The sequence below is a fragment of the Heterocephalus glaber genome, unplaced genomic scaffold, assembly GCF_053883595.1.
Source record: "Heterocephalus glaber isolate CG9 unplaced genomic scaffold, H.glaber_assembly_v1.0 deba00001553, whole genome shotgun sequence".
NCBI lineage: Eukaryota > Metazoa > Chordata > Mammalia > Rodentia > Bathyergidae > Heterocephalus > Heterocephalus glaber.
Window position 1 is genome coordinate 11,102,695 of NW_028258344.1, and position 67,948 is coordinate 11,170,642.

Here is a 67,948-nt window from a genome sequence, read left to right on the forward strand (position 1 = left end):
GTCTTTTAGCACCTGCTCTTTAACAGTGTCTCTCTCTCTCTCTCTTTCTCTCTTTTTACTCATTTTTTTGTTTGATGGTTTATTTATTGTGGCACTGAGCATTGAACTCAGGGTCTCCACACTGAGCTACATCCCCAGCCCTTTTTTATATTTTATTTTGAGACAGAGTCTCCCTAATTTGCCTGGGTAGGGCTCCTTCTGCCTTGGCCTCCTGGAGTGCTGGGATTGCAGGTATGCACCACCATAGCTGGCTAATATTATCTGTAAAACCTCAAATTTCTTTTTCTTTCTTTCTTTCTTTCTTTCTTTCTTTCTTTTTTAAAATTTGAGATGGATTACCCAAACTAGCCTTAAACCCTTGATCCTTCTGCCTCAGCATCCAGAGTAGCTGGGATTACAAGCACAAGCCACTACACCCAGCTCCAAGATTTCTTTGTAATAAACTGCTTGTTAGCCAGGAATGGTGGTATGCCTGCAATCGCAGCATTCTGGTAGGCTGAGGCAGGAGGATCACAAGTTTGAGCCCCACCTGGGCAAATTAGCAAGATTCTACCTCAAAATAAATAAAAAAGGACTGGAGATGTAGCTCAGTGTGAAGACACTGGCTTGAATCCCCAGTAACACAAAAATAAACAAACAAATAGCTACTAAACCAGATCACCCTAATTCAATACCTGATCAATTATCTTTTTTTAAAATGTAAGACCAGATGTTTAATTTAGTTTTGCTAAATTTCATCTTGTAGTTTGCAGTTCAACATTCTACTCCTTGAACATAATTTTGGATCTTTGCTTCTATTGTACTAGATACTCCTGAAAGTTTTCTATGATCTAAAAGTTTAATCACTGTGAAGATCATAAAATTTATAGACAATAGACACAAAGAAATCTTCTACCTAGCTTTTTAGTTGAAAATGAAACCTACTTGAACTTAAGCCAAAAGGAAATTTGTCAGATGGAGACAAGAACCTCATTGACTCCTAGATAAGAAGGACACTAGACCTGAGAGAAGCGAGGCGGAAATAGACAACACTTTCTCTCTTTCTTTCCTCTGCCTCTTTATGCTCCATCTCAATCCTCCCTCTTCTACCTCTCATTCCTCCCAACACTCCCCCACCCTCAATCTCTCCATCCTCCCCCTGGCCCTCACGAGTGTGTGTGTGACCATAGGCCCACCAAATGCGGGCCTTGGTGGAAGCATTAGCCCTCCCCACAGCTAAAACTTTTTACCATGGATTTGTCTTCAGGGCCCAGGCACCTTCCTGACCACCAGTCCTATGTACAGTATTTACAATATTTCTATTGGTTTCCCCTCAAATTTACCTCATATTCAGAGTTCACACCTTTTCTCTGGACTGAAACCAAAGCCCAATTTCAGTTTCCAGGAGGCTGCGGTTTGAGTTAGATGTCTGTCCTAGTCCAGTGAAATGTGGCCAAAGAGCCAAGTCCAGGCAGAACAAGCCAGAACCATCTTCTGTGGTGGGATGTAATTCTCAGAGAATGGGATATGACATTGATAATTACCTGATGAGTTAAAGCCCCAAATTTGTCTACTACAGAAATTGCAATGAACATCAGCTCCACATCTAAGATATGGATTAGGTCCACCCGCATGTGGAATAAGGACAAGACTTCACAGGTAAAAAAGAGTATAATTTAGTGGTTAAGTGTGTTAGCTTTGGAATCAAGCTAGGTGCTTTTTCCTAATTCTACCACAAACTATTTTAATCTAGGGACAGTTACTCATCTCTTTATGCCATTTTCTTACCTATCATGTAGCAAAAATAATAGCTAGTATCATTGGGCAGTTGTAGATATTAAATGAGATTATATATCAGACTACCTAGCTCATGGCAAGCATTCAATAAGGGGCAACTATTGTTATTAATATTATTACATCACCATTAGTATTATTTAGAAGTAAAGTGGTAATAGTGTATAAAAGGCAGTGGGTTTGACGTGATACATTTCAACTATAACCTTATGGAGAGAACCCAAAGAGAATACAGGGACAATATAGAGTCTGTATAGGCTATATTGAACAGTATATAACATGTATATGGTAATAAGATATATAAAATAATAAGTATATAGGATAAAGATATAGAATATATAAAATAATAAAAATATGATTATAACTGGGCTCCTGACTGTGGGGCACTGCCTGTTACATGTCTCTATGCACCTGAAGGGTAGTACAAGGAGACACTAAACGCATGATTCCAGAAATGTCAGCCTTGTCATACTGTGGCATGAGGCAAAAATGCTCTGAAGAAACAGTCCTTCTGTTTAAAATAGAAACTTTGAAGGAAGCCAAGTTAACACATGACAACTGAATATCCAGTTTGGGGGGCGGAGGATAAAGTCCTTTTATTTCTGAAATGAGGAGAATTAACTGGTATCAAAATTCACGTTTCCTTTTTGGTGAAATTCTCCAGCCAAGCTGGGTGCTAACCGAGTAGGCGATTTCACTTCACCGTCACTTCACAAAAGACTTCCAAATCCACTGCGGCAGACACTGAGAAGTAAAATGTTAAGTACATTCTAGCTGAGAGGAGACAGAAGCCTCCACACTCAATCAAAGGTTTGCAATAATAGGATTCATAAAAATTTAAAAAAAAAAAAAAAAAAAGCGGACAGATGGGATTAGAAAATGTTGCAGTGAAGACTGTGGAATGAGATGAGCTCACAGCCCAGAGCCCAGCCTGTCTTTTGTGGACCTACACAATGATCCGAGAGCCAGACTGGATTAGGAAACCTTGCAACTAGGGGTCCAGAGAGGGGCTGCGGCTTCCCAGGCACTTGAGGGGGAGAAGGTTGAAACGATGCATCAGATTTATAGCTGCAGTGATGAAAATATAGAAGTTTTCACCACCGTGATTCCTTCCAAAGGTGAGTACAATTGCCTTACGGCGGCATTTTATGCAGGAGGGTGAGGACCATCACGTGTCACTTTACTAGGGTGTACCCTCAGGTCCTGAGGTCTAATGGGTCCTCTGTTTTGATGATATCTGATTTCTTTTTTTCTGGAAAAAAAGGTACAAGGATAAACATCAATCATTCAGAAACAATCTATCAAGGGGAAAATGAGGGCAGTTGAACACTCCCTGTTCACTCAATTCAATACCGGCAACCCAACAGGCTGAATGACAGTGACAGCAAGTCATTGTTAAGGAAAACAGAAATGAAAACAAAATTCCCAGGGCAGCTAGACCGATTCTCTCATTTCCTCCAGTGATCAAGTGGGATCTAAGACATGAATCAGCTGGCTCCCAAGTATGATTTCTAACTATGCCATGAAATGTGAGAAATTCTCCCAGCAGTGGCCTAAACTCCAACGAGGCAGTTAAATAGTGCCCTGACCCTAGGCTGGTCCCCCCAGAAACCTGGGCTCACCTGACAAACCTGACCTGGTCCCAGCATCAGCAAAAGATGTGATGCCACGGGAACCTTGACTTTATAAGCCTGGGGTCCCCCAGTCTCAGTGTTAGGTCCCAGGGAAGGACTTTGTGAGAGGCTCACCAGATCCAAGTGTCCGGTTACAGGGCAATTTCCTCACCGCTCCAAAGCTGGCCCTCTCTCCGGCTGCCCCTGTGAGACCCTCACCCCCTGTTTTGCTGGCTGAGGTTTAGCCCCTTGGTCTCATTGTCAGACTTGAATGAAGTGGGCCGGGTGTTTGCTGGTGTTGTGACTCTACTCAAACAATTCCTTTCTTCCTTCTGTGTCAACCGCCGACAGGGCCATTGCTCAGGGGGGAAGGGCAAGATTCACCCTGGCCACAAAAAGCCCGCAAAACACAAATAAAGCTTTAGACATCTCCTGCCGGGCGAGAGAGAGAGAGAGAGAGAGAGAGAGAGAGAGAGAGAGAGAGAGAGGGAGGGAGAGAGAGAGAGAGAGTGAGATCTGCCCACATGTGGGAGTTGAAATTCTCTCTGGAGATTCAGAAAGTCATAGCTGGCCCTCTGACCAGTAGTTCCACTCTTGGGTAAATAATCTGGGGGAACTGTTACAAATGGATGCTAACAGTAGCAGTGATTCTAAGTAAAAAGACAAAACTGAGACTAATTTAAATGTCCATGAAGAGGGGAGTAGATAAAACATGGTCCCTTGGTGCCTTCATACTATGCATTACTCTACAGTACTCAACAGAGATGAACTAGATTTCTGTGGATGAGCATAGATGGATCATTCATTCAGTCAGTCATTTATGCAGGGCATCAAACACAGCGCTTCATGCATACTAGCCCAGCCCTCTACCACTGAATTATATCCTTAGCCCTATAAATGAATATTGAATGAGAAAAAGAAACAACAAAAACAGCTATGCAACAAATTACATATGTATGATAGCATTTCTATAAATTTGGAAATATAAAATAATAGTATATATTGTTTTTGGCTATATGTCTGCAGAAAAGTGTGAACACCAGCCAGAAAGATACAATTAGTGATCTCAGTAACCTAGGAGGACAGAAGTCAAATTTTAAAAGGTAGAAAGTACTTTACTTCTAATTTTTTATTTTTTATATGAGGAAAACACAAATTGGAAGCAAAGATGAAAATGCTAAATAAATCTGTTTTCTGTAATTTAAAACAATATTTAGCCAGGCATGGTGGCACATGCCTGTGATCCTAGCACTCCGGAGGCTGAGGCAGGAGGATCACTTCGAGTTTGAGTCCAGCCTTGGCTACATAGTGAGATCAAGGCCAGCCTGCACTGCATAGTGAGACCTTGTCACAAAAAACCAAAAATAAATAAATAAATAAATAAATAAACAGAAAATGTCAAGAGCAAAGTGATTGAGAGATGGCTGTCATTTCTGTCCTGTGTGATCTTTGACAGTGTACTTAACCTCTCTGGCCCTGAGTTTCCACTTCTGTAAAATGGAGAAACAGATATACCTCCCAGGGTTATTATATGGAATAAATGAGTTAATATATTAAGCCTCTAGAGCAGTAACTGGCAGGTAGTGAGCACATATTAAATACATCACCTGCCAAGTGCTATTTTTATTCTTCATTTGGAGCAATGAATATATTCAAAGATGAACATTTAATCTTGTATTCCTTTCTTGCCATTTTCATTCATGACTACATCCTGATAGTAAACCAAGTAAGTATTCATTGGTATTCACACATATTTCACTGCTCAGGAAGTTGTCCTCTAGAAAAGGGATGTTTGCAGTTTTGGGGTTGTTTTTTTTTTTTTTCCGGTACCAGGGATCGAACTCAGGTCCTTGCGCTTGCACAGCAGGCAGCAAAACCACTGAGCTAAATCCCCGGCCCTGTTTGCAGTTTTATATTGGATCAAAAGTGAGTGGAGGCCACCCTTTCCTTCTCTTTCTTTGTCTTCCTTGTCTTCTCCAAGCTTCAAGCATAGGGCTTTTGGTGAGAGAAGCTGATGCTGACAGGCCATTGCTGATGAGAGATGGATGGCCTTTCCTCACATCCCCACGTGCTCTAACTGCAGAAACATAAGTTGGCCTGGCTTTATCAGACCAGGGCTGTAGTCCTCCCTGAGGATCCCTTCCCCAAAACGCACAGCTTAGCCCATGATCATTAATATGCAGTAACCAAGCCTTTCCAAGTACTAGCTCAGCAGCAGGGCAATGTACCCTAGTGGTTGGGTGTGGGCTTTGTTCCACCACTGACTGAGTGACTCCTCTACTCTCTCAATATCCCCATCAATATGGTGGCATTAAGGAAGAGTATCTATCTCCATAATCTGTGAAATTAAAGGTAAGACAAATAAACCATCATCTCATAAAGCTCAATGTAAGCTATAATTATATCTGTTGTCTATTGAGTCCCTCTTTCCAATACTGTGTTGGTCTCCATCTAATATCTACATTTTTTTAACTGAGCCATCTTTTTTTTTTTTTTTTTTTTGGTACCAGGGATCAAACTCGGGTCCTTGCGCTTTCAAGGCAGGTGGCAGAACCACTGAGCTAAATCCCCGGCCCTAATATCTACGTTTTTTCAACTGAGCCATCTTACTGTCTCACAAAAATATGGCAGCAGCAAATATTATGGTGTTCCCTAAGTATTCCAAAGGCACAGGATAAAGTCTGTAACTGAAAACCTGTGTATTTTTACCTGCTAGAGAGAAAGAGGCCTTTAAGGAAAAGATTTCATAGACATACCTCGCAGTAAATAACAGCAATAACCAAAAAAAAAAAACAACTGTGGTTTTACTAAGAAATTGTACCAAAGGTTATTTCCTGAGGTACACTACAGTGGATTCAAATCTGGGGTAAGCATACCACACAGTACTGAAAATAATTCTTTGCGGGGAAAGGAACACTGGGGAGGGAGTGGTGAGGGGACTCAGAGAATAACAGGAGGAAATGGAGAACATTACAGGAAAAGAAATCCTAATGGAACACTGCAGTCTCTGGACATCATCACCTGTCCTCTCCTCCTGCTCTCATCTTGCAGGAAAACGATAACAACCATCATTATTTCATGGAAATTTCCTCCTTGTCCGGTTTGGGCAAGGCTTTTAGGAAGATTAGTTCATTTAATCCTTGGCACCGTCCGCTGATGTAAATGCCATTATTTATTATCCCTGTGTTACACAGGCGGAGTGTGAGGAGGCCTGAGGAGGGTAATTTGCCCATCACACACAGACAAGAGGTTCACACCCAAGGGGCTGGTGTGCGGCCCTGGCTCTTCACAGGCACACAGCCAGGTTTCACACTGCAGCGCCTTTGAAGAAGATAACAAGGGTGTCACTCGTTTGTCACTCATTTGATATGTGATAAGTCATTTCCATTCTAGGTAGGGCAGAGAAGTAGAGGGGTTTCACTTGCAGTAGTTCATCCTAGCAGAAATATGGAAAAATAGATGCTTGTATGTCTCCACGTACAATAAAATCCACTTCCAACAAGTACTTTTTTTTGTAAACTGGTTTCCTTAAATTTTCTAATCGTGGTAAAATATGTAGTATGCAGAATCGATCACTTTAACTGTACGGTTAATTCAATGTTGTACAGTCGGCACCACCATCCAACTCCAGAACTTTTTCATTACCTAAACTGAAGCGCTGTAGCCATTAAACTCCGGGCAACCTTCTCTTCCTTGAGATGGGGGACAAGGTTTCACTATGTTGTCCAGGATAACTTTGAACCCATAGCTCCAGTGATCCTTCTGCCTCAGCCTGCCCAGTAGCTGGGGTTATAGGCACACAACGGCACACCCATCTGACACCATTGGAAATAACTCCCAATTCCCCTACCCTCTGGTGACTAGTATCTACTTTCCATCTCTGACTACTCTAGGATTCTCCTGTAAGTGGAAGTGTATATGTTCTTTTGTATCTCACTTTATTTCACCTAGTTCAACGTTTTCAAGCTTCATTCATGGGTAGCATTGTATCAGAATTTTATTCCTTTTCATGGCTGAGTAATAATCTATTGTATGACTATTCCACAATTTGTTTGTGCATTCATCTGTTGATGGGCATTTGGGTTGTTTTAGCTAATGTGATTGATGTTGCTATGAACTTTGGTATACTGAAACCAAGTAACATCTTAAATTACAGTGGGACCCTGCCTCTTCTCCGCATCCCCTCCTCTATGCACCTACCCTGTTCCAGGTCTAAACTTCTTAGTGATTTTTACTGTAGCTATGTCAGCCTACAGGCATTTTCTAAAAACTATTTACCTCTCTTTGCAGTGACCAGCCCAGCCAGGAGAAGAGTCAAAAGTTCTCAACACCTCTTGACTAAGAATGTAAGGACACTTTGGTTTATTTTAATTCCATAGACTGACCTTCATTCATTACAAAAGCATAGTGGCTTTACTCTCTCTCTCTCTCCCTTCCTAACAAGGAGGATTTTCTATGCCGTATGTGGCTGCTACTGCACTTTGTTCTCTATTTAACCAAAATAGCTGACAAATGTCCACCACATAACCCTGAAATGGCTCCTTTCTACTCTGCCATCTTTCCCAAGCACAGAGGGTAAACCTTACTTTGCATACACTTTTTTTTCTTGTTTAAACAGAATCATGGATGTAGTATCCCTAACCTAAGTGCTCTCCTATGGTCGGCATTTGTAATGTTCCATTTTTCACTATTATAAATAGCACAGACATGAACTTATTTGTACATAATTCTATTTGGCTTTATTACTTGGTACACAGGACTCACAGAAGAATCAACAGGTAAAAGGATATGAACAGTTTTATTCATCCATCTATCCAGCCATCCATACATCAAATATTTGTATTCCTATCGCTTCTCGGCCTTTTGGCTAAGATCAAGTGTAAATATTTGTAGTCCTACTGTGAGAAAAACTATGATAAATGTAGAGAACATAAGAGTGATTTTTTAAAAAATGGTTTCTGCTTACATTTTTACCACATACTGCCAGAAATTCTGAACAATTTTGAGGCTTCCGGCCATGCCTTTCCATCCACCTCCAAACATACATAATACCTTAATTTACATGTCTTTAGAGTCTACAATGCTATGCATTTCTCAATCTGTATACATACTTCTTCATGTGAAAACTTTTAATGTATCTTTACACTTTGTTTTTAAAAGGAAACTAATCATTTCCTCTTGGTTATACCGAAGTTTGTATTTCTATCACAAATTTTTATAGAATACCATGGTTTTCTTTCAAAGTATCTCACTTTTTAAAAGCCATTAAATTTTTTTTTAATATCCTGGGAACAAGATGGGATTTTACTTGTCTTTATATACATTTTTATGCTTTTAATTCCAAAAGTATTGTGTCTCTTATAAAATTTTAAACATCAAAAGATACAAAATATAAAACCATAAAATCCTAAGAAGCTGTAGAACAGAGCGATTAGATACACAGACTTTAGGGTTAATCTGCCTGCATTTAAATCCCCGTTCCATCAATTTCTAGTTAAATGAGTCTTGAGCAAGTTGCCTAACCATTTTGGGACTCAACTTGTTTACCATTAAAATGAGGATATCAAGAGCATATACCTCAAGAATCATGGGAAGGAACAAATGATTTAATATATGGAAAGTATTTAGTTGAGAGACTGACACATATTAAGCATTCAATATACATTGCTGTTTTTTAAGTAAAAAATTTCCCAAATACTATAGTTATGCTTTGTTGTCTGATAATATACTGTTTTGCAAATTGCTTTTTTCACTTAATAAATCTTGAACATGTTTCCATGCCAATTAATGCATATAGATCTACTTCATTCTTGGTAGCTGTATAGTATTCCAATGTGTGAATGTACAATTATTTATGGACCCAAACCAAATCTGGAGTATTTTAGATTCATTATTTAACCAAATCATCAATAAATGGGGTTTCTCCATTTTTTCTATTAAGACAATTCAACAAGAAATATTCTTGAAAACATTTTAATGTTCTTATACACATGTTTGAGAATGTGAAATGCTGGACCAGAGGATACAAACACTGAAAAAAAAAAATTACAGCTTCTGATCGAGTTGAAAGAAGTGGGAAAAAAAACCTATAGCCATTGCCACATTTCTAGCAACTATGTTTAAAAGTATCTTTTCCACAATAGTCAAGCCAATACTCTATGGTATCAGTGTGTCAAACTTTAAAAATCTGATAAGTGAAAATACCTTATTGCTTTAATTTGTATTTCTTAATATTTAATGTGATTTTTGTCTTTTCACAGATGTGCTGATCATTTCAATATTCTTTTACCTACAGGTTTCTATTTTGCCTATTTTTCTGTCAATTGTATACTCTTTGTGAGGACTTTTGAGAACATTTTATATGATGAGAAAGAGAAGGGCTTTTAATTGATGGAAAGTTTAACTGTATGGCATGAGATTCTGGTCTAGCTTATGGATCCTGAAAACTTAAGCACAAAGTCCAGAAGGAAAACGTTGTTCCTGGCCTTCAAGGAACAGTAAGTTAGGTGTTGCCAAAAACAGAAAGGGAAAATACTTGTAACTACTTTAGACTTTAAAAAAAACTTTCAACAGAGATCCTTCTCTTCATATACTCACTCTTCCTCCTGATGGGATGGTCTTTTACAAATGGGGAAAGTGAATCCCAAAAAGGAAAGGCTTGTTTGGCTCATTCCCTCAGGCAACTAGCTCTTGGCTTTCTTTTGCTTCCCTTTCCACCTTTTCTAGCTTGGTGGTCTGTAAACCATTGTGACTGGTTATCTTGCCCGGGAAAAGGCATTTTATTTTGCAGGTGTACCAATATTTACAACTTTCTTTGGCTGAAATTCTTATTTGTATCTCTTCTAACCTCTTGGGCTACCATATGAATGGATGTCAGTTTCCTTTCTTTACAAATGTTTCTCCTTTCCGAGTTATCTTTAATGTCAGGATTTCCTTTCTCTACGACATTTCTTCCCATCCTAGGGCACAGCACACTTCTCTAAACAATCTCTCCTATTTATTTATTTATTCATTCATTCTTTTCTTTCCTTCCTTCCTTTCTTTTTTTCTCTTTGTTACTTAGGCTATTTTATTGATGTCCTGATCATTCTGATGTCCACTGATATCATAGGAGTAGCTCAAGGGAATAAGCTTAGACAAAGGAGTGGATCAGTTAAGTCTTTGACATAATGGTGCCACTTCTACTGTGATTCAAGGCCTCTTCACATAAGCAGAATAGCTGTCATCAGGAAATTCAATTGCAAATGTCACACTGTCCCCAAATTTTAAGCTAAGTGGGGGAGGGATTTGTGTGGGGATCTCCTGGTCTTTTGAAATGTGCTGAGCAATCAATTGCACTTGAAAATTCTTGTCTGGATATAATTCTGTGGGATTTACAAAGAGCATTCACTTAGGAGGCATGAAGCAATGCTTCACATTTGCTATTTCCCTTACAGCAATATCATCTTAATTAAAACCCACAGCACCTCTTGACCTCAGTTTCCCTATGTATAAAATTAGAGAATTGGGTTAAAACATTTCTCTGGATCCCTTCAACCCTGGATTATGATGGTTCTCCACCATCTAGGTCTTGGTTGTTTTTCTAATTCAATAGCAGCTGTCTAGGCTGGCAAATAAACAGGATTTAGGTTCAAGATGTCAGAGGGTAGAGTCTTGGGCTATGTGTTAACCTGCATCTTCATTCTTCCTGTCCCTGACCTAAGACCAGCAGGGAAGCATCAATTCACTGTAGTAAGATTTGTTGCTCTGGGGCCGGGGATTTAGCTCAGTGGTTCCAGCGCCTGCCTGGAAAGTGCAAGGTGCCGAGTTCAATCCCCAGTACCAAAAAAAAATTTGTTGCTCTGGTATATTCTCCTACTTCAGTAGATGGTTTGCTGACCTTGGAAAGGAAAATTCCAGCATTAAACTCTTGTCTTTTCTTCCACCTCTCCTTAACATCTCTCACTCCCACCCCAGCTCTCCTGTCTTACCACTCGACTCAGGCTGCAATGAGCCTCTCCTCCAACCACTTTGTTCTAAGACCTCCCAGCATCAAACCCAGACGGTGTCCCATGTACCAGAAAATAAATCTTACTGCCAGGCACCTGGTGTGGGCACCCTTCGGGTACTGTGGAGAAAACCCTAAGAAGTGGTGACCCGAGAAATAGCTGGTCTCCTCCCCACCCCCAAGGAAGCCTCCTCCACCCACCAAGCTGCCCAGTGGGTCAGCTGATGCTTCCCCACTCTCTCCCTCCTTATTCTCCCGCCCCAAAGTGCAGGGAAAGGACTGCAGAGGTGGTATTTCTTGTTCCTGAAAGGGAACATTTGCTCCTTTTCAGAGGAGGAAATGCTGAAAGGCAGTGGTGTCTTCCCATGGATTCCCTAGGCTTTCACATCCTGCCTTCTCTCTCTTTCTATGATGGATGCAAAAACACCATACCAGTCCTCACCCCTCCTCTCTTGGAGGAATGCTGACAGTATGATCATAACATCAGGAGTAGTTATGATAAAAGTCAATGGCAAAAGCTGGGCGTGGTGGTGCACTCCTGGCCTAGGGTGAACAGGTGCATGAAAGGCTTGCTAGAGACCCAATGAATTCATCATCTTCTGCAGTGACCAGAGCAGGTGAAAGTGATTTTCAGGGCTAATGATGAATCCTAAATGCTCCTGAATTATTCTCAGCTCTCCCCCAAAGGTAGAGGATACATGAATCTAAGTCCCAAAATGGACCTCTCAGGAGTGAATTTCCTAACCCATCTATGGCCAAATTTGACATATGTTAATTTTATAATCAAAGGACAATTTGGGGTAAGCTGCGGCAAAAAGTGACAGCTTCTTTTATTTTCCTCTTCAGGAGATATAAAAATTTGACCTTCAAAAGACTTAAAACTACTCTTAAATGCTGTAAATATATGAAGAAAGAGAGAAGGGTGTGCTATTAAAATCTCTACTAATGACGGGCATTTACTATGCCTCAGTCCAGCAAGACTAGGCATGAATATCCCCTTTCCACATAACTACCAAGTATCAAAACTGGGATTTGAACTCAGGTCAGCCTGACCCCAAATAGAATTATCTTCTTCCTTAATAATCTGATAAGAGAAAAAAACAATTATTGTTTTAATTTGCACTTAATTATTAATGTTATTCGGCATCTTGTGATATTTACTAGCCATTTTTAGTTCTAGCCATTTTTATTATCAATTGCCAGGTCATATTTTCTGCCTCATTTTTCTATTTTTTTTCAACTTTATTGAGTGTGTAAGGGTTTTATGAACATAGGGGTAATTCCCTACTATATGTAACAAATGTTAGAGTGAGCTATATCCTACCTGTAAACATGCAGCTCTGAGCTAGCTGGTATTCATTTCCAAAAATGAACAGAGATCCATTTCCCCCAGTGACCTGAGGTTTATTCCAACAATATTTAGTATTAAAGACTCAGTGTTCTCCCACGGAGTTAAAATACCATACTCCTATCATACTTTTTAAAAACCATTCATTTTTGCTTCAGGAACCCCTCTAAGCTTATATGTTGACAATTGGCTGTGCCAAAGGCTGGGCTCTAAGTACTGAGAACATACACCTCATTGACACATAGTGAGCCCAGGATCTGCCACAGACATGGTCTTGGGGGACAGCTGTGGAAGGAAAGAACAAGCAAAGGGCAGATGCAAATCTCAGCAAAGCTGCTACACTGTAGAATATTGGAGGTTCTAACGAGCTTCAAGGAGGAAGGACATTCAGCATGAATGACCCCAGTGTACTGGATGTGGATAAAATATGCAGGATCTGAGCCCAGACTGCTAAGATTCCTTTCATGACTCCCCAGATTAAGATAAAATGACTGATGTTGTTTGTCTCAAATTTTCACATTTAAATTATTTCAGTGACTTCGGGCCCTTCAGTCCCTCTATGAGTCCCTTGGGGGCACTGGTTTTAGAAACACACACATGAACACACACACACACACACACAGATACCAAAATTCACAATGCTCAAGTCCCTTATGTAGAATGGTGTTATATTTGCATATAACAGACACATCTTTCTATTACCCTAAACCATCTCTAAATTACTTGCATTACCAAAAGCAATGAAATGCTAGGTAAACGGTTGTTATACTGTATAGTTCAGACAGTAACAACAAGAAACAAGTCTGTACATGTTCAGTGTAGACATAATACTTTTCTAAATATTTTCCACCTGCCACTGGAAAATATTTCCACAGATAAAAAGGGGAGCTACCTGTATTTCCATTACAGTTTTTAAGGTCCATTCTGGTGGACATGGAGGGCACTTCCCCCTTACAGAACTTTCCAAAATAAGCGCTCAGCAGGCGATCATCATGAGAAGGCTCCCTCCCTTCAGCACTGTGCTCTGGCTTACCTAGATTTCCACTTACCCAACCATCCAGGGAGGAAATTCATCTCCCAGCTACACCCTTATCCTAGCAGACTGCATCTTGAAGGAAACAGCACTTGGGAGCCCCTGCTGCTCCAATTTGGGAATCATTTGGGCCGAGTCTTCTCTTTAGGTCTTCCCTTCACCAGCACATCCAAAAAGCTGTTCTTGGCATGATCAGGGTTGTTGTCCACTTAACTATAAAGACAGCAGACCCCAGTTTTCAGGATCATTCTCATTTGAAATAGCCTTGAGAGCCCATGAAGCAGCGGAGCAACCCAGGGGACTGCTGTCGAGGAATCCCCTAGAACCTTCATTTGCTTGCACCATGACACTAATTGGCAGGCCGAAAGTGAAATACAACAGTCAACCATTTCTGGCAGGTTTTCTACCCAAGTTTTCTCGCTGTTCCTAGCAGTCACAGGAGTAAGGACGTCTACCTAAATCCCTTCTCAACCCAAGATCCATCTGCAAAGCTTTACCCCGGGGCGTGGGGTGAGGGGGGATCCTGAATTCCCGGGACAAGGAGAAATTGACTGTCCTTCCTTGGCTTGGCAGGTGGTTATCGAGTCAGACCTGTACCCGCCACGGCCCCTGGAGCTGCTGCCTCACCGCACCGACCGCTGGGACACTGGCGACGCCCGCAGGTTTGGCCGGGTCCAGAACGCACGGCCACCCAGAGCGCATCCCGCCAAAACCCCCACCAGACCTGGTACGTGAGCCCTGGCCCCACCTGGTCCCCGATCCTCCCTGGGCGCAGTGACCCCCTGAGAGCCAGTTCCCCGCCCGCGACAGCACAACCCGGTAAGGGCTGCCTCCTGGTTGTGTTTCCAGAGGGCTGTGCAGTCCTCTTAGAGGCCTCAGTCACTCCAGGTGAGTAAGCACCTGCGCTTTCCCCAGGTAAATACTGTTCGCACCACGGCATCGCCTACCTACAAAACTCTGGCTTCTCCATGTGTGTAAAGACGCGCTGTCCACCCTCTTGCTGCGCAGGGAGCCAGGCTGTACTCAGAAGATGTAAATCACGATGCTCTAGGAAAGAGAAAACCATGGCCTTCGATGTGAAGGAAGATCGTGTTATTTATCTTACAAGTTGCATGTAATAGTCCAGGCTCTTCCTAAACTACCGTCTTAAAGTCTTACCATTCTAAATTTGAATGATTTAATCTATAGAAAGAATTCAGGAGCCAATCTGTTTTCGAAACCTGGAAACATTATAGTTTTATCTTGGATGCTACCTTTTTAAAATGGCTTCCACCCCTAGCATTGAAACAGAAATCTGCCTCCAGCCCACTGAAGTCTCTGGTGGTATTTTGCCTTTGTTAGATTTTTGTTATCCCCACAACCCAGAGTTATTCATATTTTAACTCCAAAAATATATGAGTCCAGGGTGTCCTTAAATCTTTGGGGTGTTAACAATTTTGTATTTTGCAAGAACTGAAATAAGACTCCATTGAGCATATTCCTTCACCCACCTTTTTTTCCTACCCAACGAAGCCCCTTTTTTGTTTGTTTTTGTCCTGTTTTCCCCATGTTTTTGGTTTTTTTTTTTTTCATTTTCCCCATTCTTGGGTGCCAGAAAAGATCTCTGAGGTTTCTTTGGTCACTAAGAACCTGATCCTGTTTATGATCCTATGTATAAAAACACACAAAACTATCTTCTGTAGTTAAATGATTACACGTACGTATACATGTACACTGAAAGCATTAGGAAGACCACAATCTGCCTTGCAAATTAAGAGAAGATAGATTTTTTTTTTTTTTGCATCTATGTATAGGTGAGTGGGTGGGTGCATGGGTATGGAAAGAGAAAAAGAAGCAGAATATCTCTCTTTGCTACAGAATCACAGTGAATTTAGAACCATGTTTCTCAGATTTTTGTGTGCAAAAGACATTACCTAGGAATCTTGTTTTTATGGAGACTCTAATGGACTAGATGGGCCCCTATGTTTTATATTTCTAATGGGCTCCCAGATGCTACTGCTCTGGCAATAACAGATTGAGGAGCAAGGATTTAAGGATGATCTAACACAGCGATTCTCAAAGTAGGGTCTTGGGAGCAGCAGCAGCACCTGGAGATTTGTTGGAAATGTGAATTTTATTGAATCATAAGCCCAGTGTTAAGATACATCAATTCATGTTCCAACACTCATCCTCACCTCCGTGATTTTCATCCATACTGGAGGTGGAGACCCTGACCTATTGCAGCTGCTCTTTGCCAATTTAGGAAAGAGGAAACTGAAGCCATAGAAATTTTTGACCTACCCAATGTCATACCACTCACTTGTTAGCCACAAAGCCAAAATGAAACTTTAGGACCCCTGATTCCCTAGCCAGTGACACTTCCCCAGAGAAAAAGGCTTCTCAATTGTCTAATTTTAGGGCCATCTTTGTGCCTGTTTGTGGCAGCTTGGACTGCCGAAGTAACTCTTCTATACTGAAAGATAAGAGCAGTAAGTTATGAAATGGAGAGACTGTGCCGAACACATGATAGCCAGCTTGTGGAAGGATGTGCCAGGCAGGTTTAAAAAAAACCACTGAGCTGGGCATTGATTCAATTTATTCAGCTCCCCCAATCTTATAGATGCCAGAAAAGGTAGGAAGGAGCATTTCTGAGCCAAAGCCAGACCCTGGTGCTCTCCAGGGAAAAGCTAGGCACTAGCTCATGGTTTTCAAGCCTCTCCTCCCCTGTCAGAAAGCTGTATGTCTCTGTGGATCTCAGATCTGGGGACATGCTTTATTTCTGGGCCATAGGAGAAGGCTCCTGGTTCTGGTAGCTTTCTTGCATGGGAGAGAGATGAGGAATCTTTGGCATTGCTGAAGGCAGTGACCTGGCTGAGAAACTGTCACTTTGAGGCCTCATGTGCCTGGAAAGGGGACAGTTCCTACCTCTTAGGCCTGGGAAATGACTCCCTATAGGACTTCTTCCCTGAGATGACAATAGAGCCCTCAAAACCAATTTGTTCCAATGAGCTGAAAGTTCATTTCTTAGCTGAGCCACTGTCCATCACTGCAGCAAGTCTTGGGATCTCTTTCCTAGTACCTCCATGTCCTCCACACCCCTTCACACAGTAAACACTGACAGTGCCAACATCTAAGTATTTCTCATCTCACCCTCTTTGTACCTGCCTTGGGCTGCCCAGGTTCAGACTGCCCGCCCCTCAACTATGCAGAGAACATTGTTGACAATAGTCTTCTTCCTCTGCAAGGCTGCCAGAGTGGTCCCTCTAAACAGAAATCTGCCTCCCATCATCCCCTTCCTTTAAGCACCATGTCCCCTCTCTCACCTGCACTCCAGGCCATACTGACTTCTGCTACCCCTGTCCTCACCATTCTCAGAACAACCCTGAGTTGCAGTGCACTGTGATTCTGTAACTGCTCCATTATATTCTGCTACCCTGGATCTTGGCAGAGCCTTTTTTTTCTGCATTTTGCTCTCCCTGGGTCACTTTACCTTCTCTCAGGCTGGGATAGGGAATCCATTGGTCAAACTGCCCCAGGCCAGCAAGACCACCAAAGAGGTCCATTTACTACTAAATAATCCTTGTCTGGCTTCATTATAATTTTTATGTATCTCTAACACCTTAGTCTCCCCAAGTAGAAAGTGCAAACTACTATGATATTTACCTCTTAGAGTTGTGTTAAGAATTAAATTAGATATAGTCATCCTTCAGTATCCATGGGGGACTGGTTCCAGGACCCCTCTCAGATGCCAAAATCTATGATGCCCAAGTTTCTTCTATAAAATGACATGGCACTTGCACATAACCTAATCACGTCCTCCCATCTACTTTAAATCATCTCTAGGCTTTTAATACCTAATACAATGTAAAGGCCATGTTAGTCATTATTATACTGTATTGCTCAGGGAATAATGACAGGAAAAGATGTCTGTACGTGTTCAGTACATACAGTTTTTTCAAATGTTTTCAATCTTCAGTTGATTGAATCCACAGATGCAGAACCAGTAGATACAGAGGACCAACTGAAATTAGGTGATTTATGCTCAGCACAGTGCCTGTCATACAGACTCAAAAATATGACCTGCTTTTATTACTTCTGCCAGGGCATCATTCATTATAGTTTGATCTTGGTAATCTTAAAAGAAGAACCCTTCAGATTAATTAAATGTAGTAGATATATTTGAGCAAAATAAAACAAAAATGATTTAGAAATTAGGGAGTGCCCAAAACAATAACAAGTTTAGGGGATTCCAAACAATAACACGATCAGATAGTATGTATAGGAAAATAGACAGAAGGTATAGAAACAACTTAACTGGCCAGAGCCTAGCCAACAGCTAGTTCATTTGTTACTGGTTAACTAGTTAATTGTTTCCATCTAATCAGTTAAGTAGCCACAGGGTCTCCTGAAACCAGTCAAAGCTCAGTTACTGCAATTTTAGCTCCATATTGGTTTGGTCTGTTGGCCTCAATGCAGGTACGCAGTCTAAATCGACGGCCTCTCACAAAATTTTATTTAACAGTAGTGTTATAATTTTTTTCTCTTTATTAGCACTGAGATGTTTTCCTCAGTGTGTGTGGCGGGGGGGGGGCGGTGCACAGTTCTACACACTGCAGTGTATGAGGTGAAGCTTGTCCTGGAACATCTGCCTAAAGAGAGTTTTATGTTGAATGCTGGCTATCTCATTTCAACTGGCTACCTCACCTAAAAATCTGAGTCCTTAGAAGCTGCAGAGGTAGAAATTACTCAGAAGTAGGTTGGGGTATCAAGAATAAAGGCATTAGAAAGCAGTTTCTTTACACACACTTCTCATGTAGCCAATGTCTTGGGATCCTGATCTGATAAATTCCGATCTTTCCACTTCACGGCCTACACTTCCCCATAGCAGACACTTTCCCAACTCACTTCCAGAGGGGCATCCAGTACTCCTCTACATAACTGGTCCCAGCTAAAAAGACTTAACTCCTGATAACCTCTGTAACCTCTTGTGACCTGAGGTCTTGGGAAGGAGGAATTTAGGGGACATTTTCTGAGTACTCACAGTGCTCAATGTATCCACGTGTGATCTTTTAAAACTGATCTTCATTTTTAGAGCAGTTTTAGGTTCACAGCAAAATTGGGCTGAAGGTACACAGATTTCCCTTATGTTTCCCTCATACCTCCACACTTACACAGCTTCCTCCACTATCAACATTCCTTTCCAGAGTGATACTGTTGACACAGTTAATGAACCTGCATTGACACCCTGATCCCATGTACACCTTGTACACCCCCTGGAACTTAGCAGTTACCATTGCCTGACTCTATTGCCTGGCTTTGCTGCTTGGTACAAAGGCCCCAAGAAATTACTTTCTGAGAATGATTAGCAAACAAGATAAGTGATGCAGAACCAGAAGGAGGCAGAACTCAGAGTACCACTGAGTAATATTGCCTCTGTTCAATTTCACAGTGGGGATTTCTGAACCCAAAACATCAAATCTGTGTGGAAATCGAGCATACGGAAAATCACTGGTAAGTAAGATAAGTTTGATTAGTTGTATCTGGTATGTTTTTAACTTCTCTCTATGTCTGTTTCTCCAGTACCATAAAGAGAGACTAAGTGTCCTTTGCACCAGGCTGAGGATTATTAGAAAAGCATAACTTCATCTAAACCTAATTACCTCCCAAAGGCCCCACTTCCTAATACCATCACATTGGGGGTTTGAGCATTAACACATGTGTTTGAGGAGCACATAAACATTCCATCCATTGCTATTAATCATCTCAGGGCAAGGACAACTCTGAGAGCTTCTACTACAGGCCAGGTTCTTTGCTCCTAACAGCTATCAATCAACCCTGCTTTGTGCTTTTGTAACACATCATTGATGCTTTCTCTTTCTTGCCAGAAATTCAGCTTTTAGGTATACAGAAACTGTGAACAACAGGACATCTCATTCATGGGGAAAAGAACTGGTTTCTGGCATAGGCCCTGCCAGACGAGAATGCCTAATTCCCTGGTGCTGCTCTGGAGTAAAGAGACGTAAGATCCTCAAGCACCATGAAAACACAAAACACTAGTATCTTAGGCAGCTCGGGCTTCTGTAACAAAATTACATAGGCTCAGGGACTAAAACAACATCTTCTCAGTTCTGGAAGTTGGGAAGTCTAAGATCAAAGTAGATTGATTCAGTGTCTCACATAGGCTCTCTTACCAGCTTGCAGGTAGCTGACTTTTTGCTGTGTATTCACATGGCCTTTCCTCTGGGAATGCATGAACATAGAAATCTCTGACATATCTTTTTCTTCTTATAAGGGCCATCACAAGCACTCTACCCTCATGACTTCATCTAAACCTTACTACCTCCCAAAGGCCCCACTTCCCAATACCATCACACTGGGAGTTTGAGCTTCAACATACGTGTTTGGGGAGTACATAAACATTCCATCCATTACTACTGGTCATCTCAGGACAGGGACACCTCTGAGTGCTTCTACTACAGGTCAGGTTCTCTGGAAACAAACTCTGGGACTTGAGGTTTGAGGTACAAAATGTATGTTAAGGACTAACACCAGTGACCAGACTGGGGAGACAGGCAATTGAACCATAATGTAGGCCCAACACTTCCTGGTGGGGATCTCTGGGGACAGTTGCCTATCCAGGGCCATTTGAGCTGAGCCAAAATGGCTTTGTATTTCCTCCTCATTCCTTCACAGCTTGTGGGCTGCCTTGGGAAGAATGTGACCTTGGGCGAGATGGCCCCTCTGCAGCTGAGGCACACTTCACAGAGCTAAGCGCCTTCAGCTACCCACCCTCCCATAGCTGGGCAGCCTGCCTTTCCCTGAAGATGGATCAGGTGACACATCTCCAGATCTGTTTTCTCCACCATCTTCTGGGCATGAATGTTAGGCACCCTCTTGCCTCAAAAGGTCAGCAGTGGTGGAGATGATGTCAGCTCAGATGTCCTGGGCCCTTTCAGTGTCCACTGTCAAAATGTCTGGATGGTGCAATGTGAAATGTAGAAAAGACCCAGAAGTTGTCTTGGCCAGCTCCTCATCCTTATGAAACAAATTGGACAGAAAGGCTAGTGCTTCCCTCCTGGTCTGGGCAGGAAATCTAATCCAGTGATCTCATTTAGACTATTAATAAAACCACACACAGAGTGTGGAATGGGAGGGCCCTTCCCTAACCTTGTACTCAAGGAACTCGGGATGGCTGGGAAACAGAGAGGTCAAAAGACTGTGCCCACTCAGCTCAAACAGATGTCTTGGCTAAACCAAAGACAAAGGTTAAGGGGAAGAGAGCGTCTCATGGCCTTGGATTAACCTGCACCCCTAACCTCCACCCCTGTGCCACCTGTAGGTGAGGCCCACATCTTGTCCTTGACAGAGAGGCATCTGCAGCAGGAGTCCAGAAAACTGGACTGGTGTGGATGTGGTCACAAAGAGAAGGCAATAATAATGAAGAAGAGGAAGAGGCAGTGTTTCCTTTAGGCCTGGAAACAGACTGTGTCCTGCAGCTCATCAAAGTTTTATTATCCTGGGGCAGGAAAGCAATCCAGAGCTCACACACCTAAGTCTGGTTCAGTGCTGACACGAATTTGAGATGGAACTAAAGAAAGGGAAAATGAATGAGGACAACCCTCCACGGCCCCTCACCTCCAGCGAAGGAGCCCTGGAGTATAGTCACCTGACCATTGGCACCACGGGGAAGGGAGTGCTTGGGAGAGGCCACAAGGTGGCACAGTAACTCTGCCCACAACCTTTGGCCTCCTCAGGGGAGGAGGTACTAAATAATGGTGCCCTTGACCTGGAATTTCCCAGTGATTTCAGGAATGTATTGAAGTGAAGCCTTTGATGGGGTTTGGGAAAGAAGAACAAAGCACACATGTGTCCATTGACTGAGTAACCTCTGGACTTAGCCCTGGTTAAGCCATCAGTTAATTTTCAATGTAATACCTGCTCCTTGAGTACTTACCACTTCCTTTGGGAAGGCAGAGGAGGGCTACTACATGGGTTAAGTCCCACACTCTTCCACCTCATCTTTCTGGAACCAAAAGACTAGACAAACATATTAAACAAGTAGAGAACAAAGACAGAATGAGGGAGGGGCTGTCCCATAGCCACATAGTGGTCTGGGGTCACAGAAACAGAGGAAGATCTCCAACATGGGCCACGGGCCTCAGGGAAGGCTTTCTGGAGACAGTGCAGAGTTGTGGGTAAGTATGAGGAAAAGCAGGGCCAAGCCCACCAGTGGATCTACTGACACGGGGAATAACAGACAGCTGAGCTGCATAGATAAGGTAGACTCCCGTGCTGCAGAATCTTGAAGAGCAGGCTGCAAGGTTGGCCTCAGTCTGTCCTGCGGTAGGAGACTTAGTGATGCTAGAGTCCAAGAAGGGAATGGGAAATGTAGCAGGTCTAGTCAGAAATAAGGACATGTCGGGTGACCGTTCCTTGAGTCCTACAGGGGGTCAAGTAGAAAAGCTGGCACTAGTGTGGGCACCCTGTTCAAAGCAAGGATCTGCAGGACTTGACAACTGGACCCAGATGCTGGAGTTGGAAGGGTAACAGTTCTCATGTAAGAGTAGCATTCTCTCAGTATCTTTAAGCCAGTGATTCTCATAGTGGGGTCCCAGGATGGGCAGCACCTGGAACCTTGTTAGCAATGCAAATGCTCAGGCCCCATCAGACCTGCTGTGTCAGATACTGGGTGGGGTCCAGCACTGTTCCCACAAGACCTCTCAGGGGCGTCTGATGCCCACTGAAGAGTGAGGTCTATTGCCCAGGTTTTTGGTGATCAGTTCAGTCATTCTCCTTTCAAATGGCTCTAATCAGTACCAGGGTAGGAATGTGGACATCCTGAGTTCCTTCCCCCTTCCTCCCAACACAGATTCCTCCTGTGGCCCGGATCTCAGTGAAAGCTCCAGCCGCAGTAGAGGTAGCAGCCACAGGCTCAGAGAATGGAGCTATTCTGGGGAGAGGGTAAGTACCGTGTCCCTATATCCAACACCTGCCTTGTTTCCCATGCTGTGCTGACCCTGCCACGGAAGAGCAACAGGTGGCCTGGTTTCCAAACTCAAGACGCTAAAACAAAACCCATGCCAGCTGCAAATTACCCTGTAATGAGGGTCATAATGCCGGGTCTGAGGAGCGCCTCATCAACTGTTTCCTGAGGATTAAGCTGAAATGTTTTTCATGGTTTCCACTTCATTAACCCCATTCTTTAGGCTTGGAAAAAAATATCATTTGGGAGGATTTTAGTTATTAGATGAATGTCATCACCAGCCATATTCAGAACCTCCAATTTATGTGGTGTCAGACATTTCAAACCAAGCTATAACCCAAATATGCATGTTAATTCTGGCCCAGAGCCAGCAGCTAGGACAGCAGGAGTTTCCCCAACACCCCCTCACTGCCTTCAGACAATAAGACAGTAGTAACGTGCAATTCAACATGAACTTTTATGACCTGCTCTACTGCCCACCACACTACATAGCAGCCAGGTGGTTTAGGGGATGATAAAGGGTGTAAACTCTCACTCATCTGCTTTCTATCCTGACACTGCCACCAACTCAGACTTCAAAGAAGTTTTTTAGTCCTCCACATCTCATCTACTTTAAAACAAATAGAAAAATAAGAAAGAGAAGAGTACTCATCTTGAGAGGTTTTTGTGAGAATTGAATGAAACCATGTTTAGAGACCTTAGCTTAAACTATTGTTAACATTTTTCAGGAAATTTAGCCGAGTAGTTAGGAAGCTGTGTGCTTAAGAAAGTGTTCAATGCACATAGGAAAAGCCACAGGCTAATATATCATCTTAGTCCATTTTCTGTTGCTAATGACACAATACCACAGAGTTATAAGGAAGAGGTTTACTTGGCTCACAGTCAGCTCTGATCCAATGTTGAGGGGTGTATCTGATGATGCCAGCAGAAAGGCAGAGTCCTAGGGCACAGCGTATCACATGGTGATGAACAGGGAGCATATGAGAGCTAGCTGAACTGTCTTTTATAACCAACCCATTTTCAAGGTAACCCATTAATCCATTATTTGCATGAATGGTTCATAGGGAAGAGCCCTATATACCTCTTAAAGATCCCACCTGATCCCACCTCTTAATATCTCATAATAAGGATTATATTTCAACATGAGTTGGAGGAGACAAGCTATATTCAAATCATAGCAAATACCAATGCATGGGGCGCACATCCAACACTCTAGGAGTCGGAGTTGAAGAGAGCACAATGGAATACTTCTGGATGACAGAAATTCACCTGGAAAGAAGTACAAAAACCAAGCCACAAGGGCCAGGGATTTAGCTCAAGGTGCCACTCCTGCCTCATAAGCACGAGGCCCTGAGTTTGATCCCCGGTACCCCCCCTCAAAAAAAAAGGCCACATGTCGTTCAATACATTGGGACTTAATTGGAGAAAAGGTTGTTTTTTTTTTTAAATCATTTGGCTTCTTTGAGGTTCCAGTAGCAAATTACTCTTAGTACCAATAGCTGACTCCTTGCATAGATCAGCAAAACTTCACTGTGCCTTGACAGACTTGACAGAGACTAATCTTTCAGGTTCACACGGCTGATTGCAGAGGATTCTCAATGGCCCCTTTCTGTCTGAGCTCAGTCAATTTGTTCCTGGATCCTGGATGTTGAAAAGAAAATAAGATCATTTTTTTCACCTTAAAATAGCACATGGGGGGAATAAATGAACATTTATGGATGGTCTACAATGTACCAGATGTTTTATTATCTCATTTTCCTCTTCACAAAAGCCCTAGGTATTAGATGAAAGCATCTGCATGTTATGCAAGAGGAAACAAGCTGGTGACGATTAAGTCACTTGCCTGAAGTTACCCAGTAAGCAAAGAGCAGAATTCTACACCAGAGCTTGTGCTCTTTCAGTGGCTGATCCTTTGGGGTATCTGCTCTTTCTGGCAAGATTGCTCACACGAAAGTGGGAGTGGTGAGAAAGTAGAGGTTTAAGCAAGGCCAGACCTAGAAAAGGGAGCCAGGAACAGGACTCGAAATCCCATGAACCACAATGCCCAGGGTCACCACCTTCCTTTACCCCATGGGAAGCTCCCCTAGGGGACATTTCTGTATGGGTCCCCACAGTGAGCCTCCAGCTATGCAGAGCTTGATCACAGGACAGAGATGCAGAAGAGGACAGAGAATTCTGCCTACTCACTTTAAAGGCAAAACTTAGTCTGGCTCAGCAAAGTGACCACCATCCCCACCTGCCCCTGGCTTTTCTTTAGATCCAGACACCTCAAGAAGATGGCTGAAGAGTATCCAACCCTTCCCCAGGGAGCAGAGGCCTCCCTCCCACTGACAGGCAGTGCTTCCTGTGGTGTCCCCAGTATCCTCCGGAAAATGTGGACCAGGCACAAGAAAAAATCAGAATATGTGGGAGCCACCAACAGCGCCTTTGAGGCTGACTAAAGATGACCCTTCTCATGTTCCTTACATTGGCCAAGGTTCACAGGACAAGGGAGGAAAGAAATCTGAAGACTGGGACTGAGCCATACTCACCTCTCCTGGCAGCTGGTCCAAATGCATCATCTTCCCTCCCCAGGAAGTCACTCTGGTTTAGGGCACAGGACAGAAACGTGCCTGGAAGGCAAAAGAAAACTGTTCCTTAGAACTGCTGAAGTCACTGGTCTGAAAGTCACTTTGGGAGGTCATAAAGTTTATATCCCTATCTTTAGACAAAACTATGTACTAAAATCAAACTTTCCCAGCCTGTCTGTTTTAACAAAATGTAAGATTTCTGGTGTAAAAGCTTAACATTTGAAGGACTGGGGATTTATCTCAGTGGCGCCATGCCTGCCTCCCAAGCGCAAGGTCCTGAGTTTGATCCCCAGTACCACAAAAAAAAAAAAAAAAAAAAAAAAAGCTTAACATTTGAGTCACTTGTAAACCCAGTGATTCTCTCTATTGCCATTTCATGTTTATTTCACCTTCACCTTGGTGAGGTACAATTTTTAAGCATTATGTACTTACTTAATAGATCTGTTTACTTGAAAGTATAATCAAGATCAATTTTGATGATCATTTGGCATGATTGCATGAATTCTATATTCTTTTACGTGCAGTTTTTCTATAGAAAAACATTAAAAGTTAAATGTTAATGTTTTCTGACATGGCATAATCTAGTGAAACAAATAATACCTTGCTTTTGTACAATAATTTTAACTTTTGAAAGTGATTTCCCATCCATTATCTCCTCTTATAATCACAAAAACCCCGATGAAGAAAGTACAGTTATCCCCCAATCGACAGATGGGGGATATGAGGCATACAGAGATTATGTCTCTAGTAGTAGAACTGGTACTAGGAACTAGTCAGTTACGTGACCAGTTAATGGAACTAGTCGTCAGCTCCTCAACTTCTCTCTAGCAGACTCCCTTCTCTGCTTACTCTAGCAACTGATTTGAAGAAGTTTATAAATGGTGGGTTATGTCTCAGGGGGCAACTTTTGAAGGGAAGAATCTAATAAAGTTGGAACAAGTAAGTGCTTTGAATAAAATACATAATTCATTAGATTGAACCAGAAGAAATTGCCATTTCTATAGATCAGAAACAACTGAATATTCATTTCAAATGGTTCAACCTAATATATGATAATTTCCTTCTTTTAGTAAAAATGTCATTATCAATTTCATTTCAACATCAGTAGCCTTAAAATCATTATATTAATAATGGTAATAATATCTATCACTTATTAAATGCCTACTGTGTGCCAGGTGTGACACTGGGCACCTTGCATAAATTGTCCTAATATTCCTAACTGGTCTGAGTTAGGTAGCCTTACCAGCTTCATACCTTGACACCAATTTAAGGAGGTTAAATGATTAGTGGGAAGGCACCTAAGTTATGTGGACTTCAGGCTTCAATGTCTGTGTTATATCTACTCCTTCACACAAAATTGTTCAGAACATAGAGAAGAACTTAAGTTAGTGAAGAATGGTCATCTCAAATACTGGAGCTAATGGATTGGAAGAGACTACTTGGAGTGTTTTGTGAAGAAGAAATCTGAGATGGAAGAGTGCAATTATTAATGAGTAATGCCTGCCTGTGGTGGGGATTAGTGAAACAGAACTTGTATATTTGGCATCTGTGGCCTGAAATCTGCCCTCAGAAGGCTTGTTTTCTAATTAAGAGGTTTAAATTAATTCAACCTACATAATGAAACTAGAAATTTCCATTAAAGTAAGATTTAGCCTAAGATTGTACTGCAAGTTGCCGTCTCTCGGTATACAGTAGAGTATGATGACCATTCTTGTTCTCAGACTCAAATGGTATTCCTGACTGCTGCTCTGTGGCCATGTCTTGCCTTCTCCTCTCTCTAGGTTTCCTGTTTCTGCATCTGCAGATGAACTGTAAGAAGGCATGGGGATGTATAAGGGCCCTGGACTTCAGGCTTTCACCTTGATAATACCTACTCTTTATCACTCTTTTAGACTCTGAGCACCTGATGTTATTATCCAAAAATGATTTGGAGACTGGCATCGAGTGCTTGTTCAGTGACCGGCTAGACCCACTGAACTGTCATCATCTTAAACAGGTGAGAGGGTAGAGTCTAGAGCTAAGCTAGGGAGACAACAGGCAGCCTATACCAGACCTCACAGAGTCTCCTACAACTATTTATTTTAACTTATTTAACTTGTTATTGATATCTTTTATTTTTATGTAGCAACTGGAGCTTTATGTAGGATGGAACAAACTTATTTATTTTAACTTAAATATTCCATGGTGAAGTGTTTGCCTTGTACAAAACATTTTATTTAGCTCATTCAAATAAAAATAAAGTCTGTTTTGTGTGTGACATTAATAAAGCGCTGAAAAAGTATGTCTGAGGCTCCCTCATTGAATAAGAGAAAAGATTTTCACAAAGGGAAAGAATTGTGCATCTGGATATCATTGCCTCTGGAAATGAGAGACATGGTAAGAGAATTCAGCGTGTTCTTTCCATCCTAAATCAATGTCTGGTTTTGATATTACAAGTGCTGCCCAGCAGTTAACACCAGGGCCTCTACTAACAGGCCCCAGGCTGGACTACCTAGCCTCCCAGAGATTGCTCGCCTCCCTTCTGATGTGACCCCTCCATCCCTACCACAAACCTCAGAGAGCCCAGTGGCCACCCGCAGCTTGCTGGCCTCTCACTCCTGATGAAGGAAGATCTTCCTGTGTGCCCACCTAGTGTTCAGCCTCACTGGAGACTGCCTCCGTGACTCACGTCACAGTCATTGCAGAAGACGCCAAGGATCACTGCAGATAAAATGACCAAGCCTGGAGGCTTCTCGTGCCAGAAGCAACAGGGTTTTCAGGACATTTAGGGTAATAAAATTACCTCTGTTAGGACCAAGGCCAGTCAAATATTTCAGTTCTTACTTGAGCACTCTTTGGCAATTCCCCCACCCCACCCAGCACTGAGGTTCCCTGTAGAGCTGGCAGATGGGCAGTGGGTAGGAAAAGCAGCACCAGCCAGGCCCAATTTTAAAAGAAACCATGTGACATGTTGTCTCTGACACTAAATTGGCATAGACTGAAGGACAAGTAAGGGAAAACACAGGCAAAGATGACTCTCTTAAGGATTAGAATTTACATTTTGTTTTTAACTTCTTATCAGAATGCCATCCTTCTCCAAGGTTTATGTCAAATGCATCATTAGGATGCACAGGGAAAGAGATCTTGTTCTGCAGACCAAGCCATGTGCCTGAACATTTATTTTTTCTTTTGTCATATTGGACTGGGACAAGACTCACACCTATTAATACACTGTGTTGGGAGGCAGCAGAGAAGTTGGGACAGTAGCAGAAGAACCTGACAGACAGGACCACCATATCAGAGAGGGTAGCTGAGCCTGTGCCAACCATGTTCCTGTCCCCTTGCTGGGTCTGTGGAGGAGCCAAGCTCAGAGGCTAACCCTGTCCTACATCATAGACCCTTTAAACACCCCTCAGACTTCTCACAACCTAGGCAGTCCTGGAGACCCAAGTGCCAAGTCCCCATTTTGGGGCATAGTTGCCATGACTAATTCCCTTTCCCCCCAAGAGACCAGGGCTTTATTTGTCAAACTAAAATGGGGCCTATGCTTTTCCAGAAGGATGGGATATCTGGGTCCTACCCAGCCTCAAATACACAAGAGTACCTGGAATTCTGGGCAAATGCTGACCAACATTTGGGGCTCTGTCCACAGAAAAGAAAATAGAATTTTGTATTCATCTTCCTGGGCCCTGGGCTTTCTTCAGTGAGAAGCCCACTTTAATATTAACTGACTTTTGCTCGTGTCAGAATCCACTGAGCTGGAGATTCTACCCAGCCAGGCAATTGAATATGGAGGGGGGATCCTTTAAAACACAGCATTTTCTAAAGTCACAAATGCCATAAATAGTGCTCCAGATGTCATCATATTCCCCAGGTGACAATATTCAGATCAAGGATGAGAGGCAATACAAACTATGGAAGTAGCCTCTTGGTGTCACTCAGGACCGGTACTGGCCGTAACAAAACCATGAGTGATAATGAGCAGTTTCTCAGTGTTGTTCCCCTACCTGCTTTCTTCCCACTCAAATACACACACACACACACACACACACACACACACACACACACACACACACACACCCCTACCTCTTTCTGTTCTTTTTCTCTGGTTTGCCCACACCTTGAGCCTGGATGGGACCTGAGCCCTCACAGTGTCCTCTGGCTACCCAGGACTTCCACCTCCTCCATTCAATTTGGGTCCCCATGCTCTGAACTCTGGCTATGAGAGCTTGAGACACTGTGGCACCTTATAAAGACTGTTTCCTCAGTAGTTGGAATGAAAATGTCATATCTCTCTCCAAATGTCCTAGAAAAAATTAATCAGACTGCCAAATGGGCACTAATATGACCGCACAGGTATGAAAACACTAGAGCACTTCTATACTGCCTACTAATGGCTGATGCCCTGAGTTCCCCCCAAATAACCCCCTCCCACCCATCCCCCTGTTGGCCCTGGTTGTTCAGCCCCTCCCTTGGGAACTCGTGCTAACCTCCTCATAGACCAGCACCTATGGATAATGTCTGGACAGTGGAGGGGAGGGGTCCCAGGACCCATTCAGCCTTGCGACCAGGCTTTGTCCTAATTGGTCATTTGTCCATGCTCTGCCAGCTGTTAAAACTTCAGATGTCCTCCTAGAGACGATGCATGCGAACATCCCTATTTTGTAAGCTGCAGTATGAACCACATAAATGTTAGGTAGATCAAGGTATGGAGGTGTTACCCCTTTCATTGCCATCACTCGTTTATATGTTGGGCTCTAAGGCTTAGAGTAAGTAGAAGAATGGAAATGAGGTTTTCATATATTTTTCTTTTGCAGTGCTGGGGATTGAACCCAGGGCTTTGTACATGCTAGCCAAGTACTCTACCGCTGAGCTACATCCCCAGCCTGAGACAAGGTTTTCCTAGGGACTGGAAGGCCAGATGAAAGGAGGTGTGTAGGACTAAGAGAGGGAAGAGTTGGGAGCCTAAATGGTAGGAAACTGTAAATGACTTCTTTCACTTGGTCTAGAGCCCTGCTTATCTCCCATAAACATTATAAATTCCTTGTATTCAAAGTGTAACACTCTCCAGAAGCACATGTCTTCTATGAAGAAGGTAGGAAATGGCCCTGACCAGTGGTCCTGCATGACCCCACTAGGCAACCCAACAACCATGGACCCCCTGGGCAGTGTATGGTAGTGAGAATGAATAGCAGAGTCATGGGCAAGAAGCCTGGTGCTGAGACCCAACTGAAAGACAGAGAGAGAGAGAGAGACAGAGAGAGAGAGAGAGAGAGAGAGAGAGAGAGAGAGAGAGAGAGAGAATATTTGTTGGTCAAGCTACTTGAGTTTCTTTATACCTCTGTTTTGCCTCAACTGTGAACATGAATTGAATTACCTGCCCAGTCAACCTCACAGACTGATGAAAGATCTGAAGTGAGTTGGTGCATAAAAGGGCTTTGGAAACTGTGAATTGTTCTTCTAACATATGGTGTTATGATTATCCGCTCCATTCAGAAAGAAGCAGAGCTGGGCGTGAGGAGAAGTGACTCAGGCAGCTCAAAACAGGAGTGAGGGCTGAAGAGCTAGTCAGAGACTGAAAATAGAATTGTTTTCAGAGACCAGGGAGCAGGCTCAGAGGCCAGGCTCCTCAGCGGCTGGCAGGCAGGGGCTCCCAGCTGGCTGAGCTCCAGGGACCATACCTGCTGCTGGGTATGGCACATGGGCCAGTGCTTTTAACCCAAGGTGGCCACATGCCCTGATAGGTCAGTACAGACCAGTAGCCCTCCACTCACAAACAAGAAATGAAGGATGGTAACCATTCCCTTGAATTCAAATGACTTTCCCCAGGAGCTGTCTGCTTGCTGCCAAATGCTGCCCTTGGCCTTTTGCCTGCACTCCCTCCCAGAAAATTAATCCAAAGATGAAACTTACAAAGTACTGTGGCCCAAGAGACTACAGGCCCTGTCTGCCTGCCCCAGCCCAGAGAAGGGAAGCCAGCCCCTGCCCAGCCTGCCTCACTGGGCTCTAGCCCTTCTGTTCTGAGGCAGATGACAGACCCAGTACCCACAGGATTGAAGCACTGTGAGGGATGGGGCCTAGTGGCAAATTGGCCTCTTGGGCATTAAGCAGGCAAAGAGCCAACATTTCACAAACACACCACCAAGGCATTTCTGCTGTTTGCTCAGGCCAAGGAAAGCAAGGTAGTAATTCAAGGAATAGTGACCTCACCAGGAAAGCAGGCTCTGCTATCTCTCACACAAACCCCACAATCCCAAATAACACAGAAGTCTCCTGTGTCATAAAAAATCCCAAGAGACGCTGCCATGCAGAATGAGCAGGTGCCAGTGTGGAAGCAGGGGCTGAGCTCCCATCTCCATAGCCCTGCTATCTGTAGAGACCACCATCTCAAGGCCAAGAGGTGGATCTGGAGGGACTTCAGTCTCAGAGACCTACTCTCTTGCCACCAAATAAAGAAACCAGAGCAAAGTCCAAACTCTTTGTCATCTGGGCTCTCTAGGGCTCGGCTAAGCTTTTGCCCAGCAGGCTGCTTCCAGCTGCTGGGAGCTGGATTCTTTTGTAAAACCACATTTCCCCATTTGCTAGTTGTTCTTCCTCAGGTTGTAATGAGAGCTGGAGATTAGGATTAGAAAGAAGGAGTAGAGAAGGGATGCTTGCATGTTCTGGTTATTTATTCCCTGCTCCTCTTGCCTAAGAAAACAGAGGGAAGAAGCCACCCTAGTCTCTAATCTGAATGGAGGCACCCCCAGGCACCCAGGGCCTTGTGCCAAGGTCTACCTGAAGCCCTGGGCAAAACCCAAACATCTTCTTGGGCCCTCCAGTTTGTCCTGGGCCCTCCACTTGGATGTTGTGGATTGCTTTATCACAAGATGAATGCAGCTGTATTAGCTGGGGCTAACATTTATTGTTATACGTTCAGTGCTTAAAGTGTCTTAGGTCATGCAATTCTCCAAACAACTCGATGGCCTGGTTCTTTCATTTGCCCTAAAATGGGTGGAAACTCTAGTGGTCCTGATCAGAACCACAGCTCATTTTGAGAGAGAAGTCCTGCCTGTAGCTCCAGGGAGGCAGGAGGCTCAGGCAGAAAGCCCAGGCAGGCCCTCTGCCAGCCATTATTCAGGAGGTGAGATGACTGTGAAAGACAGTGACTCAGTTGTCATCCCAGTGTCCAGGGCAACAGTATAAACAGTGTACAGCCATACAGGTCAATGCCCTGGCCTCCCTCACATAAAATCCCCTGTGGCATTTGTGGTGGGAGGGGACAGAGCTGAGGGAAAATAGGTAGATATCTTGCTGGGAGAACATTTCTCCAGCCAGGAGACATTTCTAGTCTCCTTACACTGTCTGAAAGTCCAATAAATAAAAACACAGGCCTAATTCTCATCAGAGTTATTCTTTCAGTGCCAGGGACCTCCAGAAGGAGAGACCCTCCCCCACCACAAAACTTGGATTTCTGACAAGGATTTCAGAAACACACTCTCCTCCACAATTTAATAGTGCACTTTACAAAGCAGACCCTGCCCTTTGTTGTAAGACAACAAATAGCATAAGTCACCCTACAGAAATGCAGAAGCCAGCGGTGCCTAAGATGGAATTATAGGGCAGGCAAGAGAAAGAGGTTAAGAAATATGTTCTAGAAATGAACTGGGAATTAAATGTGAGAATTTGATCCAGAAAGAAAGAAAACAAAGAGAAGAAGTTTAGAGCCAGAAAGTGAAATGATTTCAGACATGATCAACTCACTATTCAGCAGTCCTGGACATTTGCTCATGGACAGTGCAACAGCCTAGTGGCAGATACCAACATAAGCACACTAAAAAGTTATGTGACCCATGATAGACTTACATGATAGATTTATATGTTGTTAAGAGAAAATAAAGAAGAAAGTATTTGACTGGGAGAGCTAGGGACACTTAACCTGGGTATTGAAAGATGAGTACACTCTTGCCAAGAAAAGAAAAGGCAAGGGCCTAAGAGCATTCCAAACATAAATAAGGTAGAATAGACTTGAAGAAAAGGTACCAAGAAACTGGTGCAGGGAGAATTCTCTTATTATGAGAGCAAGGAGCATTCCTGGGTAAAATGTCTAATTTCTTTGTCAAGGGGCTTAGGGAATGGCAGTGCAGTTCAGCTGAAACTCAAGGGGCTGATGAGCAGGGCAAAGAGAAAGACAGAGAGAGAAAGAGAGAAGGAGAAAAGAGAGAAGGGAGGAAGAAAGAGGGTGGTTCTGATTGTGCTTTGCATGTAGGCTCTCAAATTGTTTATCTATAAAATGGGGACAATAACTCCCCTGCAAAGTTAAGGTACAAATATATTTATATCAAACTCATAGAAACAGAAAATGGAATGGTAGTTTGCAGTAGTTGGGGAGAAATTGAAATGGAAAGTTATTCAATGGGTATAGAGTTTCAGTTTTACAAGATAAAACATTTCTTGACATGTATGATGTGAAAATATTTAAAACTATTGAACTGTATCTTTAAAATGATTAATATACACTTTATGTTATGTGGTTTTGCAAATTTATGTCTACTGTATGGCAGATTTGGATATTTGATTTACCAAAATAAAGGAATGAATAAATAAGTAGATAAATAACTTTTAAAACACTGCATGAATAAATGATCCCGCTTCAGGCTAGCATCTTACCACATACTATTTATTCATTGTCTAGGTGGGCAAACATCACTCAGACTGCTTCAGGAGATGTTAAAATCAGGATTAAATATTTGTGGAAATATCTTATCTCCCCTTCTGAATTGTAGTTCCTTCGAGGCCAGGAATGTGTCTTGTTCTACTGTAAGCAAAATCATAGAGGGGTCTCCCAATAAATATTTGCTTGGTGAGTGAATGAAAAGTATAACCCAATTTTATATTTAGCAATAAAGACAAAGTCTTAGTCACTTTTTCATTTCTGGGACAAAACTTCCCACACCCATAAGCTAAAGGAGGAGAGGTTTATTTTGTTTTTGTTTTTGTTTTTGTTTTTGGTCCCAGGGCTTGAACTTGGGACCACTGAGCTAAATCCCCAGCCCCTGGAGAGGTTTATTTTGGCTCACAGTTCCAGAAGTATCAGTCTGTTTGGCAGGCTCAAATGCAGAAATGCCATGATGGAAGGGCCTGAGTGGAGTAAAGCTGCTCATGTCATGGCAACCAGGAAGCAGAGAGATAAGGGAGAATCTTCAGAGGAAGACACACCCTTCCAGGCCAGTGATCTGCCTCCTCTCACAAGGTCCCACCTCCCAACAGCACAGCCAGCCGCTGAACTCTCCTGTGGATGAATCCATCAATGAGTATAACGCCCCCATGATCCAATGACCTTTCTAAAGCCCCACCTCTGCACACATGAGAGTTTTAAGGGACATGCTTGATCCAAACCATAAAGAAAAAACATTTATAGATATTACCTTTGGATGTGAAAGTATGGGTGATTTAACTTGTATTAATGTCATAGCAATGTTTTCTTTATTTCTCCAATAAATGTATATTACAATTACAATTGGATAAAGGAGAAGAGTTTTACTTTGATTTGCTTGCTGTATTTGAGTATCTAGACCTGCTGCTTACTGACACTCTGAGAAAGAAATTTAAACCCATTCCTATGCTGATTGCACCTAGAGAAAAACAGGGGGCTTGGGGAAATACTGGACCATAGAGAATTGTCCCTCTGTCCCTCTGAGTGCAGAAAATAGGTTCTCATGCATGAAAAATTATTAACCAGTCCTAAGTCCTATGATGTGAGAAAAGGCCCAGTACCCAGGAAGGGGTGACCAGCAGGACATGAAGGGGCAAGAACCCTATACAAAGGCCCAGTGGTACCTGGGTGAGTGGCAACACAAGAGCCTTCCAGACATTCATGCTGGGTGGGCCAGAGAAATGTCGTATCCATTCAGGGAGCATCCCAAGACCATGGTTATGAAATATGGACCAAAAATTTGTACAAACTACAGCTTATTCTTGGGCAAATTCAGCATCCACTGTTTAAGATAAAGGGTCCTGAGACCACCCCCCATCAGCCAAATTATCTCTTACTTTATCTAACAAAAAAAGGCCTCAATGCCAAAAGCCATGCTTAGGGTCAAACAGTATCTAGTGGAGGGATCCAAGGGTAGTACCACATTCATCCACTGGCACATCGGCAAGAATAAAGTCTCAAGGGACTGAAATGCAGGTCTTACATATTTTGATATGAGGAAGAAACTGAATAGTATCAACAACAATTCCTCTCAAATATGAGTAATGCACAAACTCCTTTAATGTTCCCTAGTATTGACACAATTTATTTAATGCATCCAACTCATGTTTAGGTAGAAAAACAAGTTTATGGGGCCAGGGATTTAGCTCAGTGGCACTGCGCCAGCTTTGCAAGCACAAGGTCCTGAGTTCAATCCCTGTTACCAAAAAAGAAAGAAAGGAAAGAAAAAGAGAAAGAAAGGGAGGGAGGAAGGGAGGGAGGGAGGGAGGGAGGAAGGAAGGAAGGAAGAAAGAAAGAAAGAAAGAAAGAAAGAAAGAAAGAAAGAAAGAAAGAAAGAAAGAAAGAAAGAAAGAGGAAAGAAAGAGAAAAACAACCTTATGGAAATGAAATATGAATGAAGCTTCAATATCAACAAAATCCAAGTTTTACTGTTACTGAGACTAATTCACTCCACACAACAAGAATGTGGTACTAACCACAGCAGCAAAGCTACCATGTGGAACAAATGTTAGAATGCAATCCTCTCACCAGTTTCTCTCTATTTAAGGACCAGGAAAGCTCCATAAGCCTAGCCACTGTCTCATCACCTGACCTTCTCTTGGCTTCCACACATCATTTGCTTACTAGGTGCTCCTCTATTCTTTTTCTACTAGCTTAGCACAATTAGAGAAATTCTTACCTATACCATTGTAAGCATCAACAGAATCCAACCACTGAAGAAATGGCTGTAACTTGTACAAGGTAACTGATTACCTGAATAACCCAGAAAATGGTAGATTATAACAAATGAGAGCATATATTCAAAAGTTTTCATTGATACCTCTGTGCATTTACAGTTTGGGAAATGTTCATTCATATGTTGAGCTAGTGTCCAGAGAAAATAAACTCAGGTACAGAGTTAAATTTAAGGAATCTCAATATTTAATTTTTCAATTTCTCTGGTTTTTCTAGGGATGGATTCAATACCTTTCTATTTGCAATTTTTTCTAAAAGCTGCAATTTGTTAAAAAGCTTCCAATGCTATTTTTTTTTTGGCCATCATTAATCGAATACTCTGATTAAACATTTACAACTGATTTTTTTGTTGTTGTTCCAGGGATCGAACTCAGGACCTTGTGCTTGCAAGGCAGCAGTGGAACCACTGAGCTAAATCCCTGGCCCATGTGCAACTGATTTTAATCTAAATGCAGCAAGATTTTGTTAAGAACAATAAAAATGAAAAAAAAAAAAACAACAAAAATGTTCTTGCGCTACTAATGAAGCCACCACATTAACATCAGTTGCTTCACTTTTTCTATATATACAAGAAAAGTTGGCATTATGGGTAAAATTAATTTAGAAGAAATTGCATTTGTTCTAAATGAACAGCCATGCTTTACTGAGTGGTATGTAAATATAACTCCTGCAGCTCCGTTATCTTGCTGTTCAGTTTTTCAAAATTACGACAAATTTTTGATGTAGAAGCCAATGAATGTCTTCTGCTTTTCCTGGTCAGTGATATCACCATGGCCTCGCCCACTGTGAACAATAAATATTGACAAATCTTTCAGCAAGTTATATACCCAGAAATCTGGTATCTGTGTGTGTGTGTGTGTGTCTGTGTGTTTGCTGAGGATCAACTGGTTCACCGAAAGATTTATTTAAAAATTTAAAACATACTACTAAGTGTATTAGTTTCCTATTGCTGCTATAACAAATATCACAAATTTAATAACTTAAAACCACATGACATTATTATCTTACAGTTCTAGAGACCAGAAGCCAAAAATCTTAGTTTTACTATGCTAAATTTAAAGTGTTAGGCAACCTGGCTCCTTTTGAAGGCTATGAGAAAAGAATTTGCTTCTTTGCCTGTTCAGTTTCTGGAATCCACACGGAATTCACTTGGCCCATGACCACTTCCTCTCATCATGCCAGCCTCTCGCTTTGATTATAACACCTACTACTAACTCAGCTCTTGCCTCCTTCCTATAAGGATCCTTGATTACATAAAGCCCACCTATAATTCCTGAATTATAATTCAGAATAATTTCCTCATCTCCAGATCCTTAATTCGGTCACATCTGCAAATTCTTTTTGCTATGTGAGTTAACATATTCATGGGTTCCAGGAATTAGGACATAGATATCTTTGGGCATTGGAGGAAATGGGACATTGTTTAGCCTACCATACTAAGCAATATAAAAACTAGATGTAGATTTACAAAGTAATAAATGGCATAACCAATGCAGCAGGAACATTCTGACTATTCTCTATATGCTCTAAGAACTACTCCGCCTCTGTTTCCTAATCACATCACAAGTATTTCTAGCCTGCATTTTCCCATATTTCACATTGATTCCATTAACTGGCAGCCCGACAGTGGAGCATATGACAACATACAGGCCAAAACATGGGTCACAACACAAGTGGCTGGTATACCAAACTGCCGACAGCAGTCAACAGCTGGTACAGCAGTATCCATTATCACTGCCTAGAACCAGAGAAAGTCAGTTGTTCCTATTGCTCCTGTCCAAAAGCACTTCTTTTTATCAGCAAACACCCTGCCTGTTGCTAGTCTTTGAAAAGGGAGCACTACTTATGCTGCATCTGGAAAGCTTCAAACGAAAGAGACAGGTACACCCAGCTGCCTTTCAGATGTAAGCAGGTGCTACAGAGAGAACTCGCACCAGAACACTGTGTCTCACATGTCACTTGGCAGGACCAGAGGCTGGAAGTAGAGGCCTACCAAACTCACCCCTGCTTTTCTCTGTACCAGTAATAGTAATAACCTTTTTGTTTTTTGTTTTGGGTACTAGGGATTGAACTCAGGACCTTGTGCTTGCGAGGCATGGGGCAGAACCACTGAGCTAAATCCTCAGCCCCATAATAACCTTCTTTTAATAACCTGGGACACATGCGAATCCAGATACGATGCCAGAATGAATTAGAAACATAATCAGTGACTGTCTCCAGTAAAACAGGACCTGTAGTTTTACTCCAATAAATGAAAGAAATTTTAACATTTCCTTTTAATTAGAAAGAAAGCCAAGATTTGGCAAAGGAGTAACTGATAATAATTGAGTTTAACAACAATGGAATTTAACCCATATTCAGTTATTCTAAATTATGCATCACTTTATTTGTATGAAGAAATTAATAATTGCTTATTTCACAAAGAAAATATTTTTAGAAGAACACATAAACAAGGTAGCAACTACCCAAATTGCAATAAACACACAAATACCTGGTTTCACCAAACCTCACATGCACCCTAATATTTTCTCCATCCCCAGCTAAACCATTTACAGGGAAATTTGATTCCTCTATTGCTCTCTGTTTTGTATTAGCCTTATAATTTATAGCTTTTTAATGAAATGTATCTATAACATGCACTGGTGTGAAAGAGGTAGGTCATCATATAGATTAGTACTTGTATTGGTGAGATTAGCTCTGGAATGTTGTTTTAGAAACTAGCAGTGATCAGTGCCTCTAGGTGGAATCTTGGGGACTGGAAATCAAGAATAGGGAGACCTTCCCCTTTCTCATAATATATATTTTTGAACTCTGGGGGTTTTTTTATCAAATGCATCTTCGTTTTTTAATCTTGTCCTTAAATTTATTTTTTAGCACTTTTACATGTATAGAAAAAATGGGCCAAGTACCAAGAGTTCCCATATGCTCTCACCACCATCCCACATTCTATGGTTAACATACTGCATTAGCATGGTAATTTTGATGAACCAATGTTGACACACCATTAGCTGAAGACCATAATTTACAGTAGGGTAAACTCTTGGTGTTGTATATTCTATGGGTTTTGACAGAGGTGTCATGATATGTATCTACCATTATAGCATCAGACAGAATAGTCTCATTGCCCAAACATGCTCAGCCTATTCATCCCTCCCTCCTCTCCCATACCTAATCCCTAGCAACAACTGATCTTTTGATTAGCTCTATAGATTTTCCTTTTTTTTTTATACTATTGCATCTTCATCTATTTTTACAGAATTGTTTTAACTGCAACAATATTTTGAAATGTCTGTTCAAACTGGGTTTGGACTTTGGGGAACCTCTTCCAAACCACTGTCACAAGGAATTCAACAATATTAACTACTACCAATATAAAATATGTTGAGAAAATGATCAGAAATATGGCTGAGCATTTTCAGGATAGCCTGTTGTTCTCTCAAATATCCTCCCCTCCTATTCTTCTTCCCCCTCTGGTGTCTACAAACTAACTCAGCTGACACAATGAAGAAATTTAGAAAAAGCAGAAGTAGCTGCAAATCTATCATTAATTGAAAGTCACAAAGCCTGAATGATTACAATTCAAAAAACAAAAGCAGAAGACTTTAGAAGTAGAACTCTTAGGATTCCGGTGAATTCTCAAAAAAGAAGCTATCCTTTTCAAAAATGACAGAATCTTTCCTGAGAGCACGTGTGGTAAACATACAACTGCTGCATTGTTATTTGTGGTTTTCCTTCAGCTACTGCCTGCCTTGGCGACCTCATATATTTCCTCATCCCCACCTTAGCCCCCATCCTGACATCAGAGGAATTTTGGAGCATCAGCATGAAGGGAGGCAAGATTCAGGAATGGGCTTTAGGTTGAAGAAATTTCTGGCTTTATTCAGTTTTTAAAAATGGCTAAAAAATAAGAGTTGTGAGGGAGGTTACAAGGTTTTATTTTAGATCTCTTTTTAAAGGTTGTATCAAATGTGCTTGTGTAAAAAAATGATGTCAAAATATTATGTGCCTTCCCAGACTTACTGAGATGTGAAAGCACCTCTCAGGAAACAGAGGCAGGTACATTTTGTTTTTTGGGGTTTTTTTGGTACTGGGGATGGAACTTGGGTCCTTGTGCTTGCAAGGCAGGCGGTGGAAACACTGAGCTAAATCCCCGGCCCTTAGGTACATTTTGAAGGCCCACTGTAGCCTCCAAGTCAGTGTGCAGAGGAAGCCTAACATCCAAGTATATTGTGGGCCCCCCCATACACAAAGTACTTCACAGACCGGTTTCCCTGGATTAACTGCCCTCCTACAACAGAATAGATTCATTCATTTCTCTTTCCCAGTAGACTGTATCAGAACTTCTGAATTATCAAAATCAATGCCAGGTATGAATACCAGAATGATCCAAACCCATCTTCTTGCTTGCTTTTACTCATAAGCTATGATTGAAAACTCCAGTGCTGTCAACACCAGCAGTAATAACAGCTTTATTCTAACATCTCTGTGCCAAAACACATGTCAGTTAACCATATTCAAGCCTGAGAGATTTGTTTGCAGAGACCAACAATAGAAATGACAAGTGCCAAACATGGACCCGGGGCCTTCTGAAGGGAGGCCTGGGACCACAGCAGGGAGATTTACACTACAGGATAGCACCTTTTTGTTAACATGTTTTGCAGAAGAGCAGTTGAGTCCCCTTAAATGCTTAATCTTCACAAGAATCACATGAGTTTGTATAAATGCATATACTTGGGCTTCTTGGGGTTCTTACCCAACCAATATCATAGGTTATGGTGAGCATTATGAAAAAATAACAGTCGTAAGAAAGACAAAAACGCAGGGAATTAAGAGGGGAGTGGTCCAATTGGTTCCAAATGTTTAATGAGCTTCACTCACTTTCAGTTTACTCTTACTTCACTTCCCCATACCTCATGTTTTTCTGCAAAAGAAATAGAAACCCAAAGGGCACACTTACTTAAAAATTCAGATACAGGGCCAGGGATTTAGCTCAGGGGCACCGCGCCTGCCTCCCAAGCGCAAGATCCTGACGTCAATCCCCGGTAACAAAACAAAACAAAGCAAGACAAAAATATTCAGATACATCATTGAATATTTACTTGTAATTTATAGAAAACGTATTCCTAGAATTTCTTAAGCTCTTCAGTGCTTGAACAGGATTGCAAGGGATGAATGTTAGCAGTACTACATGTGGACCTCACACTTGGCAGACATTTGTCAGTGGCTATTATTTGTTCATCCTTTCTTTTCACAAATACTCTCAAATAGTCCTCCCAGCAACTGAATTTTCTAAATGAGAAATCAGAGGCTCAGGTCACAAAGATACTGAGTGTGTTTGTGTCTTCCCTGATCCCAGACTGGTCTGTTACTCAGCAGCGGTAGTGTATCTGAAACACTAGCTAAGCAAGCACGAAACACTTGTCTTTAGACTTAATGGAAAAGAAAAAACAAAAACTTTTGAAAATGTTTTCACCTGACGGCTACATGAGCACGACCAGCAATAACCTCCCTTGAAAAAGGAAATAATTTGGCTACTTGTGGTTTAGAAATACTACCCCACCCACAGTGTCATACCTACCAAGTCAGTGAGCTTCCTGCTTACTGTGCCCTCCGCTTGAGTCCTGTCAATGTACCAGGGACAGGAAAAGGGGGAATTCCATTAGACATCTGAAGTCTGCATTCAGGAATGAGTGACTCAGATGCCGTTGAACCCTCCCTGCTCAACCTCTTTATTAAAAATACACATTCAGCCAGTGCATACTTAGCAGGACTTAGGCATCCAGAGCTCCAACTTTTGCCACAGGGCTGAATCCTGGGGCCCAAGTCTGCAGACAAAAACTTTAGGAAGCCCAGGGACAAGGGATTTGACTCCCCCGAGCCTCAGTATTTTTGTATGTAAAATTAAGCCACAGTGACACCTACTTCATAGAGAAGTTGTGAAGCATAAATAAGACCAGAAGTTCATGAAGTTGGCACATAGTGGGTGCTGGAACTATGTGAATTCTTTCTGAATTGTCAGAAGGGGGAAATCATTGTAATGAATAGTGGTGGCTAAAGTGCTTCCCTGTTGACTCCATTCTGCATGAGCTGAGTGCACCCCAAAACCCAGTGCTGAAGACATGAGGGAGAAGACAGAGCTAGAACTCCAGCTGTGATGCAGTGTGATAAACAAAGAAACACAGGAGGAACAGCAAAGGAACCCTAGGGGAGGACTGCCTGGCTCATTCTTGTGGGGCATGAGAGGACTTAGAGGAAGCTGGGATTGTGCAGGAACAGAGGGGAAAGGTTGTTAGGTGAGCAAGTGAGGAAGAATTTTAGGCAAAGCAAAGAGCAAAAGCAAAACTACTGAAGCCTGGGAGTGTCAGGGAAAGGAAAATGGTTCCTTTGACAGGAGTAGTTTGGATGGTGAGAAAGAATGTAAGACATTACTGGGAAGAAGGGAAGAACCTAGAGCATCATGCTTAGCACTTGTTTTTGACTCTGGTTCTCAATGAGGAGTTATAGGAAACTCACCAGAAGAGAGGAAGAGCTCTTTAGTAGGAAGCTCTCCGGATGGCTAGCAGCTCTGTGAATGACATGATGGGTAATGCCAAAATGTTGAAAAGTAACTAGAAAAAAATAACAAAGAAAGCCTGGATATTCCCTAGGTTCTCTAATTAGTACTTGAATAATTACACAGACTACAATGAGAAGTCCCCAGTGGCATGTAATACTAAAACCTTGTATATGGTGATTGTTAGGCAGTATGTCCTATCCAGTGGGACATTCCAAACTGTGAATCGAAGCCCACAGCATCTAAAAGAGATGCAGTGTAGCTAATTTGAAATGTCCCTGTGTTAGGTATAAGCTCAGCTCTTGAGGGAGGAAGGCTTTCACAGAACATCTTGCTTTCCTTTCCTGTACTCAGCTTTCTCTGAAGGGTACAGGCATACCAAGGAATACAGTGTTGCTTTGCCCATTTATTTATTCATTAATTTAATAAACATTTGTGAAGACCTACTTTGAGCCAGCAACATGAAGGTTATAAGGAAAAATAGAGAGATTATTTCTCAGCATAACAAAATGAAATCTGCTACATAGGCCTTAAGGACACCACAAACAAGATATCATAGAAACTCAAAATGAGAAAGGTGATTTGAGAAGTTAAGTTACTGCCCACAATTTGAAAATCAATGATAGATCTTTGCTTCTCCTTGAGGTATGATCCATGGAACCAGAGCAAAGGTACCACCTGAGGCTTGTTTAAAATGTAAAATTACAGCCTCTACCCAGAATCAGGGTCTGGATTTTAATAAGATTTTCTGGTGGTATGTGGATATTCAAGTTTAAGAAGCACTGTTTAGAGCTCATGAAATCCTACAGCTTACTTTAACTCCAATATAAAAACAAGTAAACAATAAGCACAAAGTGATCAAAACTAAACTCTCTGTATTATGAGATTAGACTAACACAATATAATCTTTCAAAATTAGTGCTTCTTCTTGTTAAATGCATCTTGTATTTCCAATTCTTCCATTATTCCCCCAGAGAGAGAGAGAGAGAGAGGGAGAGAGAGAGAGAGATGCAGGTGTGTGGGGCTCAAAGCTGAAAAGAGAAGAGGGAAAATAGGTTCTCATTGGAAGGCTGGCAAGCTACCAGCAGATCCAGTTCTAGAAAATAAAGACCATGTGCTTTGAGGTGGTCAGGAGTCATTTGCTCTTAGATCTCTGTTTCACCTGCTTTGCAGCTGATCTGCTGTGCTGCTATATCAGCATCGAGGAGTACATTTTTATGACAGTTTTATTCTGTATTTCAATCAAAACAATCTGATTACCTACTAAGACCACTGCATGAGCAAAATGTTCTAAGGTACATAAAGAAGTGACCCAATTTAGGCAGAAATAATTAGGAGAACAGGTATACACCAAATAGTATTAAAAGAAAAATACAAACCAGAGATTATGAATGTTCAGAGAAGGAAGAGAAAATTCCTGGCTCAGGATATTCAGAAAGACTTCATGAAGAGGACAGCAGAAGCAGCTGGGCCTTTAATGGATGATAAGAGATTGAACCAATGGAGATGGAGATGGGTATTTTTAAAAGACAGGAAAGGCTAGGAAGGTACTTCAATGGTAGAGTGCTGCCTAGCATTGCAAGGTCCTGGGTTTAATCCTCAGCATCATAAAAATAAATAAATGATAAAAATAAAAGGCACCTGGCCCAGAAGAACAATGAGGGTGAGAAGAAGTGTATCTCTGAAGAGATGAGAATATGTGTGATGTGAGGGAGGGGAGGGGAGGCTGGGGTTAGGTCCTGGATGGCCCCAGTGCCTAAATGTGGGCAGCAAGGAGTCGCCAAAGATTTCAGATTAGAGGAGTGACATGTTCGTACCTGGGCCATGGAGTTTATACATGAGGTGTGTTTGACAGGGGAGGGAAGACAGTGTGAGAGAGGGTGAGAATCCTGAGACCCTTCCCATCTCTTCCAACCATTTCCAGCAAAACACATAGTTAGTTATTACCTTCTTCTTTTGTGTCTTTCCAGCCCATTACCCTACACACACTTCCTGCCAACCATGTAATCAACAGATGCTCAGCATCTCACGTTATCAGGGACTGGAGTTGAGTCTGGCCCCCATTGGGCCTTATCTGAGGATGGAAAATGCCACAAGCCCAATTCACAGGAAGATAGTCCCAGAGCACTGGGTAATACAGTATTAAAGCCACGGGTTTATTAAAGTCAGTGTTTTCATGATTATCATTGTGCCTGTGCATCATCCAAAAGGAAAGGATGGCCGGGCATGGTGACACATGCCCTTAATCCTAGCACTCTGGAGACTGAGCCAGGAGCATCGCCACAAGTTTGAGGCCAGCCTGAGCTACACAGTGAATTCAAGCCCAGTCCAAACTGCATAGACTGTCTCAAAAAACAAAACAAAAACAAGAACAACAAAAAAAGGAGAGGATGATTAGATAAAAGACCTCATACGACAAGAATCTCCTTTCACCTAAGTGCTATTCTGAGAAGAAACCTCCATCCCTCCCCTTGTTTGTGAACATGATTCCCCTGATCCTTCTGTTTCTTACTTCTCACATTAGAGTCACAGACTTGAGAACTGGGTGGAACTGTAAAGCCCTTTTGCCAATTCCCTTAATGAAAAAGATAGATGACCCGTCCAACTGTGCAGTACACCATTTGTGAAAATATGACAAATATGAAGCTGGAGAAGAGTCTGTGGTATCCTCCCACCCTAGATAGTAGGGTGCAGTTCTTTTTTTTTTTTTTTTTTTTTCCAGTACCGGGGATTGAACTCAGTACCTTGCACTTGTGAGGCAGGTGGCGGCACCACTGAGCTAAATCCCCAGCCCTCCACTCTAGATAGTAGGGCTTTCTCTGTAACCCACCTCCATAAAGCTGCTACATTCCCAGGAAGGGCCAACTTTAGTGTTCTGTGCCACAGACCAGCTGGAGAAGACCCTCACACTGGGTACAGAATGGGTAGTATCTGAACCACAGAAACCAGCAACCCAACTGCACCAATGTTATGGAAATCTCGGAAAGAAATACACAGAGACACAGAATTTGGATGAAATAATAAAATTTTTTCTCGCGAGCGGACGGGAATGCCAGAAACCAGTCTGGCCAATATCCACGCCCCCTTTGTTCAGCATTTCCCTTTTTATATCCTTTTTAGCTATTATCTCATCCCTAGTGGTCTTTGATGTGTAAATACAATTCCAGTTCCTATTTACAAGTCACAGACACAAGATAGGCACATATACATTATAAATTCATGCTGGCATGGTAACTTTGTTAGGTTAATGAAGTTACTGGTTAGAGTCAGATAATCCTCACCTTAAACAAGGAGTTACAGGAAAAGCAAATCTTAAAAGAACACTTTACTTGTTTTGCTTCTACAACTACCTTAATATTCAATCTATTAAGTTGTCTAAAACTTTTCCGTATCACCATCCCACATGGACATCCCCACCCTGGCCCCAGCCCCATTTAGTGTTCTGATAGCATATGGGATCTGATGCAACAGGATCTTAAACTTTTTAGGAGAGAATTTTAAGTTAAGAAAATGCAACTTATTCTGCTTGGCCTAGACCAAAGTACAAAGAGATTAGTGTGAAATCACATTCTCAATGGGAGTAAAGTGAAGCACGTTCAGTTGCTTCACAGAAGAGGTGAGAAGGAATTATTCTTCTCTTTTGCAATCCCTGTGGAGAATTGCTGTATGTGGGAGGTAATGTGCTTCCTGATGAAGTATTCATGGGTTACCTCTGCTCAAAAAGAGAAATAAAAACACCTCCTTCTTCAAATGGTGGCCATAGTTCTCATCATGTCAAAATATCCACTAAGGCCTTAACTCTCTTGCATTTTGATTTAAACATGAAAAGGAAAAAAAGAGAATGCCTATTAAATAAATCATCACAGCATAAATATTAAAAGTCCTCAGCAAATATTCCTTGGGCTCTCCCTATCACCTGTGTAAAAGATAAGGCATAGAAGCCAGAGCTTCTGCCTCCAGAACTGTCTTGGTTAACCTGAGGGTACAGCCTTGCCTTGGTTCCTGGTCTACATGAACAAGACAGGACTCACAGCTTCATGTCAGAAAACATTGAAGCCAAAAGGATTAGACTTCCCAAGGATAAGAGAAAAAGAAATCAGAATTGTTCAGCTTCCTGAGAGGGCTTGAGGATAGTCTTTTTCCTAAGACTTACATGGCAGTGTTTAATTGTAAAGCATTCCACATAAATAACTTTACTTTTTTATGAGCCACATTTTAAAAAACAAAAAGAAACAGAGAAATTAGCATTTTTACTTAGACCAATGGATACATTATATAAAGATTTCAAAATGTAACCAATATGTAAGATGTTTTATATTCTATCTTATACTAAGTCTGGGAAATCGGGTGTGTATTCTACATCTAGGGCACATCCCAAGTCAAGCCAGTCACACCTCAAATGATGAATAAACATATATGTCAATGATTACTGCACTAAACCTCTCAGAGTTAGAGAAGTAAAAATAAGTGAAAAACATAATCCAACGCCAGGTGCAGTGACACAGACCTATAACTCCAGCTACTCAGGAGGATGATGCAAGAGGATTCCAAATTCAAAGCTAGCCTGGATGACACAGTCCAACTCCCCATCTTAAAAATAAAAACAAACAAAACAAAAATAATCTTAAGAATACCAGTATTCTGAAAAATACTTTCCTCTATTGCAGTAGGGAACATGGGGGAACAATGGCTAGTCCCCTGAGAAGAGGCCACCAGAGGGACTGATAGGCCGTCATTGTCACCCTAACCAATGATGCTATGATCTTTACAGAGTCTGCGCCATCTTTATTCTGACCTTGTGAACTGGTTATTATTCTCTCCTGATTATCAATAAAAAACAAAACTAAGGACTTGTCCATGAAGACATAGATGGGGATTCGAGCCCAGGACTCTTGACTCCTCATACTGGCTGTGTCGTGCCAGAAGACAATTCCTGAAACACCAAAAGCAACTCTATGACATTGTTTTGTCTCATTGTGCACCGATTTTACTCTTTAGGAGATCAATGCCACACCATGCAAATGTGATGGACATCTGTGTGTTTTGTCTAGGATGCCTTAGATATGCAGGGTTGGGGGGAAGGCAGGATCCAAGCAGGCTGGCTATGGGCTTATATGTCTCTCTGCCATGTTCCCACAGCCAGGACCTCTGAGCCCTTTCACCTTGGTCTGCCAAAGACCTTACTTAGCTCTCTTGCCCCAAGACAAGATCATTACCTGCACACACTGCTCCCTGCTTCTGTGATGAATGTGCTGATGTGTTAGACTCAGGCTTTCTCGAGAGAACACCTAGACCTGCAGAGGGTAAATCAGTGGAGTGTATGGTCAGAAAATAGAGGGGATTTTCATAAACTCTCCCCTCAGGTCCACTGGCCCACGACAGTACTGTTCTAAAACTGAACACTCAGTTCAAAGCTAAACGGAGCATTTACCAGTCTGTCTACGTGGTGGTCACGTCAGAGCAGTGTCCTGCCCAGCCCCATCCCTTCTTTACACCTCTATCCTTCTCTCATCATGCCCCGAATCGACACCTGGGAGGGCACTTGCCTATATCTCCTACCTGCCAGATGTTGCTCTGGACAAAAACACTGGGCCACGATGCACTTGGGGAATTCTATCTGAGGTTGCCAGGGTCCCTCCCTCCTCATGATGTCTCCTCCGCTTGCACGTGCACACACGCTGGGTACTCATAGAGGCAGGCCACGGACTAAGCACAGATCTGTATTCTATCCTCACTGACATCCTTTGCATTCAAAGCGTCCTAACAACGGCCCGCGCGGGCAGCCTGCGCTCACCCGAGTGCACCCGATTGCTCTGTTCGATTCCACGAAGACCAGATGGAAACTCCCCTTTCTTTGTTGGCCCAGATCAGACAGAGCAAACGGCTTTGATCCTGAAGGAAAGAGCTGGGCTCTGAGAGGCAACCCCGCCCCCAAGCACAAGCGAAGTCAAAAAGACATTTTTCCGAAGGGCCAACCACGGGGGCGTGGGGGGGGCGGCTTCTATTTATTTATTTAAAATTTTTCTTTTCCCGCCAAAACGTCTGCAGCAGTCGCAGGTCCGCGGGGAGCCTGCCATCTGACCCGCCGGTGCCGTCCCTAATTGCGCCCCATCTGGCGTCTGGCACGCACAAAGGCAGGCGCACGCCCCTCCGCGCCGCTGCGTTCCGGCTGGTTGCGCATTTGTGCAGCGCGGACGAACGCGACACACTTCTGGTGGGCTCTGGGCCAAAGGGCCACTCGCAGCTGGCACAGGGCGCTGTGGCTCGGCACCCGCACCCGAGGGACACCAGCAGACAATAGCTGCCCCCAGGGCTGCTCCTGGAGCCCCTCCCCGAACCTGGCCTACCCCTGAGAACAGCTTGTCAGTCTGAGGGCTCGAAAGTGGTACCAGTGGACCAGTGTTTTAGCGAGAGCCTGTGGATGAGCCCCAGGAGCACATCCAGAATTGAGATTTGTGCACCTCAGTATGGGTACCTCTGACCCAGTGAGTCACCTGTCCTAAGCACATGTCCTGGGATGTAACTCAGAAGGGGCGAGGGACAAGGTTGCCAAGTGTGCAAAACACCATTTTTGTGTAAAAGCAAAAATTCTGAAACAACTCTGTCTCTCTCTCCCCCTGCCTCATCTCTCTCCCTCTCTTTTTCTCCTGTCTATATTAAGAAGCCAGGGCAGTAGCAGGCACCTGTAATCTGAGGCCCTGAGAACTGCCTGTGCACTTCACTTGATTTTAATATAACAAAATACAACCTTTGGGCTCAGTGGTAATTCACTAGGAAGCCAGGTCCTGACTCAGCGAGGAGCTGGTCACGCACTTTCTTGGTCCTCAGGTTTTTGTGCCTTTGATGAACAAATTTAATCAAGACACATGGGCAGCTGGGCAGAAGTGTAGGTAGAATTTATTGTAAAATAGCTGTAGTGTTATGCCTTCAAGTGACCAGGTAGGCAGTGCCACGAAGGCATCTGCACCAGGCACGAGTTTAGGTAATTTTTTTTGCACAGAAACGTTATTCCTGGGGTTCAGGAAACTATGATAATTCTGATACTTATCAATGTTGTACTTAAAAGTTACTTTGGAATTGGCAAATGTTTTCCTGTCCCTTTTATTTTTTTTTAAATTTATTTATTTTGGTACTGGGAATCGAATTCGGGTCCTTCTGCTTGCAAGGCAGGCAGCAGAACCACTGAGCTAAATCCCCAGCCCTCCTGTCCCTTGTATATGATCAGTATTTCCTCAGGGGCTTTAATCATGTAAGAAAATTACAGAAGAAATTTAGGAAAGATAAGTTCTTAGCAGATCCCAGACCAAAGCAGGAAGATCTTCAAAGATCATTTTCTTTCCTTTCAGTGGGTTGTGAGCTACAGTAATCAGGAATGTCATATGCCTTCTTTTGGAACTAGACCACTAGATGGTCAGGTACAGGAATATGCACAATGTGCAACTTTAAAACATCTTGCTGGCGGTGCGGGCAGGGTTGGCACAGTCGCGGCAGGTCTGAGGGGCTGTGGTGCCCATGTTGATGGCCCAGACAGATCAGAAACCTTGCTTCTCTTGTTTTTGCATCCCTAAATCTTGACTTGGAGCCTATCATATAGAAGTTCAAAAGAGAAGTTCAGCCAATCCCAGCACCTGGAAGGAAGCTCCCTGCCTCCATCCCAGGCTCCTAGGGCAGAGAAGCTCAGCCAGTCCCACCACCCAGAAGGAAGCTCCCCTGTTGCCATCCCAAGCTCCTAAGGCAGAGAAGGTGAGCCGGTCCCAGCACCTGGAAGGAAGCTCCCTGCCCCCATCCCATTCTCCTAGGGCAGAGAAGGTGAGCCGGTCCCAGCACCCAGAAGGAAGCTCCCAGCCTCCATCCCAGGCTCCTAGGGCAGAGAAGCTCAGCCGGTCCCAACACCCAGAAGGAAGCTCCCCCACTGCCATCCCAAGCTCCTAGGGCAGAGAAGGTGAGCTGGTCCTAGCACCCAGAAGGAAGCTCCCCACCTCCATCCCAGGCTCCTAGGCCACAGGAGGTGAGCCGGTTCCAGCACCCGGAAGGAAGCTCTCTGCCTCCATCCCAGGCTCCTAGGGCAGAGAAGCTCAGCTGGTCCCACCACCCAGAAGGAAGCTCCCCCACTGCCATCCCAAGCTCCTAGGGCAGAGAAGCTGAGCTGGTCCCAGAACCCAGAAGGAAGCTCCCCCGCTGCCATCCCAAGCTCCTAGGGCAGAGAAGGTGAGCTGCATGGGCGCCAGAAGCACCCCCCCCCCGCCCCGTGGAAATGAGAAAACACATATACAAGCCTCAAAAACAGACTTCCAGATCATCTACAGCAACCCCAAAGGGAAATGAGATGGAACACTCTGATACTCAACCACCTAGACTCTCTGAACTGGCAATAAAAGAGGATCTGGGAAAATTGAAATCAGAAATAATTACTCAGATAACAGCAAAGATTTTGCTCATGGTGCAAGACATGATTAATAAATCTAGAGAGGACACAGATAAAAAAATAGAGGATATGAGGAACATGATGGAATCCCAACATAGGAAACAAATGGAATCCATAAAACAGATACAAACAGATTTCCAAGAGATTAAAAACTCCATCGAAAGTCTGAGCAGCAGAATGAACCAATGTGAGGATAGAATTTCACATACAGAAGATAAGATTGCAATTAGTGACCAGGAAAAGAAAAATTGCTTTAAAATTGTGAGGGAACATGAGAAATCAATCCAGCAGCTGCTAGACAATGCAAAGGAGAATAACATAAGACTGATTGGAGTCAATGAAGAAACAGGAGAGAGTGCAGATGACATAAAAAAAACTGTTCACAGAAGTGATGGCAGAAAACTTCCCAAGGAGGGGAAAAGAACTTGACATACAGATAAGTGAGGCATACAAGACTCCAGCTAGCCTTAATCAAAAAAACCTACACATAGGCGTATAATAATTAGGATTCCAGAAATCCAACAGAAGAACAAAATTCTACAAGCAGTGAGAGAAAAGAAACAAATCACATACAAAGGAAAGCCCATCAGAATCACAGCAGACTTCTCAACAAAACCCTCAAGGCAAGAAGAGCTTGGAGTGATGTATTTCAAGCCCTAAAGGAAAACAGCCTCCAACCCAGATTGAGGTACCCTGCAAAACTATTTTTCAAACTTGATGGAGAAATAAGATACTTTCATGATAAAAAGCACCTCAGGAACTTCATAAATACCAAACCAGCACTCCAAAAAATTTTAGATAATACCCTAGGAAAAGACAATGAGGATCACAACCCCAGGAAACCCAGCAGAATGAATCCATTGGGCGTGACAAATTAAATGCAAAGGGGGAGAATGCAACAAAAAGAAAAAGTCATGACAAGGCTTTTAAAACTTTGAACTTCATCTCCCTAATGAGTGTATAATTCAATCTTATTATTGTACTGATTAGTATTTTTCTGATTCTAGAGTTGCACACCATTCCTTGTGCTATACTGGCTATTTATCATCTTCTTATGTCTACATTTTAATTGGGTTATCTATTAATGAGCTCTAAGAGTTCTTTATATATTCTGGTCATAGATTATATACATTGTAAATATGGTCTGTTTAAGGACTGCTTTTCATTTTAATGATGTCATTTAAAGTTCTAAATTTTGATGGAATCTCATTTATCAATTTTTTCTTTTATACATCATGTCTTTTGTATCCTAGGTAGTTCTTGCCTACCCTGAATTCATAAATATTTTCCCTTATAATTTCTTCTTAAAGTTTCATACTTTTAGGCTTTCTTATTTAGGTTTATAGATCCCTTCAAGTTATTTTCATGTATGGAAATAAAGGGTTGTGGTTAATTTTGTATATACGGATACCAGGTGTTCTAGTGCCGTTTGCTGCAAACACTATCTCTTCCTCGGCTCTTGAATTGAGTTTATATTCTATAGAATGCTAATGTTAAATAATCTTTTAAAAACTCAGTGGACCATATATGTGTGGTTCTATTTCTAGATTCTCTGTTTTATTCCAATGATCTATATGTCTTTCCTTACACCAACACTGCCTTGATTACTGTAGCTTTTGAAGAAGTCTTAAAATTAGGTACTAAACATCTTCCAACACTGTTTTTGTTTTTGTTATTGTTTTTGTTTTTAACTTTTCTAGGTCCTTTGTACTCCTACATAACTTTTAAATTTCAATATCCAATTCTTCATTTATAGCAAGTATACATAGACCTGAATTTTTATATATACCTTGTGTTTTCTAATCCTGCTAAATTCAAGTACAAGTTCTAGGGGCTCCTAGAGATTTCCTAGTATTTTCTCTGTAGATGATCATTTCATCTACATATAAAGATTTTGCTTCTGCTGTGCCAATCCTATCCTAGTTGTGTCATTTTATTGCCTGACTATTTTGGTGGGGCCTAGGTTTCAAAGTTTAATGGACAGATAAAAAGTAAGCATATCTGCCCTTGTTCCCCACCTTAAGGAGAAAGCATTGTATCTTCCCCATTCATATAAGGTGTGCTCACTGGAAGTATGGAGTACATGTCTTTAATCTGTTGAGAAGGTTCTGTTCTACTTCTAGTCTCCTGATAGCTTTGACCATGAACAGCTGTGGAATTTAGTCCAATACTTTTTCTCCAACTACTGACAGGATCATATGGCTTTTTCCTTTCCTCTGTTAAAATGATGACTTTTGGGGGGGGATCTTCCAATGCTGAACCAACACTGCCATCCCTATAACGAAACCACTTTCTACATACTGCCAGATCTGACTTCTAATAGTTTGTTTTGTTAAACAAATTTCTATCTATGTTCATACTTTTTTCTTCTATTATCTTTATCCAGTTTTAGGATTAGCACAATGTTGAGTTCCTAAAATGAGGGGAGAAGTGTTCCTTCTTTTTTCTGCTTTAAATGTTTGATATAATTTATCAGTTAAAATGTTTATGAGCCTGCTATTATCATATAGGTAGGTTTTCAAGCTAGGAATATACTTTCTTTAATAGGTGGTATTCAAATTTTATATTTCCTCCAGAGTTAGTTTCATTAATTTGTCTTCCAAGGTACTTCTTAGAAGTTGTCAAATTTATTTCGAAAAAGATTTTTGTAATATGCTTTCTACATCCTTTTAAATTCTGTAAAATCTGTGGTAATGTCTCCTAGATCTTGATATTGTAATTTAAAAAATGTATAATTGATATTGTGTAACAGGAAGAAAAGGTCTAAAAGACCAGGATAATTAGGAGGGGTAGGGGAAGGGAAAAAAGGGAAAGGAAAAAATATGAAAAGAGGGGAAAAAAATGGAAACAAAGTCTTTGCAAATAGGGAAGGGTGGAGGGGGTGAAGGGAGGGCAAGGGAAGGGGAAAAAAAATAAGAACCAAGATACTCATGTAATGGTACAAGATCCCAATGATGAATGTAACTGTATTTTATACCTAAAATGTACCAATAAAGTTAATGGGGGAAAAAAAACAAAACAAAAAACATCTTGCTTACTTGGCAAGGCAAACTATTTTGGACTCCTCCCCCTTTTATCTGTCAGCCTTACTAATGTCTAACTACCTGCCTAACTGTAGAGTACATGTAAGACCCTAGCATCAATCCCCAGGGCCAAACAAAGACAAAACATCAAAAAATGGCCAGGCCAGGCACAGTGGCACACACCTATAATTCCAGCACTAGGGAAGCTAAGGGAGGAGAACCATGAGTTTGGGGCCAACCTGTGCCACAAAATAAAACCCTATCTCAAAAATTAATAATATTTAAGTGTAATTTATTTATTACCTTTTATGTAAGGAGAAGAAATCTATGTATGAACAACTTAATATTTAAGTTTTAGATACTCTCAAACTCCTATCTTTAGTTTCTCTGTTTTTTCAGAAGTTGGTAGTTATATTTGGTACTGTGTAAGTAAAAAATATACTTTTTGTTTTCTGGCCTCTTTGCTATACATTGTAAAGAATGAGGGTAATGATATTGTCAGTTGAGAGTACCCTTCATTTACCCACTGGACAAAAATTGTTTAAGGCTCCTTTGTAAAATGTGGAAAATTGTAAAATGCCCTGGGGGTTCCAGGCCCTTTTCAGGATTTAGTGGAAGCTATTGTTACCCCTAAGTTGAGAAACAATTCGAAGACACTATGAAGCCCTTCTTGGACTGAGTTACATGGTTTCTGATAATTGCCTGTTTCAGATCTGTACTTAAGGCCTGTTTGAGAAACCAGTGAATTCAGAAAGATTAATTCAGAAATTTGATATGCAGAACTGTTTATTTTAAAACTAGCTAGAAAGGTTGTAAAATAAAACTTCTCACTAAAGTGTATACTGCTCACTCATTTTAAGTATTCAACAATTCTCAACAAATTGAGAGATGTGCAACCAACACCACAGGAATTGGGGTAATTTTATATACAATGGAAATTGACATCTCGAGTTTTTTATTATGTGATTATTTAATAGATGTTACCACATAAACTTTCTCCCTCTTTTCTTCCTCTATTTCCTCTGTCTCCCTCTTTCTTTTTTCTCTTAACACTTCAATTTTGTAATAACTTATATTGTCTAGGAAATGACTTCATCTCAATCCTTAAGAAAATAAATGGAAGTTGTAAAATAATGACCATATTCTTGAGCATGATTCTACTTTAGTATTTTTTTCCAGGACACACTTCAGCTTATGTTTGCAAGAAAGGGTGGGGGGAATAATAATAAATGAGATGAGAGCTCTTTCTTTCAGACCCAGAAGAAAGTTGGTAGCTGACACCTGATGATTTAATTACATGCCCAGAGCCACTCTGTCTCTGGGGATCCTCTTGTAACTGTCACGAAAGCATTATGCCTCCTCAGCTAACTACTTATACTCTGTGATTATTATTAAGTGCACATTCTGTCTTGTCATTTAAAGCCATTTTCTTGGATTACAAGAGAAGAAAATCCATGCAGCTGCTGGGAGTCCATGGGCCTTTTGGGGGGGCCCCTTTGGCCTTCACCACAGCTCCACATTCTGTTTGCAGATCCCAGCTTTAAAATCGACTCCTTCAACCCCTGGCACCACAAAAATAAATTAATAAATAAATAAAATCAACTCCTCTTTCATCACATAACCTAATGAAACAACATCATGGCTGCTATGACTCAGTTTTTTTGTTTTTGGGGGGGTTTCTTTGGTACTGGGGATTGAACTCAGGTCCTTGTGCTTACAAGGCAGGCAGCAGAACCACTGAGCTAAATCTCCAGCCCTGCTATGACTCAGTTTAACTGAAATCTACCACTACCATGTTTTCACCTATTTAATACTATAAAATCAACTACCTTGCTAATATGAATAAAGTTTTTGATATCAATGTGCCAAGAAAATGAAATAGCAATAAGGGTTACATCTCACCTCACACCAAGCTTCATTTCATAGTTCACTGGCCACAGAACATATTAAATAACATCAACAGTATAAGAAAGTACCTGGAAGAGAGTAAATAGCAGGGATTTATCTAGAACTCTTCAGCAAAAAGCTATAGGGATGGAGGTTGTTGTTGCTGTTGTTGTTGTTGTTGTTGTTGTTGTTAATCTAGGAATCCCTTGAATAGTACTCAAATTTTTGGATTTCAAAAAGATTAGGGGAGGGCTGGAGACTTAGCTCAGTGGTTTCCCCACCTGCTGCGCAAGCACAAGGACCTGAGTTTGATCCTCGGTACCAAAAAAAAAAAAAAAAAAGATTAGGGGATTAAAGAAGTGATAGCTTTAACATCTGGCATATTTTACCAAATAAGGACTATTCTCACTAAAAAAAAAAAATCATTACAGTGTTTGGATTTCTCAAAAATAGGAAGAACAAAAGGAGTAGGGGAAGTGGGAGGGGTAGGGGAAAGGAAAGAAGAGAAAAGAAAAAATATGAGAAAAGGAAAAAAAATGGAAACAATCTTTGTAAATAGGGAAGGGTGGAGAGGGTGAAGGGAGGACAGGGGAAGGGGAAAAAATAAGAACCAAGATACTTGTGTAAAGGTACAAGATCCCAATGATGAATGTAACTGTATTGTATACCTGAAATGTACCAATAAACTTAATGGAAAAACAAATAGGAAGAACAGACTAAATGACCTTTCTATAAATTAATTAAATTTTGTTTTACTTAAAAACTTATGCCTATCCACTTTCCTCAAACAAAAGCATATTCTAACTGAAAATAGAATTGTCTTTTATATAGACAATGGAATTAGAAAATTGTTTGTTTGTATACAGCTGTACTGGAAGAGGAAAAAGAAGAAGAAGGTGGGGGGAAGAGGAGAAGGAGAACAGAAAGAGGAAGAAGAGGAGCAGAAGGAAGGTAATAGTATAACTTGTGATGATATTTATGAACCTGTAAGCCATTATGCTAAGTAAAACAAGACACATAAAAATATTCCATGATTTCACTTATACATGAAATCTTTATTTCTAAAGTCAAATATGCAGAGATAGATAATAAAACAGTGGTTACCAGGGACAGGAAAAGGGGCAAAAAACATGGGAGTTGTATCTCAAAAGATGCAAGAGTAGATATGTAGGCTGAATAAGTCAAGATCTAAAATATAATGTGTAGATTATAATAATGAAATTTTACAAGGGGTGATAAAAAATAAGGTGAACTTTAAAATTTTTAAAAATGTGTTAAGTAAAGCACACATTGCCATTAATCCTCCTCAAAAATATTCCCCCTCACCTTGAACACATTTATTTCATAGTTCTTGCCACTTTCTGAAGCATGTCTGGAAGTCCTCTTTCATTCATGAGTGTCTTTATGGAGTGTGATTTTAAAAGGAATCCTGCTGCTGAGCCCATTCAATGGAAAGGCAAGTATGTAAAACTATTAGTGTATCTTAATCCACCTTATTCACCGGATCTGGCATCCTTTGACTTCTGGTTCTTCCTCAAAGTCAAAATGACCATGAAAGGTAAATATTTTCAATCAGTTTAGGAGATCAAGGCAGCGTCAACAACACAACTAAAGACACTCATGAAAGTGGACTTGCAGAACTGCTTCAGAAAGTGTCAAGATTTATGGGATAAGTGTGTTTGAAGTAAGGGGAAGCATACTGAGGGGGATTAATGGAAATGTGTCTTTTACCATAATAATTTTTAAAAATCTAAGTACCATATTTTTATCCCATCTTGTGTTATATTAAGGATTTTTTATTTAAATAGATAAATTTCAGCTACTCTTGTCACACACAAAGAGTAATTATCTGAAACGATGGATCTCTTCATTTGCTTTACAACCACTTTACCATCTATATATCCCATACCATATATTGTAAACCTCAAATATACATAACTGAACTTATATTTTTTAGAAAGCAATTTATTTCTAATTCTTTATCCAAATTGAAATATTAATTTTAAAACAATACCAAACTAAATTCTAGAATCCAGATAATAAAATATGATATTGCAATGGTCTAATTAATTCCAGAGATTCTTCCTACCCCTTAATCTGTGTTATAACCTATAGCAGCAATTTACTATACCACTTTCCATCAGCCTCTGATGAAACATTCACCCTTAAAATTATACCATCAAAAGTGTAGTCTTCCTCAGAATCTAAACTGTTTTGTCCAAATCTGTTCATTTGGTCACAGGAGGTGACTATAACGTGTTCTTTGTTTTGTTTTGCTTTATTTGTAGTACAGGGGATTGAATCCAGGGTTTCACACATGCTAAGCATGTGCTCTACCATTAAGTTATACTCCTAGACTTCTTTATTTTTTTATTTTGAGACAAGATGTTACTAATTCCCCCAGGTTGACCTCAAACTTGTGATCCTCCTCCCTCAGCCTCAAAGTATCTGGGATTACAGGCATGCACCACAATGCCCAGCTCTTCCATGTGTTTGTTTTGTTTTGTTTTTGGTACTGAGGATCAAACTCAGGACCTTGTGCTTGCGAGGCAGGCGGCGGAACCACTGAGCTAAATCCCTGGCCCTCTTCCATGTTTTTGATAAACTTTCCATATATGTCCATCTCCCAACAGAAGCTTAAGCCATATGAATATTTGCTTTTGTGTTGCACTTCTGAGATTGCTACATGTGGTTTCCTCAGAGGAGGTACTCAATGAATATTTCTTGATTGATTGAATGGGAATAAGTTTTAACCATTAGTTGCATTACAATTTGAGGCAAATGACCACTAAATGACCCATTCCTCAGGGACCTCTCTTGTCTGTCACCAAGACAAACCTTCTTATTATTATAGACAGGTAAATTAGGTAGAAATATTATAGGCAGACAAGTCTGAGCCTTCGAGGGAGTCAGGCAGAAGATAACACATCAAAAACTGGCTGCAGGTGCATCTGAAGATTAAAGTCACAATGGCCAAATTTACATACTTCCCTAAGGAAGCTTGAGATTACTGGTACCACCTTTTCCAGATTTTCCATATAAATAAACCATCATCTCATTAGGGGTGGGCCATCTTCTCCCACCCACTAAGACTGAAACTAAGACTACTAAAGCTAGAGACAAGACTATCAGGTCTGACTTAAGTGAGTCCTTCACAAACAACCGGGACAAAGCGAACAGGCTGCTTTTAGCAAACAACAGCAGCTTCTCAACAAATAGGACAAATGGACTCAAAACAAATACAATCCCCCTGGTGCTAAAAAGTCCAGTAATTGACTACACACCTGAGCAGACCATCCTTGGACATCCAAGTCATAAACATTTTACCCCAGATTCCTTAGCCCCTTCAATACCTATATAAGCCTAATTCCTTTCCCAGTTAGTTACTAATATATCTTTCTCCTGGTGCTAGCCCATTCACCCATGGATGAAATCCTTCCCTACTAGCTGCTAGAATCTCCTGATTTTAGTTCCTGTTGTCAGGTAAAAGAGCCAAAAACCAAGATCAGACCAGTACCACAACAACCCTTTATTAAGGAGAAGGGACAGTCTGCCAGACTGCCCTGAACAAGAGTGCACTAGCATGGCTAGGGTAAAGAGAGCTTTTATGGGAGCTAGGGTGGGGTTTGGGGGATGTAGTGGTTAGGGATTGGAGGGTTTGAAAGGCTCATGACCAGGGATTGGAGGAGCCTGTGACATCACTAGTTGCTAAGAAGAGAGTAAGTATAAGGTTACTCTTTGGGCAGGAAGAGGGGCATGTTGGGAAGAAGGTTGTCTTTTGGTGGGAGAAGCCATTTTGGGGTTGAGATTTAGGCAGGAGGCAGGGTATTATGGGAAGGAGAAGACAGCTATTATATATGTAGTGGCCATTTTAAAGTGTGGGAAATCTATCATTCCAGGCTTTTGTTTTATGGTTGTCGGGCAAAGGTCTCTTCTTCTGGATCTTCTGCAAGCTGACAAAAGGGCAAAGATTGGGGCAAGACCTGGATCTGACGGCAGGTGGAAGTGTCATCTCATTGTCACAATGGTTGGTATCCTGCCATAACGAGCTCTGTGACCATCTGGTTGGTAAATGCCCTCATGCGTTCCTGTAAAAAATCTTGAAAACAGTGAAACAGACAGGGTCTGAGGAGCAGGATAAGGCAGATGATGACTAGTGGTCCTACCAGAGGAAGGAGCCAGTGCAGCCAACTATTTAGGGAAAAGAGGTTTCTATTTGCCCAATTGTTTATGAGTTGATCAATGTTTGAGGCCCTTTCAGTGAGTTTTTCTGCTGCATCTCATACTATACCTGATTGATCTGTATAAAAACAACATTCTCCTCCTAGGAAAAGACATATACCACCCATCTCTGCTGTGAGATCTAGCCCCCTCCTATTTTGGAGAGTGACAGCTGCTAAGGAATCTATTTGATTTTCTAAAGTTGTGATTGATTTAGCTATTTCTTTTAGGCTATCACTCAACTCTTTAGAAAGAGTTTAACATTGAGTTAGTGAGGTAGCTAGGCCCCCTACTTCTGTTCCTATAGCAGCAGTGATGCCTAGTCCTACGAGTAAGGGTATTAGCTGGATAGTCTGTCTATGTCTGACCTGTGTTTTCATTGGCAGTGATAAGGTTTGATTGTTTGGGGCTATATCAGTGTTAGGGTTGAGGTAAATTAGTGTGCAAGTTCCAGTCCAGTTTGTTGGTAGGCACAGGTAGGCTGAACTTCCACAAAGGAAGAAGACACCTTGACTGGGTAAACAGAATTGGTTGTGTATGTCAAAAAGATGTGTGAGTTTGTTGTTTTCATTCTCCCATACTCCTAGTGTTCCCACCAACACAGCACCTGTTAGGGGTTGAAAAGGTCTTTGGCATGAGATTTAGGTGGCCTGTGGTCTTATTTTCCCACTGGAGGAAGAATCTCTTGGTATCCACCAGAAGCCATTCCAAAGAATGGTTAAATGGAATAAGAAGGCATTCTGAAGCTGGGGGGGGGGGGGGGCGTTTTGTCACAATGGGTCCAGAGAAACATAGTCATGCAAGGCTTGTGGCGACTGTTGCAAAACCCTGAATTTTTTGTTGAGAAGACCCTGTGTTGTAAGTGTGGAGGATCCATGAAGTGGACAGGCTGAAGAAAGGGAGCATCTAGGGTGACTTTGTAGTTAACATAACTTGATGAGGCCTGTAACTGCATGTAATTGCACTTTTGAGAAGGGAGGTGTCCCAACATGGGGCCCATGGACAAGTTGCACTGAAAGCAAAGTGGGGCTTGGGAGCTCAAGATGATGTTATCAGCTATAGGTCCAAGTATGGGTTTTTCCCTACTCTCATATAAAGAGAGGCCCCCATGCAGGCAACCAAGAGCCATATAAGATTGAAGGAGCTGGGCTACATGACCCATTTGTGTTCTTTTTGTCATGTCAGTGATGTGAAAGTCAGTAATGGACTGTTCGTTAAGTAGCTGTAATGGGCCTCCCATCTTATATTGAGGATGGTAAGTGAGATTAGTAGTAGTCCAGACCTTTGGAGGTACCAGGTCAGCCATGTAGGAAGTAGTGGATAGGGATATACAGAGCCAACAGTCAGTGGCTAGTGACAGGTTGAATCTATTTAGTAGGGAGTGGGATAGCTGTAGCATGTTGTCTAGATAGTGTGGAAGCAAAGAGTGAGTTAATTGGAGTTTGTGTATTTGTGTGGGGTTAACAGGTAGGAGTGGGGTCGTGGAAACTGAATGTAGAGGGAGGAGGAGGATGAGAATGAGGGCATTTGGGAGAATTGTGGTGTGGACCCCGCAGCGCATGACGGAATGGCAAGGAGTCTTGCCAAAGGGAAGAAGAGAAGAGCAAAGAAACATTTTGTGTATTAGCAAAGGCAAATAAGAATACTAAGAAGAGTGATAATTAGGTAATAGGTTGCTGCAAGAAGACACTTTTGTGAGAAGGGCCAGTCAGTTGGGCTCATGGCAAAGAGTCCACTTCTGAGAAGGGTACCAAGGGACACAAGAAGCAGAAGGGAGAGGATGTCAATGGGAAGGCCCATAGCCAGGGTGTTGCAATATCCCATGAATGTTGTCTAGCATAAGGGAATATCTATGAATTGAGGGACAGGCATTGTCAGGCAGCACACTAGAAGAAAGAAGTAGAGGGCAACTTCCACATGAGTGAAATTGGTTAGGGAGCCCTGATAGTAGCTGTCAATCACCCATTCATGTAGAGTATCAATCAACACCTCACACTCCTCCTCATTGTCAGTGATCCAGAGCCAGATAAGGTCCTCCTGAAGCACCTGTGTAAAAGCGTAGAATCGTGCTGTGAGGCTATGTAGGGGCATCAGTCAGATGGTGGCTCTTCAGGGATTTGGGAGAGTTTGAGTCTTAGAGGGCTTGTCAAAAGAGAGGAGTATCTGGGAGTTTAGTGTTGCTCTTCAGACTGGTCTGTCTGGAGGGCCAGAGGGGCCCTTTTTATTCTAGAGAGGTGGAACCAGGGCACCTTTTCTTGAAGTTTGACCACTGTGGGGGTGGTTAAGGAGACTGTGAAGGGTCCTTTCCAGCAAGGCTGGAGGGGTTTAGGGGAGAAGGTCTTGAGATATACCTGGTAGCCTGGGGAAAGAGGAGGATGTAGAGTGCCTGATGAGTTGGGAGAGTGAAGAGTTTGGTCTGCTAGAGTCTGAAGGAGATGACAAGTGTAGTTCAGTGTTGGGATATAGTCAGCAAGAGGTGGTGAGGGATCAGGTAAGTTAGAAAATAGGAGAGGTCACCCATACATTAACTCAAAAGGGTTAAATTTAATGGTTTTTGAGAAGTTGAGTGAAGCCACATGAAAGCCAAAGGGAGGAGGGTGACCCAGTTTTGTTTTAATTCCATGGAAAGTTTGGTTAGCTGAGTCTTAATAAGCCCATTGGCCCTTTCAACCTTGCCTGATGACTGGGGCTGATAGGGGATGTGGTGTTTCCATTGTATGTTGAGTGCCTCTGTTACCTGTTGGGTGATCTGGGAGACAAAGGCAGGCCCATTATTGGACTGGATAGAGCTTGGGAGGCCAAATTGAGGAATGATATCTGTTAGGAGCACATGGACTACAGTGGCTTCTCCCTCCAATGTACATGGAAATGCCTTCATCCACTCTGTGAATGTGTCTACCAAGGTTAAGAGGTATTTAACTCTTTTGACATGTGGCATGTGGGTAAAGTCAATTTGCCACTCTTCCCCAGCAACTGTCCCCAGGACTGGTAAGTCTCAGCATGTGTCTGAAGACCACCTTGGGGGCTGGTAGTGGAGCAGATGGAGCAAGCCTGTGTTATTGCCTGTGTGAGTGTTATCAGGGATAGGTTGTATAAAAAAGGCCTGAGAAGGTGTAGGAGGGGTTGAGTCCCTATGTGGAGTGAGTTATATAGGTCAGTGAGAAGAGGTATTATTTGGTCATCAGGTATGACATGGTGTCCCCAATAGAGGAGCCAATCATTTCTCAGTGTAACACCTCTTTCAATGTAACTGGCCTTTTCCTGAGAGGTGTAGCTAGGTTTTAGGGGTGGAATAATTAGCATTTGGTTTTGGGAAGTGAGGTTCTGTGCCGTTTCAAGGGCAGTTTCATCGGCCCTATTCTTTCCTCAAGCTACGGGAGAAGAGGAAGATTGATGTCCCTTACAGTGAATGACCCCCACTTGTGTTGGAAGTATGGCTGCTTGGAGAAGGGCATGTATCAGATGGCTGTTGACAATGGGGTTTCCCTTTGTGGTCATAAAGCCTGTCTCTTTCCAGGTAGAGTTGTGAGAATGTAAGATATGGTACACATATTTGGAGTCAGTGTGGTGTTGCCTCCCCTGTTTTGTGCCAAAAGTGAGAGCTTGAGTGAGAGCAATCAGTTTGGCCTGTTGGGAGGTGGTGTTTAGTAGCAGTGTATTACCCTTGATGATCTGTGTGAGGGAGACTATGGCATATCCTGCCCTGTTTTGGCCTGGTACATGAGTGGGAATTGAGCTTCCATCAATAAAACATGTGAACTTTGGATTTGGGTTGGCCTCTAAGGAGACATTGGGAAGTGAAGGAAGCAGATTTTCGATTGTCTCTGTGCAGGAGTGGGAGATTGCCCAAGCAGCCTCAGGGAGGAGAGTGGCTGGGTTAGGAGATGGGCAGGACTGAAGAGAGAAGGATGGGTTTTCTATGAAGGTAGCATGAAAAAATTGTAATCGGGAAGGTGACAGACATGAGAGGCTATGGTGAGTAACTCCTGTAGGCAATGGGGTGACTTTATAACTGTGGGTTGACCAAAAGTTAATTAAGAGCTTTCTTGGGCTAGAAGAGAGGTGGCTGCCAGGGTGCATAAATATGTGGGCCAGCTCTGGACAGTGTAGTCAAGTTGCTTAGATAGGTAAGCAACCGGGAGGAAATGTGACCCAATGTTCTGTTCCAGGACCCCCAACACCAGTCCCGCTCATTCAGTGACATGGAGAGTGAATGGTTTTTGGAGGTCTGGAAGAGCTAGCACTGGGGCAGAGAAGATGGCAGCCTGAAGTTTGAGAAACAGTCCCTTGATTGACACGTCATCTGTAGGTTCATTTGGGTCCCCCTTGGAAGCCTCATACAGGGGTTTAGCAAGTAGACTGAAATTGGCTATTCATAAGTGAAGAAAGCCCACAAGTCCCAGGAAAGACAGGATCTTGGCTTTGGAGGAAGGGACTGGAAGGTCCTGAATAAGCTGCTTAGGGTCTAAGGTGATCTCGAGTTGTTGATATGAGATCTTGACCCCAAGATATTGTACTATGGGTTGGGAGAGTTGGGCTTTGTCCCTCAAGACCCAGTACCCCTTTTTACACAAGAAGTTGAGTAGTAAGGCCTTGTGTTGTTGGGAGAGTTCAATGATGGGACTGCACAAGAGCAACTCATCTACATATTGAAGTAGCTTAGAGGGTGACAGGTTTAATTTTAAGAGATAGCAGCCAAGGCCTATCCAAAGAGATGTGGGCTATCGCAAAAACCCTGTGGGAGAACTGTCCAAGTAAGTTGTTGAGAGTGTCCCATGTTAGGGTCAGTCTATGTGAATGCAAAGAGGTCTTGTGAGTTGGGGTGTAAGAGAATGGTGAAAAAGGCATCTTTGAGGTCTAGAACAGTAAAATGGTGCGAGGAGGAGGGAATGTGAGAAGCAGAATGTAAGGGTAGAGAACAATGGGGTTTATAGGAAGTATAGCAGAATTGATGGCCCTCAGTTCCTGTACCAAATGGTAGGAGCCATTTGGTTTTAGGACTAGAAGGACAGGAGTGTTGTGGGGGAGTGAGCGGGTCTGAGAAGCCCCTTATTGAGTAGGCCAGTGATTATGGATTTTTAGTCCTTTTAGATGTCTTAAGGATATAGAGTATTATGGGACATCCTTGAGGAGATCTGGACGGGACGGTGATGTTTAGCAACAGAAGGGGTGGAGGTGTCCCAGACTGAGGGGTCAATGTAAGGGTTGGAGACTGAGTCAGTCAGGGGGGCAGCCAGGAGCAGTAGGATCCCAGTAGGGTCTGAACTGGTCGGGGGGAGAACGAGTGAGGCCCTGAATTTAGTTAGAATGTCCCTTCCTAAAATGATGTTAGGACAGCTAGGAATAACCAAGAAACGATGTGAAAATGTGCTGCCTAACAGGGAACGGGCTAGGAGTGGGGTAATTAGTGGGTTTGAAGGCATCCCTTGAACTCCCATGATGGTTACTGTGGAGGGACAAGTGGGGCCTGAGTATTGTGGCAAGGCTGAGTATGTAGCCTCTGTGTCAAGCAAAAATGAAACAGGCTTACCTGAGACACTAAAAGTTACCCTGGGCTCACTGGAGGTGATGGCCGTAGAGGCTGCAGGACCCTGGGCACCATCAATCCTCAGTCACCAGGCTGATGAGCTCTGACAGAGATGTCTCTGTACCTGCTATCTGGGCTTGAGGAAGGGATGGCCTCTTACCTTTTTGGTGAAGGGGACAGTCAACCCTCCAGTGGCCCATCTGTTTGCAGTCAGAACAGGGGCCAGGTGGTGGTTTGGGATTGGAGCATTCATTGGCCCAGTGCCCAGTTTGATGACACTTAAAGCAATCCCTGGGGGCCCTGTTATGGGTGAATGTCCTCTTGTAGGATGGTAGTTTGCCCTGTAGGGATGTTGTCAGCATCTGGTAATTAGCCATTTTTTGTTGGTTTGCCCGTTCCTCACAGTTATTGAACACCTCAAAGGCAACTTTGAGGAGCTCGGTTTGCATAACCTGGGGGCCCACCTTGACTTTTTTCCTAATGTTGGGGTCAGACTGTGAAATGAAATGAGTGTTAATAACAATTGTGCCTGCCTGAGATGTAGGATCAATCTTGACTTTTTGTTTTGTTTTTTTTTTTTTTGATACCAGGGATCAAACTTGGGACCTTGGGTTTGCAAGGCAGGTGGCGGAACCACTGAGCTAAATCCCTGGCCAATCTTTCTATATTTTTGAAAAGCATCTTCCAATGGGGAAAGAAACTGCACTGGGTTTTCTTGGGGTCCTTGAGTTACCTCTCTGATCTTGTCAAAATTGACGTCTTTTGGGAAATCCTCTTTAAACCTTCTATGAGACAGACAATCATATAATCTTGGAGATCCCTGCCTGGGTCATCATCCTGGTTGGGTCCAATCAGGTTGGGTATCTGGTACTGCCTGCATGCCCACTAGCTTGGTCGGATCTGTGGAATGGAAATCATCTGCTGCCACCTGGGCTGTCCTCCAGACCCTCTGACACTCCTCTGGGGAGAGAATCGTGTAGATATCGCACCAGGTTATATGATAGGACTGAGTAAGGTAGTAGAACTCTTTAATGTAGACATCGGGATCAGAGAAGAAAGAGCCTAAGCAGTTTTCAATTTGAGAAAGATCGGAGAAAGAGAAGGGGACATATACTCTAACAATGCCTTCAGTCCCAGAGACCTCTCAGAGAGGCATCTGTGTGTCCAGGGCTGATGTTGGAAGGGTGGGGTAGCAAGAATGGGTGTGGAGTGGGGAGTGTGGGGGCGAAGGTGGGTGTTGGGGGTGCTGAGAGACACGAGATGGCAGAGATGAGGGAGGGTCACAAGATGGCAGAGGTGAAGAAGCACCAGAGGAGTTGGAAGAGGAGCTGGATGGCTTATAGGGCGGGGGAAGTGTGAATAGTGAGTGATTGGCAGGATCAAGTCAGGAGGGGTGGGTGATGGACTTTGGGCTAGAAGTATCTGAGAGGGTGAACAGGTTTGACAGAGAGAGGCACAAGAGTGTAAGTCGAAGAAGGCTTGTATGTAGGGGATTTCTGACCATTTGCCATTGCATTGATAGAAATTGTGCAAATCTCACAGTATGTTAAAATCGAAAGTGCCATTTTCAGGCCATTGAGACCCATTGTCTAATTTGTATTGAGGCCAAACCTGATTAGAATAGAAAACAAGTCTTTTTGGTTTAAAATCTGGTCCCAACAATCTGAGGGGCCGGAGTTGTGCCAGGAGACAGCCTAGAGGTGTTGAGAGGGGGCATTTGGATTGTTGGGCTCCCATGTTAGGATGGGTGGGAAGGAGGCAACTCCCTAGGAGAAGAGCAAAAGGGAGGAGCATCCTCATCCCCTTTGACAATCTCTGAGTGAGTCTCTGGAGGGAGAAAATAAGAGGAGCCAGGCTGATGGGGCATCCCCCAGGAGCACGGTTCTGGGCCCAGCAGCTGAGGGGTCTCTCTGATCCAGCACTTGGATTTCTGAGAAATACCAGGAGAGAGAGAATGAGAATGAGACAGAGGACCTGATGAGAGGGAGGCTGAACTACCTACTCACCCAGAGATCGGTGACCAGTGTGGATGTGCAGAGTCAGCAGTAGCAAAGGCAGAGAGCCCCAAGAAGGTCCTGGCTCGGCAGATGTGGTCTGGAGGAGATGGCTGAAAGGCC

At 42.4% G+C, this 67,948-nt stretch overlaps 1 protein-coding gene and 1 pseudogene across 1 annotated transcript; both read left to right on the forward strand.

The window, feature by feature from the left end:
• The first annotated feature begins 2,366 nt into the window (after window positions 1-2,366).
• On the forward strand, window positions 2,367-27,567 carry Vxn (vexin). The gene is made up of 6 exons (XM_004842106.4): window positions 2,367-2,891; window positions 7,677-7,732; window positions 14,328-14,481; window positions 19,183-19,244; window positions 22,603-22,694; window positions 24,974-27,567. The coding sequence occupies exons 1-6, from the start codon at window positions 2,825-2,827 to the stop codon at window positions 25,155-25,157; spliced, it is 615 nt and encodes a 204-aa protein (XP_004842163.1). The 5' UTR covers window positions 2,367-2,824; the 3' UTR covers window positions 25,158-27,567.
• LOC147824135 (U2 spliceosomal RNA) lies at window positions 8,234-8,392 on the forward strand (annotated as a pseudogene).
• Window positions 27,568-67,948: the final 40,381 nt, after the last annotated feature.

Coding starts and splice junctions, on each gene's coding strand:
- Vxn (XM_004842106.4), top strand. CDS start 2,825: ATGCATCAGATTTATAGCTGCAGTGATGAAAATATAGAAGTTTTCACC. Junction 14,482..19,182: donor CAAAACCCCCACCAGACCTG/GTACGTGAGCCC, acceptor TCAATTTCACAG/TGGGGATTTCTGAACCCAAA. Junction 19,245..22,602: donor GAGCATACGGAAAATCACTG/GTAAGTAAGATA, acceptor CTCCCAACACAG/ATTCCTCCTGTGGCCCGGAT.